The sequence below is a fragment of the Furipterus horrens genome, unplaced genomic scaffold, assembly GCF_987537825.1.
Source record: "Furipterus horrens unplaced genomic scaffold, mFurHor1.1.pri manual_scaffold_11, whole genome shotgun sequence".
Classification (NCBI taxonomy): Eukaryota; Metazoa; Chordata; class Mammalia; order Chiroptera; family Furipteridae; genus Furipterus; species Furipterus horrens.
This window is the reverse complement of record NW_028327181.1, coordinates 36,875,285-36,947,373: the sequence shown is the minus strand read 5'-3', so window position 1 is coordinate 36,947,373 and position 72,089 is coordinate 36,875,285.

Sequence of the window (72,089 nt, the reverse complement as noted above, 5' to 3'; positions counted from 1 at the left end):
CAGAATGTGGACTCAGATTTTGTTCAAAAATTATTCAGCCTGTGTTCTAACAGAATGTGTATTCAGATCAAAAATTACTAACTCAGTCTGTGTTCTAACAGAATGTGGGTTCAGATCAAAAATTACTAACTCAGTCTGTGTTCTAACAGAATATGGACTCAGTCTATATTTAAAGAATACTCACTCACCTCAGTATTCTAACAGAACACTCACGTAGCCAGTGTTCTAACAGAATACTAACTCATCCTGTGTTCTAACAGAATGTGGATTCAGATCAAAAATTACTAACTCAGTCTGTGTTCTAACAGAATGTGGACTCAGATTTTGTTTAAAAATTACTCAGTCTGTTTCTAACAGAATATGGTCTCAGTCTATGTTTAAAGAATACTCACTCAGCCAGTATTTTACCAGAGTATGGACTCAGCCTGTGTTCTAACAGAATACTCACACAGCCTGTGTTCTAACAGAATATGGACTCAGTCTATATTTAAAGAATAATCACTCACCTCAGTATTCCAACAGAACACTCATGTAGCCAGTGTTCTAACAGAATACTAACTCAGCCTGTGTTCTAACAGAATGTGGATTCAGTTCAAATATTACTAACTCAGTCTGTGTTCTAACAGAATGTGGACTCAGATTTTGTTCAAAAATTATTCAGCCTGTGTTCTAACAGAATTTGGATTCAGATCAAAAATTACTAACTCAGTCTGTGTTCTAACAGAATGTGGGTTCAGATCAAAAATTACTAACTCAGTCTGTGTTCTAACAGAATATGAACTCAGATTTTGTTCAAAAATTACTCAGTCTGTGTTCTAACAGAATATGGACTCAGTCTATATTTAAAGAATACTCACTCACCTCAGTATTCTAACAGAACACTCACGTAGCCAGTGTTCTAACAGAATACTAACTCATCCTGTGTTCTAACAGAATGTGGATTCAGATCAAAAATTACTAACGCAGTCTGTGTTCTAACAGAATATGGACTTAGATTTTGTTCAAAAATTACTCAGTCTGTGTTCTAACAGAATATGGACTCAGTCTATGTTTAAAGAATACTCACTCAGCCAGTATTTTACCAGAGTATGGACTCAGCCTGTGTTCTAACAGAATACTCACACAGCCTGTGTTCTAACAGAATATGTACTCAGTCTATATTTAAAGAATACTCACTCACCTCAGTATTCTAACAGAACACTCACGTAGCCAGTGTTCTAACAGAATACTAACTCAGCCTGTGTTCTAACAGAATGTGGACTCAGATTTTGTTCAAAAATTACTCAGTCTGTTTCTAACAGAATATGGACTCAGTCTATGTTTAAAGAATACTCACTCAACCAGTATTTTACCAGAGTATGGACTCAGCCTGTGTTCTAACAGAATACTCACACAGGCTGTGTTCTAACAGAATATGGACTCAGTCTATATTTAAAGAATACTCACTCACCTCAGTATTCTAACAGAACACTCACGTAGCCTGTGTTCTAACAGAACACTAACTCAGCCTGTTTTCTAACAGAATGTGGATTCAGATCAAAAATTACTAACGCAGTCTGTGTTCTAACAGAATATGGACTTAGATTTTGTTCAAAAATTACTCAGTCTGTGTTCTAACAGAATATGGACTCAGTCTATGTTTAAAGAATACTCACTCAGCCAATATTTTACCAGAGTATGGACTCAGCCTGTGTTCTAACAGAATACTCACACAGGCTGTGTTCTAACAGAATATGGACTCAGTCTATATTTAAAGAATACTCACTCACCTCAGTATTCCAACAGAACACTCACGTAGCCAGTGTTCTAACAGAATACTAACTCAGCCTGTATTCTAACAGAATGTGGATTCAGATCAAATATTACTAACTCAGTCTGTGTTCTAACAGAATGTGGACTCAGATTTTGTTCAAAAATTATTCAGCCTGTGTTCTAACAGAATGTGGATTCAGATCAAAAATTACTAACTCAGTCTGTGTTCTAACGGAATGTGGACTCAGATTTTGTTCAAAAATTATTCAGCCTGTGTTCTAACAGAATGTGGATTCAGATCAAAAATTACTAACGCAGTCTGTGTTCTAACAGAATATGGACTTAGATTTTGTTCAAAAATTACTCAGTCTGTGTTCTAACAGAATATGGACTCAGTCTATGTTTAAAGAATACTCACTCAGCCAATATTTTACCAGAGTATGGACTCAGCCTGTGTTCTAACAGAATACTCACACAGCCTGTGTTCTAACAGAATATGGACTCAGTCTATATTTAAAGAATACTCACTCACCTCAGTATTCCTACAGAACACTCACGTAGCCAGTGTTCTAACAGAATACTAACTCAGCCTGTGTTCTAACAGAATGTGGATTCAGAACAAATATTACTAACTCAGTCTGTGTTCTAACAGAATGTGGGTTCAGATCAAAAATTACTAACTCAGTCTGTGTTCTAACAGAATATGATCTCAGATTTTGTTCAAAAATTACTCAGTCTGTGTTCTAACAGAATATGGACTCAGTCTATATTTAAAGAATACTCACTCACCTCAGTATTCTAACAGAACACTCACGTAGCCAGTGTTCTAACAGAATACTAACTCATCCTGTGTTCTAACAGAATGTGGATTCAGATCAAAAATTACTAACTCAGTCTGTGTTCTAACAGAATGTGGACTCAGATTTTGTTCAAAAATTACTCAGTCTGTTTCTAACAGAATATGGTCTCAGTCTATGTTTAAAGAATACTCACTCAGCCAGTATTTTACCAGAGTATGGACTCAGCCTGTGTTCTAACAGAATACTCACACAGCCTGTGTTCTAACAGAATATGTACTCAGTCTATATTTAAAGAATACTCACTCACCTCAGTATTCTAACAGAACACTCACGTAGCCAGTGTTCTAACAGAATACTAACTCAGCCTGTGTTCTAACAGAATGTGGATTCAGATCAAAAATTACTAACTCAGTCTGTGTTCTAACAGAATGTGGACTCAGATTTTGTTCAAAAATTACTCAGTCTGTTTCTAACAGAATATGGTCTCAGTCTATGTTTAAAGAATACTCACTCAGCCAGTATTTTACCAGAGTATGGACTCAGCCTGTGTTCTAACAGAATACTCACACAGACTGTGTTCTAACAGAATATGGACTCAGTCTATATTTAAAGAATACTCACTCACCTCAGTATTCCAACAGAACACTCATGTAGCCAGTGTTCTAACAGAATACTAACTCAGCCTGTGTTTTAACAAAATGTGGATTCAGATCAAATATTACTAACTCAGTCTGTGTTCTAACAGAATGTGGACTCAGATTTTGTTCAAAAATTATTCAGCCTGTGTTCTAACAGAATGTGTATTCAGATCAAAAATTACTAACTCAGTCTGTGTTCTAACAGAATGTGGGTTCAGATCAAAAATTACTAACTCAGTCTGTGTTCTAACAGAATATGAACTCAGATTTTGTTCAAAAATTACTCAGTCTGTGTTCTAACAGAATATGGACTCAGTCTATATTTAAAGAATACTCACTCACCTCAGTATTCTAACAGAACACTCACGTAGCCAGTGTTCTAACAGAATACTAACTCATCCTGTGTTCTAACAGAATGTGGATTCAGATCAAAAATTACTAACTCAGTCTGTGTTCTAACAGAATGTGGACTCAGATTTTGTTCAAAAATTACTCAGTCTGTTTCTAACAGAATATGGTCTCAGTCTATGTTAAAAGAATACTCACTCAGCCAGTATTTTACCAGAGTATGGACTCAGCCTGTGTTCTAACAGAATACTCACACAGCCTGTGTTCTAACAGAATATGTACTCAGTCTATATTTAAAGAATACTCACTCACCTCAGTATTCTAACAGAACACTCACGTAGCCAGTGTTCTAACAGAATACTAACTCAGCCTGTGTTCTAACAGAATGTGGATTCAGATCAAAAATTACTAACTCAGTCTGTGTTCTAACAGAATGTGGACTCAGATTTTGTTCAAAAATTACTCAGTCTGTTTCTAACAGAATATGGTCTCAGTCTATGTTTAAAGAATACTCACTCAGCCAGTATTTTACCAGAGTATGGACTCAGCCTGTGTTCTAACAGAATACTCACACAGACTGTGTTCTAACATAATATGGACTCAGTCTATATTTAAAGAATACTCACTCACCTCAGTATTCCAACAGAACACTCATGTAGCCAGTGTTCTAACAGAATACTAACTCAGCCTGTGTTTTAACAAAATGTGGATTCAGATCAAATATTACTAACTCAGTCTGTGTTCTAACAGAATGTGGACTCAGATTTTGTTCAAAAATTATTCAGCCTGTGTTCTAACAGAATGTGTATTCAGATCAAAAATTACTAACTCAGTCTGTGTTCTAACAGAATGTGGGTTCAGATCAAAAATTACTAACTCAGTCTGTGTTCTAACAGAATATGAACTCAGATTTTGTTCAAAAATTACTCAGTCTGTGTTCTAACAGAATATGGACTCAGTCTATATTTAAAGAATACTCACTCACCTCAGTATTCTAACAGAACACTCACGTAGCCAGTGTTCTAACAGAATACTAACTCAGCCTGTGTTCTAACAGAATGTGGATTCAGATCAAAAATTACTAACTCAGTCTGTGTTCTAACAGAATGTGGACTCAGATTTTGTTTAAAAATTACTCAGTCTGTTTCTAACAGAATATGGTCTCAGTCTATGTTTAAAGAATACTCACTCAGCCAGTATTTTACCAGAGTATGGACTCAGCCTGTGTTCTAACAGAATACTCACACAGCCTGTGTTCTAACAGAATATGGACTCAGTCTATATTTAAAGAATACTCACTCACCTCAGTATTCCAACAGAACACTCATGTAGCCAGTGTTCTAACAGAATACTAACTCAGCCTGTGTTCTAACAGAATTTGGATTCAGATCAAAAATTACTAACTCAGTCTGTGTTCTAACAGAATGTGGGTTCAGATCAAAAATTACTAACTCAGTCTGTGTTCTAACAGAATATGAACTCAGATTTTGTTCAAAAATTACTCAGTCTGTGTTCTAACAGAATATGGACTCAGTCTATATTTAAAGAATACTCACTCACCTCAGTATTCTAACAGAACACTCACGTAGCCAGTGTTCTAACAGAATACTAACTCATCCTGTGTTCTAACAGAATGTGGATTCAGATCAAAAATTACTAACGCAGTCTGTGTTCTAACAGAATATGGACTTAGATTTTGTTCAAAAATTACTCAGTCTGTGTTCTAACAGAATATGGACTCAGTCTTTGTTTAAAGAATACTCACTCAGCCAGTATTTTACCAGAGTATGGACTCAGCCTGTGTTCTAACAGAATACTCACACAGCCTGTGTTCTAACAGAATATGTACTCAGTCTATATTTAAAGAATACTCACTCACCTCAGTATTCTAACAGAACACTCACGTAGCCAGTGTTCTAACAGAATACTAACTCAGCCTGTGTTCTAACAGAATGTGGACTCAGATTTTGTTCAAAAATTACTCAGTCTGTTTCTAACAGAATATGGACTCAGTCTATGTTTAAAGAATACTCACTCAACCAGTATTTTACCAGAGTATGGACTCAGCCTGTGTTCTAACAGAATACTCACACAGCCTGTGTTCTAACAGAATATGGACTCAGTCTATATTTAAAGAATACTCACTCACCTCAGTATTCTAACAGAACACTCACGTAGCCTGTGTTCTAACAGAACACTAACTCAGCCTGTTTTCTAACAGAATGTGGATTCAGATCAAAAATTACTAACGCAGTCTGTGTTCTAACAGAATATGGACTTAGATTTTGTTCAAAAATTACTCAGTCTGTGTTCTAACAGAATATGGACTCAGTCTATGTTTAAAGAATACTCACTCAGCCAGTATTTTACCAGAGTATGGACTCAGCCTGTGTTCTAACAGAATACTCACACAGACTGTGTTCTAACAGAATATGGACTCAGTCTATATTTAAAGAATACTCACTCACCTCAGTATTCCAACAGAACACTCATGTAGCCAGTGTTCTAACAGAATACTAACTCAGCCTGTGTTTTAACAAAATGTGGATTCAGATCAAATATTACTAACTCAGTCTGTGTTCTAACAGAATGTGGACTCAGATTTTGTTCAAAAATTATTCAGCCTGTGTTCTAACAGAATGTGTATTCAGATCAAAAATTACTAACTCAGTCTGTGTTCTAACAGAATGTGGGTTCAGATCAAAAATTACTAACTCAGTCTGTGTTCTAACAGAATATGAACTCAGATTTTGTTCAAAAATTACTCAGTCTGTGTTCTAACAGAATATGGACTCAGTCTATATTTAAAGAATACTCACTCACCTCAGTATTCTAACAGAACACTCACGTAGCCAGTGTTCTAACAGAATACTAACTCATCCTGTGTTCTAACAGAATGTGGATTCAGATCAAAAATTACTAACTCAGTCTGTGTTCTAACAGAATGTGGACTCAGATTTTGTTCAAAAATTACTCAGTCTGTTTCTAACAGAATATGGTCTCAGTCTATGTTTAAAGAATACTCACTCAGCCAGTATTTTACCAGAGTATGGACTCAGCCTGTGTTCTAACAGAATACTCACACAGCCTGTGTTCTAACAGAATATGTACTCAGTCTATATTTAAAGAATACTCACTCACCTCAGTATTCTAACAGAACACTCACGTAGCCAGTGTTCTAACAGAATACTAACTCAGCCTGTGTTCTAACAGAATGTGGATTCAGATCAAAAATTACTAACTCAGTCTGTGTTCTAACAGAATGTGGACTCAGATTTTGTTCAAAAATTACTCAGTCTGTTTCTAACAGAATATGGTCTCAGTCTATGTTTAAAGAATACTCACTCAGCCAGTATTTTACCAGAGTATGGACTCAGCCTGTGTTCTAACAGAATACTCACACAGACTGTGTTCTAACAGAATATGGACTCAGTCTATATTTAAAGAATACTCACTCACCTCAGTATTCCAACAGAACACTCACGTAGCCAGTGTTCTAACAGAATATTAACTCAGCCTGTGTTCTAACAGAATGTGGATTCAGATCAAATATTACTAACTCAGTCTGTGTTCTAACAGAATGTGGACTCATATTTTGTTCAAAAATTATTCAGCCTGTGTTCTAACAGAATGTGGATTCAGATCAAAAATTACTAACTCAGTCTGTGTTCTAACGGAATGTGGACTCAGATTTTGTTCAAAAATTATTCAGCCTGTGTTCTAACAGAATGTGGATTCAGATCAAAAATTACTAACGCAGTCTGTGTTCTAACAGAATATGGACTTAGATTTTGTTCAAAAATTACTCAGTCTGTGTTCTAACAGAATATGGACTCAGTCTATGTTTAAAGAATACTCACTCAGCCAATATTTTACCAGAGTATGGACTCAGCCTGTGTTCTAACAGAATACTCACACAGCCTGTGTTCTAACAGAATATGGACTCAGTCTATATTTAAAGAATACTCACTCACCTCAGTATTCCTACAGAACACTCACGTAGCCAGTGTTCTAACAGAATACTAACTCAGCCTGTGTTCTAACAGAATGTGGATTCAGAACAAATATTACTAACTCAGTCTGTGTTCTAACAGAATGTGGGTTCAGATCAAAAATTACTAACTCAGTCTGTGTTCTAACAGAATATGATCTCAGATTTTGTTCAAAAATTACTCAGTCTGTGTTCTAACAGAATATGGACTCAGTCTATATTTAAAGAATACTCACTCACCTCAGTATTCTAACAGAACACTCATGTAGCCAGTGTTCTAACAGAATACTAACTCATCCTGTGTTCTAACAGAATGTGGATTCAGATCAAAAATTACTAACTCAGTCTGTGTTCTAACAGAATGTGGACTCAGATTTTGTTCAAAAATTATTCAGCCTGTGTTCTAACAGAATGTGGATTCAGATCAAAAATTACTAACGCAGTCTGTGTTCTAACAGAATATGGACTTAGATTTTGTTCAAAAATTACTCAGTCTGTGTTCTAACAGAATATGGACTCAGTCTATGTTTAAAGAATACTCACTCAGCCAATATTTTACCAGAGTATGGACTCAGCCTGTGTTCTAACAGAATACTCACACAGCCTGTGTTCTAACAGAATATGGACTCAGTCTATATTTAAAGAATACTCACTCACCTCAGTATTCCTACAGAACACTCACGTAGCCAGTGTTCTAACAGAATACTAACTCAGCCTGTGTTCTAACAGAATGTGGATTCAGAACAAATATTACTAACTCAGTCTGTGTTCTAACAGAATGTGGGTTCAGATCAAAAATTACTAACTCAGTCTGTGTTCTAACAGAATATGATCTCAGATTTTGTTCAAAAATTACTCAGTCTGTGTTCTAACAGAATATGGACTCAGTCTATATTTAAAGAATACTCACTCACCTCAGTATTCTAACAGAACACTCACGTAGCCAGTGTTCTAACAGAATACTAACTCATCCTGTGTTCTAACAGAATGTGGATTCAGATCAAAAATTACTAACTCAGTCTGTGTTCTAACAGAATGTGGACTCAGATTTTGTTCAAAAATTACTCAGTCTGTTTCTAACAGAATATGGTCTCAGTCTATGTTTAAAGAATACTCACTCAGCCAGTATTTTACCAGAGTATGGACTCAGCCTGTGTTCTAACAGAATACTCACACAGCCTGTGTTCTAACAGAATATGTACTCAGTCTATATTTAAAGAATACTCACTCACCTCAGTATTCTAACAGAACACTCACGTAGCCAGTGTTCTAACAGAATACTAACTCAGCCTGTGTTCTAACAGAATGTGGATTCAGATCAAAAATTACTAACTCAGTCTGTGTTCTAACAGAATGTGGACTCAGATTTTGTTCAAAAATTACTCAGTCTGTTTCTAACAGAATATGGTCTCAGTCTATGTTTAAAGAATACTCACTCAGCCAGTATTTTACCAGAGTATGGACTCAGCCTGTGTTCTAACAGAATACTCACACAGACTGTGTTCTAACAGAATATGGACTCAGTCTATATTTAAAGAATACTCACTCACCTCAGTATTCCAACAGAACACTCATGTAGCCAGTGTTCTAACAGAATACTAACTCAGCCTGTGTTTTAACAAAATGTGGATTCAGATCAAATATTACTAACTCAGTCTGTGTTCTAACAGAATGTGGACTCAGATTTTGTTCAAAAATTATTCAGCCTGTGTTCTAACAGAATGTGTATTCAGATCAAAAATTACTAACTCAGTCTGTGTTCTAACAGAATGTGGGTTCAGATCAAAAATTACTAACTCAGTCTGTGTTCTAACAGAATATGAACTCAGATTTTGTTAAAAATTACTCAGTCTGTGTTCTAACAGAATATGGACTCAGTCTATATTTAAAGAATACTCACTCACCTCAGTATTCTAACAGAACACTCACGTAGCCAGTGTTCTAACAGAATACTAACTCATCCTGTGTTCTAACAGAATGTGGATTCAGATCAAAAATTACTAACTCAGTCTGTGTTCTAACAGAATGTGGACTCAGATTTTGTTCAAAAATTACTCAGTCTGTTTCTAACAGAATATGGTCTCAGTCTATGTTAAAAGAATACTCACTCAGCCAGTATTTTACCAGAGTATGGACTCAGCCTGTGTTCTAACAGAATACTCACACAGCCTGTGTTCTAACAGAATATGTACTCAGTCTATATTTAAAGAATACTCACTCACCTCAGTATTCTAACAGAACACTCACGTAGCCAGTGTTCTAACAGAATACTAACTCAGCCTGTGTTCTAACAGAATGTGGATTCAGATCAAAAATTACTAACTCAGTCTGTGTTCTAACAGAATGTGGACTCAGATTTTGTTCAAAAATTACTCAGTCTGTTTCTAACAGAATATGGTCTCAGTCTATGTTTAAAGAATACTCACTCAGCCAGTATTTTACCAGAGTATGGACTCAGCCTGTGTTCTAACAGAATACTCACACAGACTGTGTTCTAACATAATATGGACTCAGTCTATATTTAAAGAATACTCACTCACCTCAGTATTCCAACAGAACACTCATGTAGCCAGTGTTCTAACAGAATACTAACTCAGCCTGTGTTTTAACAAAATGTGGATTCAGATCAAATATTACTAACTCAGTCTGTGTTCTAACAGAATGTGGACTCAGATTTTGTTCAAAAATTATTCAGCCTGTGTTCTAACAGAATGTGTATTCAGATCAAAAATTACTAACTCAGTCTGTGTTCTAACAGAATGTGGGTTCAGATCAAAAATTACTAACTCAGTCTGTGTTCTAACAGAATATGAACTCAGATTTTGTTCAAAAATTACTCAGTCTGTGTTCTAACAGAATATGGACTCAGTCTATATTTAAAGAATACTCACTCACCTCAGTATTCTAACAGAACACTCACGTAGCCAGTGTTCTAACAGAATACTAACTCAGCCTGTGTTCTAACAGAATGTGGATTCAGATCAAAAATTACTAACTCAGTCTGTGTTCTAACAGAATGTGGACTCAGATTTTGTTCAAAAATTACTCAGTCTGTTTCTAACAGAATATGGTCTCAGTCTATGTTTAAAGAATACTCACTCAGCCAGTATTTTACCAGAGTATGGACTCAGCCTGTGTTCTAACAGAATACTCACACAGCCTGTGTTCTAACAGAATATGTACTCAGTCTATATTTAAAGAATACTCACTCACCTCAGTATTCTAACAGAACACTCACGTAGCCAGTGTTCTAACAGAATACTAACTCAGCCTGTGTTCTAACAGAATGTGGATTCAGATCAAAAATTACTAACTCAGTCTGTGTTCTAACAGAATGTGGACTCAGATTTTGTTCAAAAATTACTCAGTCTGTTTCTAACAGAATATGGTCTCAGTCTATGTTTAAAGAATACTCACTCAGCCAGTATTTTACCAGAGTATGGACTCAGCCTGTGTTCTAACAGAATACTCACACAGACTGTGTTCTAACAGAATATGGACTCAGTCTATATTTAAAGAATACTCACTCACCTCAGTATTCCAACAGAACACTCATGTAGCCAGTGTTCTAACAGAGTACTAACTCAGCCTGTGTTTTAACAAAATGTGGATTCAGATCAAATATTACTAACTCAGTCTGTGTTCTAACAGAATGTGGACTCAGATTTTGTTCAAAAATTATTCAGCCTGTGTTCTAACAGAATGTGTATTCAGATCAAAAATTACTAACTCAGTCTGTGTTCTAACAGAATGTGGGTTCAGATCAAAAATTACTAACTCAGTCTGTGTTCTAACAGAATATGAACTCAGATTTTGTTCAAAAATTACTCAGTCTGTGTTCTAACAGAATATGGACTCAGTCTATATTTAAAGAATACTCACTCACCTCAGTATTCTAACAGAACACTCACGTAGCCAGTGTTCTAACAGAATACTAACTCATCCTGTGTTCTAACAGAATGTGGATTCAGATCAAAAATTACTAACTCAGTCTGTGTTCTAACAGAATGTGGACTCAGATTTTGTTCAAAAATTACTCAGTCTGTTTCTAACAGAATATGGTCTCAGTCTATGTTTAAAGAATACTCACTCAGCCAGTATTTTACCAGAGTATGGACTCAGCCTGTGTTCTAACAGAATACTCACACAGACTGTGTTCTAACAGAATATGGACTCAGTCTATATTTAAAGAATACTCACTCACCTCAGTATTCCAACAGAACACTCATGTAGCCAGTGTTCTAACAGAGTACTAACTCAGCCTGTGTTTTAACAAAATGTGGATTCAGATCAAATATTACTAACTCAGTCTGTGTTCTAACAGAATGTGGACTCAGATTTTGTTCAAAAATTATTCAGCCTGTGTTCTAACAGAATGTGTATTCAGATCAAAAATTACTAACTCAGTCTGTGTTCTAACAGAATGTGGGTTCAGATCAAAAATTACTAACTCAGTCTGTGTTCTAACAGAATATGAACTCAGATTTTGTTCAAAAATTACTCAGTCTGTGTTCTAACAGAATATGGACTCAGTCTATATTTAAAGAATACTCACTCACCTCAGTATTCTAACAGAACACTCACGTAGCCAGTGTTCTAACAGAATACTAACTCATCCTGTGTTCTAACAGAATGTGGATTCAGATCAAAAATTACTAACTCAGTCTGTGTTCTAACAGAATGTGGACTCAGATTTTGTTTAAAAATTACTCAGTCTGTTTCTAACAGAATATGGTCTCAGTCTATGTTTAAAGAATACTCACTCAGCCAGTATTTTACCAGAGTATGGACTCAGCCTGTGTTCTAACAGAATACTCACACAGCCTGTGTTCTAACAGAATATGGACTCAGTCTATATTTAAAGAATACTCACTCACCTCAGTATTCCAACAGAACACTCATGTAGCCAGTGTTCTAACAGAATACTAACTCAGCCTGTGTTCTAACAGAATGTGGATTCAGTTCAAATATTACTAACTCAGTCTGTGTTCTAACAGAATGTGGACTCAGATTTTGTTCAAAAATTATTCAGCCTGTGTTCTAACAGAATTTGGATTCAGATCAAAAATTACTAACTCAGTCTGTGTTCTAACAGAATGTGGGTTCAGATCAAAAATTACTAACTCAGTCTGTGTTCTAACAGAATATGAACTCAGATTTTGTTCAAAAATTACTCAGTCTGTGTTCTAACAGAATATGGACTCAGTCTATATTTAAAGAATACTCACTCACCTCAGTATTCTAACAGAACACTCACGTAGCCAGTGTTCTAACAGAATACTAACTCATCCTGTGTTCTAACAGAATGTGGATTCAGATCAAAAATTACTAACGCAGTCTGTGTTCTAACAGAATATGGACTTAGATTTTGTTCAAAAATTACTCAGTCTGTGTTCTAACAGAATATGGACTCAGTCTATGTTTAAAGAATACTCACTCAGCCAGTATTTTACCAGAGTATGGACTCAGCCTGTGTTCTAACAGAATACTCACACAGCCTGTGTTCTAACAGAATATGTACTCAGTCTATATTTAAAGAATACTCACTCACCTCAGTATTCTAACAGAACACTCACGTAGCCAGTGTTCTAACAGAATACTAACTCAGCCTGTGTTCTAACAGAATGTGGACTCAGATTTTGTTCAAAAATTACTCAGTCTGTTTCTAACAGAATATGGACTCAGTCTATGTTTAAAGAATACTCACTCAACCAGTATTTTACCAGAGTATGGACTCAGCCTGTGTTCTAACAGAATACTCACACAGGCTGTGTTCTAACAGAATATGGACTCAGTCTATATTTAAAGAATACTCACTCACCTCAGTATTCTAACAGAACACTCACGTAGCCTGTGTTCTAACAGAACACTAACTCAGCCTGTTTTCTAACAGAATGTGGATTCAGATCAAAAATTACTAACGCAGTCTGTGTTCTAACAGAATATGGACTTAGATTTTGTTCAAAAATTACTCAGTCTGTGTTCTAACAGAATATGGACTCAGTCTATGTTTAAAGAATACTCACTCAGCCAATATTTTACCAGAGTATGGACTCAGCCTGTGTTCTAACAGAATACTCACACAGCCTGTGTTCTAACAGAATATGTACTCAGTCTATATTTAAAGAATACTCACTCACCTCAGTATTCCAACAGAACACTCACGTAGCCAGTGTTCTAACAGAATACTAACTCAGCCTGTATTCTAACAGAATGTGGATTCAGATCAAATATTACTAACTCAGTCTGTGTTCTAACAGAATGTGGACTCAGATTTTGTTCAAAAATTATTCAGCCTGTGTTCTAACAGAATGTGGATTCAGATCAAAAATTACTAACTCAGTCTGTGTTCTAACGGAATGTGGACTCAGATTTTGTTCAAAAATTATTCAGCCTGTGTTCTAACAGAATGTGGATTCAGATCAAAAATTACTAACGCAGTCTGTGTTCTAACAGAATATGGACTTAGATTTTGTTCAAAAATTACTCAGTCTGTGTTCTAACAGAATATGGACTCAGTCTATGTTTAAAGAATACTCACTCAGCCAATATTTTACCAGAGTATGGACTCAGCCTGTGTTCTAACAGAATACTCACACAGCCTGTGTTCTAACAGAATATGGACTCAGTCTATATTTAAAGAATACTCACTCACCTCAGTATTCCTACAGAACACTCACGTAGCCAGTGTTCTAACAGAATACTAACTCAGCCTGTGTTCTAACACAATGTGGATTCAGAACAAATATTACTAACTCAGTCGGTGTTCTAACAGAATGTGGACTCAGATTTTGTTCAAAAATTATTCAGCCTGTGTTCTAACAGAATGTGGATTCAGATCAAAAATTACTAACTCAGTCTGTGTTCTAACAGAATGTGGGTTCAGATCAAAAATTACTAACTCAGTCTGTGTTCTAACAGAATATGAACTCAGATTTTGTTCAAAAATTACTCAGTCTGTGTTCTAACAGAATATGGACTCAGTCTATATTTAAAGAATACTCACTCACCTCAGTATTCTAACAGAACACTCACGTAGCCAGTGTTCTAACAGAATACTAACTCATCCTGTGTTCTAACAGAATGTGGATTCAGATCAAAAATTACTAACTCAGTCTGTGTTCTAACAGAATGTGGACTCAGATTTTGTTCAAAAATTACTCAGTCTGTTTCTAACAGAATATGGTCTCAGTCTATGTTTAAAGAATACTCACTCAGCCAGTATTTTACCAGAGTATGGACTCAGCCTGTGTTCTAACAGAATACTCACACAGCCTGTGTTCTAACAGAATATGTACTCAGTCTATATTTAAAGAATACTCACTCACCTCAGTATTCTAACAGAACACTCACGTAGCCAGTGTTCTAACAGAATACTAACTCAGCCTGTGTTCTAACAGAATGTGGATTCAGATCAAAAATTACTAACTCAGTCTGTGTTCTAACAGAATATGGACTCAGTCTATGTTTAAAGAATACTCACTCAGCCAGTATTTTACCAGAGTATGGACTCAGCCTGTGTTCTAACAGAATACTCACACAGCCTGTGTTCTAACAGAATATGTACTCAGTCTATATTTAAAGAATACTCACTCACCTCAGTATTCTAACAGAACACTCACGTAGCCAGTGTTCTAACAGAATACTAACTCAGCCTGTGTTCTAACAGAATGTGGACTCAGATTTTGTTCAAAAATTACTCAGTCTGTTTCTAACAGAATATGGACTCAGTCTATGTTTAAAGAATACTCACTCAACCAGTATTTTACCAGAGTATGGACTCAGCCTGTGTTCTAACAGAATACTCACACAGCCTGTGTTCTAACAGAATATGGACTCAGTCTATATTTAAAGAATACTCACTCACCTCAGTATTCTAACAGAACACTCACGTAGCCTGTGTTCTAACAGAACACTAACTCAGCCTGTTTTCTAACAGAATGTGGATTCAGATCAAAAATTACTAACGCAGTCTGTGTTCTAACAGAATATGGACTTAGATTTTGTTCAAAAATTACTCAGTCTGTGTTCTAACAGAATATGGACTCAGTCTATGTTTAAAGAATACTCACTCAGCCAGTATTTTACCAGAGTATGGACTCAGCCTGTGTTCTAACAGAATACTCACACAGACTGTGTTCTAACAGAATATGGACTCAGTCTATATTTAAAGAATACTCACTCACCTCAGTATTCCAACAGAACACTCATGTAGCCAGTGTTCTAACAGAATACTAACTCAGCCTGTGTTTTAACAAAATGTGGATTCAGATCAAATATTACTAACTCAGTCTGTGTTCTAACAGAATGTGGACTCAGATTTTGTTCAAAAATTATTCAGCCTGTGTTCTAACAGAATGTGTATTCAGATCAAAAATTACTAACTCAGTCTGTGTTCTAACAGAATGTGGGTTCAGATCAAAAATTACTAACTCAGTCTGTGTTCTAACAGAATATGAACTTAGATTTTGTTCAAAAATTACTCAGTCTGTGTTCTAACAGAATATGGACTCAGTCTATATTTAAAGAATACTCACTCACCTCAGTATTCTAACAGAACACTCACGTAGCCAGTGTTCTAACAGAATACTAACTCATCCTGTGTTCTAACAGAATGTGGATTCAGATCAAAAATTACTAACTCAGTCTGTGTTCTAACAGAATGTGGACTCAGATTTTGTTCAAAAATTACTCAGTCTGTTTCTAACAGAATATGGTCTCAGTCTATGTTTAAAGAATACTCACTCAGCCAGTATTTTAGCAGAGTATGGACTCAGCCTGTGTTCTAACAGAATACTCACACAGCCTGTGTTCTAACAGAATATGTACTCAGTCTATATTTAAAGAATACTCACTCACCTCAGTATTCTAACAGAACACTCACGTAGCCAGTGTTCTAACAGAATACTAACTCAGCCTGTGTTCTAACAGAATGTGGATTCAGATCAAAAATTACTAACGCAGTCTGTGTTCTAACAGAATATGGACTTAGATTTTGTTCAAAAATTACTCAGTCTGTGTTCTAACAGAATATGGACTCAGTCTATGTTTAAAGAATACTCACTCAGCCAGTATTTTACCAGAGTATGGACTCAGCCTGTGTTCTAACAGAATACTCACACAGCCTGTGTTCTAACAGAATATGTACTCAGTCTATATTTAAAGAATACTCACTCACCTCAGTATTCTAACAGAACACTCACGTAGCCAGTGTTCTAACAGAATACTAACTCAGCCTGTGTTCTAACAGAATGTGGACTCAGATTTTGTTCAAAAATTACTCAGTCTGTTTCTAACAGAATATGGACTCAGTCTATGTTTAAAGAATACTCACTCAACCAGTATTTTACCAGAGTATGGACTCAGCCTGTGTTCTAACAGAATACTCACACAGGCTGTGTTCTAACAGAATATGGACTCAGTCTATATTTAAAGAATACTCACTCACCTCAGTATTCTAACAGAACACTCACGTAGCCTGTGTTCTAACAGAACACTAACTCAGCCTGTTTTCTAACAGAATGTGGATTCAGATCAAAAATTACTAACGCAGTCTGTGTTCTAACAGAATATGGACTTAGATTTTGTTCAAAAATTACTCAGTCTGTGTTCTAACAGAATATGGACTCAGTCTATGTTTAAAGAATACTCACTCAGCCAATATTTTACCAGAGTATGGACTCAGCCTGTGTTCTAACAGAATACTCACACAGCCTGTGTTCTAACAGAATATGGACTCAGTCTATATTTAAAGAATACTCACTCACCTCAGTATTCCAACAGAACACTCATGTAGCCAGTGTTCTAACAGAATACTAACTCAGCCTGTATTCTAACAGAATGTGGATTCAGATCAAATATTACTAACTCAGTCTGTGTTCTAACAGAATGTGGACTCAGATTTTGTTCAAAAATTATTCAGCCTGTGTTCTAACAGAATGTGGATTCAGATCAAAAATTACTAACTCAGTCTGTGTTCTAACGGAATGTGGACTCAGATTTTGTTCAAAAATTATTCAGCCTGTGTTCTAACAGAATGTGGATTCAGATCAAAAATTACTAACGCAGTCTGTGTTCTAACAGAATATGGACTTAGATTTTGTTCAAAAATTACTCAGTCTGTGTTCTAACAGAATATGGACTCAGTCTATGTTTAAAGAATACTCACTCAGCCAATATTTTACCAGAGTATGTACTCAGCCTGTGTTCTAACAGAATACTCACACAGCCTGTGTTCTAACAGAATATGGACTCAGTCTATATTTAAAGAATACTCACTCACCTCAGTATTCCTACAGAACACTCACGTAGCCAGTGTTCTAACAGAATACTAACTCAGCCTGTGTTCTAACACAATGTGGATTCAGAACAAATATTACTAACTCAGTCTGTGTTCTAACAGAATGTGGACTCAGATTTTGTTCAAAAATTATTCAGCCTGTGTTCTAACAGAATGTGGATTCAGATCAAAAATTACTAACTCAGTCTGTGTTCTAACAGAATGTGGGTTCAGATCAAAAATTACTAACTCAGTCTGTGTTCTAACAGAATATGAACTCAGATTTTGTTCAAAAATTACTCAGTCTGTGTTCTAACAGAATATGGACTCAGTCTATATTTAAAGAATACTCACTCACCTCAGTATTCTAACAGAACACTCACGTAGCCAGTGTTCTAACAGAATACTAACTCATCCTGTGTTCTAACAGAATGTGGATTCAGATCAAAAATTACTAACTCAGTCTGTGTTCTAACAGAATGTGGACTCAGATTTTGTTCAAAAATTACTCAGTCTGTTTCTAACAGAATATGGTCTCAGTCTATGTTTAAAGAATACTCACTCAGCCAGTATTTTACCAGAGTATGGACTCAGCCTGTGTTCTAACAGAATACTCACACAGCCTGTGTTCTAACAGAATATGTACTCAGTCTATATTTAAAGAATACTCACTCACCTCAGTATTCTAACAGAACACTCACGTAGCCAGTGTTCTAACAGAATACTAACTCAGCCTGTGTTCTAACAGAATGTGGATTCAGATCAAAAATTACTAACTCAGTCTGTGTTCTAACAGAATATGGACTCAGTCTATGTTTAAAGAATACTCACTCAGCCAGTATTTTACCAGAGTATGGACTCAGCCTGTGTTCTAACAGAATACTCACACAGCCTGTGTTCTAACAGAATATGTACTCAGTCTATATTTAAAGAATACTCACTCACCTCAGTATTCTAACAGAACACTCACGTAGCCAGTGTTCTAACAGAATACTAACTCAGCCTGTGTTCTAACAGAATGTGGACTCAGATTTTGTTCAAAAATTACTCAGTCTGTTTCTAACAGAATATGGACTCAGTCTATGTTTAAAGAATACTCACTCAACCAGTATTTTACCAGAGTATGGACTCAGCCTGTGTTCTAACAGAATACTCACACAGCCTGTGTTCTAACAGAATATGGACTCAGTCTATATTTAAAGAATACTCACTCACCTCAGTATTCTAACAGAACACTCACGTAGCCTGTGTTCTAACAGAACACTAACTCAGCCTGTTTTCTAACAGAATGTGGATTCAGATCAAAAATTACTAACGCAGTCTGTGTTCTAACAGAATATGGACTTAGATTTTGTTCAAAAATTACTCAGTCTGTGTTCTAACAGAATATGGACTCAGTCTATGTTTAAAGAATACTCACTCAGCCAGTATTTTACCAGAGTATGGACTCAGCCTGTGTTCTAACAGAATACTCACACAGACTGTGTTCTAACAGAATATGGACTCAGTCTATATTTAAAGAATACTCACTCACCTCAGTATTCCAACAGAACACTCATGTAGCCAGTGTTCTAACAGAATACTAACTCAGCCTGTGTTTTAACAAAATGTGGATTCAGATCAAATATTACTAACTCAGTCTGTGTTCTAACAGAATGTGGACTCAGATTTTGTTCAAAAATTATTCAGCCTGTGTTCTAACAGAATGTGTATTCAGATCAAAAATTACTAACTCAGTCTGTGTTCTAACAGAATGTGGGTTCAGATCAAAAATTACTAACTCAGTCTGTGTTCTAACAGAATATGAACTCAGATTTTGTTCAAAAATTACTCAGTCTGTGTTCTAACAGAATATGGACTCAGTCTATATTTAAAGAATACTCACTCACCTCAGTATTCTAACAGAACACTCACGTAGCCAGTGTTCTAACAGAATACTAACTCATCCTGTGTTCTAACAGAATGTGGATTCAGATCAAAAATTACTAACTCAGTCTGTGTTCTAACAGAATGTGGACTCAGATTTTGTTCAAAAATTACTCAGTCTGTTTCTAACAGAATATGGTCTCAGTCTATGTTTAAAGAATACTCACTCAGCCAGTATTTTACCAGAGTATGGACTCAGCCTGTGTTCTAACAGAATACTCACACAGACTGTGTTCTAACAGAATATGGACTCAGTCTATATTTAAAGAATACTCACTCACCTCAGTATTCCAACAGAACACTCATGTAGCCAGTGTTCTAACAGAATACTAACTCAGCCTGTGTTTTAACAAAATGTGGATTCAGATCAAATATTACTAACTCAGTCTGTGTTCTAACAGAATGTGGACTCAGATTTTGTTCAAAAATTATTCAGCCTGTGTTCTAACAGAATGTGTATTCAGATCAAAAATTACTAACTCAGTCTGTGTTCTAACAGAATGTGGGTTCAGATCAAAAATTACTAACTCAGTCTGTGTTCTAACAGAATATGGACTCAGTCTATATTTAAAGAATACTCACTCACCTCAGTATTCTAACAGAACACTCACGTAGCCAGTGTTCTAACAGAATACTAACTCATCCTGTGTTCTAACAGAATGTGGATTCAGATCAAAAATTACTAACTCAGTCTGTGTTCTAACAGAATGTGGACTCAGATTTTGTTTAAAAATTACTCAGTCTGTTTCTAACAGAATATGGTCTCAGTCTATGTTTAAAGAATACTCACTCAGCCAGTATTTTACCAGAGTATGGACTCAGCCTGTGTTCTAACAGAATACTCACACAGCCTGTGTTCTAACAGAATATGGACTCAGTCTATATTTAAAGAATAATCACTCACCTCAGTATTCCAACAGAACACTCATGTAGCCAGTGTTCTAACAGAATACTAACTCAGCCTGTGTTCTAACAGAATGTGGATTCAGTTCAAATATTACTAACTCAGTCTGTGTTCTAACAGAATGTGGACTCAGATTTTGTTCAAAAATTATTCAGCCTGTGTTCTAACAGAATTTGGATTCAGATCAAAAATTACTAACTCAGTCTGTGTTCTAACAGAATGTGGGTTCAGATCAAAAATTACTAACTCAGTCTGTGTTCTAACAGAATATGAACTCAGATTTTGTTCAAAAATTACTCAGTCTGTGTTCTAACAGAATATGGACTCAGTCTATATTTAAAGAATACTCACTCACCTCAGTATTCTAACAGAACACTCACGTAGCCAGTGTTCTAACAGAATACTAACTCATCCTGTGTTCTAACAGAATGTGGATTCAGATCAAAAATTACTAACGCAGTCTGTGTTCTAACAGAATATGGACTTAGATTTTGTTCAAAAATTACTCAGTCTGTGTTCTAACAGAATATGGACTCAGTCTATGTTTAAAGAATACTCACTCAGCCAGTATTTTACCAGAGTATGGACTCAGCCTGTGTTCTAACAGAATACTCACACAGCCTGTGTTCTAACAGAATATGTACTCAGTCTATATTTAAAGAATACTCACTCACCTCAGTATTCTAACAGAACACTCACGTAGCCAGTGTTCTAACAGAATACTAACTCAGCCTGTGTTCTAACAGAATGTGGACTCAGATTTTGTTCAAAAATTACTCAGTCTGTTTCTAACAGAATATGGACTCAGTCTATGTTTAAAGAATACTCACTCAACCAGTATTTTACCAGAGTATGGACTCAGCCTGTGTTCTAACAGAATACTCACACAGGCTGTGTTCTAACAGAATATGGACTCAGTCTATATTTAAAGAATACTCACTCACCTCAGTATTCTAACAGAACACTCACGTAGCCTGTGTTCTAACAGAACACTAACTCAGCCTGTTTTCTAACAGAATGTGGATTCAGATCAAAAATTACTAACGCAGTCTGTGTTCTAACAGAATATGGACTTAGATTTTGTTCAAAAATTACTCAGTCTGTGTTCTAACAGAATATGGACTCAGTCTATGTTTAAAGAATACTCACTCAGCCAATATTTTACCAGAGTATGGACTCAGCCTGTGTTCTAACAGAATACTCACACAGGCTGTGTTCTAACAGAATATGGACTCAGTCTATATTTAAAGAATACTCACTCACCTCAGTATTCCAACAGAACACTCACGTAGCCAGTGTTCTAACAGAATACTAACTCAGCCTGTATTCTAACAGAATGTGGATTCAGATCAAATATTACTAACTCAGTCTGTGTTCTAACAGAATGTGGACTCAGATTTTGTTCAAAAATTATTCAGCCTGTGTTCTAACAGAATGTGGATTCAGATCAAAAATTACTAACTCAGTCTGTGTTCTAACGGAATGTGGACTCAGATTTTGTTCAAAAATTATTCAGCCTGTGTTCTAACAGAATGTGGATTCAGATCAAAAATTACTAACGCAGTCTGTGTTCTAACAGAATATGGACTTAGATTTTGTTCAAAAATTACTCAGTCTGTGTTCTAACAGAATATGGACTCAGTCTATGTTTAAAGAATACTCACTCAGCCAATATTTTACCAGAGTATGGACTCAGCCTGTGTTCTAACAGAATACTCACACAGCCTGTGTTCTAACAGAATATGGACTCAGTCTATATTTAAAGAATACTCACTCACCTCAGTATTCCTACAGAACACTCACGTAGCCAGTGTTCTAACAGAATACTAACTCAGCCTGTGTTCTAACACAATGTGGATTCAGAACAAATATTACTAACTCAGTCTGTGTTCTAACAGAATGTGGACTCAGATTTTGTTCAAAAATTATTCAGCCTGTGTTCTAACAGAATGTGGATTCAGATCAAAAATTACTAACTCAGTCTGTGTTCTAACAGAATGTGGGTTCAGATCAAAAATTACTAACTCAGTCTGTGTTCTAACAGAATATGAACTCAGATTTTGTTCAAAAATTACTCAGTCTGTGTTCTAACAGAATATGGACTCAGTCTATATTTAAAGAATACTCACTCACCTCAGTATTCTAACAGAACACTCACGTAGCCAGTGTTCTAACAGAATACTAACTCATCCTGTGTTCTAACAGAATGTGGATTCAGATCAAAAATTACTAACTCAGTCTGTGTTCTAACAGAATGTGGACTCAGTTTTTGTTCAAAAATTACTCAGTCTGTTTCTAACAGAATATGGTCTCAGTCTATGTTTAAAGAATACTCACTCAGCCAGTATTTTACCAGAGTATGGACTCAGCCTGTGTTCTAACAGAATACTCACACAGCCTGTGTTCTAACAGAATATGTACTCAGTCTATATTTAAAGAATACTCACTCACCTCAGTATTCTAACAGAACACTCACGTAGCCAGTGTTCTAACAGAATACTAACTCAGCCTGTGTTCTAACAGAATGTGGATTCAGATCAAAAATTACTAACTCAGTCTGTGTTCTAACAGAATATGGACTCAGTCTATGTTTAAAGAATACTCACTCAGCCAGTATTTTACCAGAGTATGGACTCAGCCTGTGTTCTAACAGAATACTCACACAGCCTGTGTTCTAACAGAATATGTACTCAGTCTATATTTAAAGAATACTCACTCACCTCAGTATTCTAACAGAACACTCACGTAGCCAGTGTTCTAACAGAATACTAACTCAGCCTGTGTTCTAACAGAATGTGGACTCAGATTTTGTTCAAAAATTACTCAGTCTGTTTCTAACAGAATATGGACTCAGTCTATGTTTAAAGAATACTCACTCAACCAGTATTTTTCCAGAGTATGGACTCAGCCTGTGTTCTAACAGAATACTCACACAGCCTGTGTTCTAACAGAATATGGACTCAGTCTATATTTAAAGAATACTCACTCACCTCAGTATTCTAACAGAACACTCACGTAGCCTGTGTTCTAACAGAACACTAACTCAGCCTGTTTTCTAACAGAATGTGGATTCAGATCAAAAATTACTAACGCAGTCTGTGTTCTAACAGAATATGGACTTAGATTTTGTTCAAAAATTACTCAGTCTGTGTTCTAACAGAATATGGACTCAGTCTATGTTTAAAGAATACTCACTCAGCCAGTATTTTACCAGAGTATGGACTCAGCCTGTGTTCTAACAGAATACTCACACAGACTGTGTTCTAACAGAATATGGACTCAGTCTATATTTAAAGAATACTCACTCACCTCAGTATTCCAACAGAACACTCATGTAGCCAGTGTTCTAACAGAATACTAACTCAGCCTGTGTTTTAACAAAATGTGGATTCAGATCAAATATTACTAACTCAGTCTGTGTTCTAACAGAATGTGGACTCAGATTTTGTTCAAAAATTATTCAGCCTGTGTTCTAACAGAATGTGTATTCAGATCAAAAATTACTAACTCAGTCTGTGTTCTAACAGAATGTGGGTTCAGATCAAAAATTACTAACTCAGTCTGTGTTCTAACAGAATATGAACTCAGATTTTGTTCAAAAATTACTCAGTCTGTGTTCTAACAGAATATGGACTCAGTCTATATTTAAAGAATACTCACTCACCTCAGTATTCTAACAGAACACTCACGTAGCCAGTGTTCTAACAGAATACTAACTCATCCTGTGTTCTAACAGAATGTGGATTCAGATCAAAAATTACTAACTCAGTCTGTGTTCTAACAGAATGTGGACTCAGATTTTGTTCAAAAATTACTCAGTCTGTTTCTAACAGAATATGGTCTCAGTCTATGTTTAAAGAATACTCACTCAGCCAGTATTTTACCAGAGTATGGACTCAGCCTGTGTTCTAACAGAATACTCACACAGCCTGTGTTCTAACAGAATATGTACTCAGTCTATATTTAAAGAATACTCACTCACCTCAGTATTCTAACAGAACACTCACGTAGCCAGTGTTCTAACAGAATACTAACTCAGCCTGTGTTCTAACAGAATGTGGATTCAGATCAAAAATTACTAACTCAGTCTGTGTTCTAACAGAATGTGGACTCAGATTTTGTTCAAAAATTACTCAGTCTGTTTCTAACAGAATATGGTCTCAGTCTATGTTTAAAGAATACTCACTCAGCCAGTATTTTACCAGAGTATGGACTCAGCCTGTGTTCTAACAGAATACTCACACAGACTGTGTTCTAACAGAATATGGACTCAGTCTATATTTAAAGAATACTCACTCACCTCAGTATTCCAACAGAACACTCATGTAGCCAGTGTTCTAACAGAATACTAACTCAGCCTGTGTTTTAACAAAATGTGGATTCAGATCAAATATTACTAACTCAGTCTGTGTTCTAACAGAATGTGGACTCAGATTTTGTTCAAAAATTATTCAGCCTGTGTTCTAACAGAATGTGTATTCAGATCAAAAATTACTAACTCAGTCTGTGTTCTAACAGAATGTGGGTTCAGATCAAAAATTACTAATTCAGTCTGTGTTCTAACAGAATATGAACTCAGATTTTGTTCAAAAATTACTCAGTCTGTGTTCTAACAGAATATGGACTCAGTCTATATTTAAAGAATACTCACTCACCTCAGTATTCTAACAGAACACTCACGTAGCCAGTGTTCTAACAGAATACTAACTCAGCCTGTGTTCTAACAGAATGTGGACTCAGATTTTGTTCAAAAATTACTCAGTCTGTTTCTAACAGAATATGGACTCAGTCTATGTTTAAAGAATACTCACTCAACCAGTATTTTACCAGAGTATGGACTCAGCCTGTGTTCTAACAGAATACTCACACAGGCTGTGTTCTAACAGAATATGGACTCAGTCTATATTTAAAGAATACTCACTCACCTCAGTATTCTAACAGAACACTCACGTAGCCTGTGTTCTAACAGAACACTAACTCAGCCTGTTTTCTAACAGAATGTGGATTCAGATCAAAAATTACTAACGCAGTCTGTGTTCTAACAGAATATGGACTTAGATTTTGTTCAAAAATTACTCAGTCTGTGTTCTAACAGAATATGGACTCAGTCTATGTTTAAAGAATACTCACTCAGCCAATATTTTACCAGAGTATGGACTCAGCCTGTGTTCTAACAGAATACTCACACAGCCTGTGTTCTAACAGAATATGTACTCAGTCTATATTTAACGAATACTCACTCACCTCAGTATTCCAACAGAACACTCACGTAGCCAGTGTTCTAACAGAATACTAACTCAGCCTGTATTCTAACAGAATGTGGATTCAGATCAAATATTACTAACTCAGTCTGTGTTCTAACAGAATGTGGACTCAGATTTTGTTCAAAAATTATTCAGCCTGTGTTCTAACAGAATGTGGATTCAGATCAAAAATTACTAACTCAGTCTGTGTTCTAACGGAATGTGGACTCAGATTTTGTTCAAAAATTATTCAGCCTGTGTTCTAACAGAATGTGGATTCAGATCAAAAATTACTAACGCAGTCTGTGTTCTAACAGAATATGGACTTAGATTTTGTTCAAAAATTACTCAGTCTGTGTTCTAACAGAATATGGACTCAGTCTATGTTTAAAGAATACTCACTCAGCCAATATTTTACCAGAGTATGGACTCAGCCTGTGTTCTAACAGAAAACTCACACAGCCTGTGTTCTAACAGAATATGGACTCAGTCTATATTTAAAGAATACTCACTCACCTCAGTATTCCTACAGAACACTCACGTAGCCAGTGTTCTAACAGAATACTAACTCAGCCTGTGTTCTAACACAATGTGGATTCAGAACAAATATTACTAACTCAGTCTGTGTTCTAACAGAATGTGGACTCAGATTTTGTTCAAAAATTATTCAGCCTGTGTTCTAACAGAATGTGGATTCAGATCAAAAATTACTAACTCAGTCTGTGTTCTAACAGAATGTGGGTTCAGATCAAAAATTACTAACTCAGTCTGTGTTCTAACAGAATATGAACTCAGATTTTGTTCAAAAATTACTCAGTCTGTGTTCTAACAGAATATGGACTCAGTCTATATTTAAAGAATACTCTCTCACCTCAGTATTCTAACAGAACACTCACGTAGCCAGTGTTCTAACAGAATACTAACTCATCCTGTGTTCTAACAGAATGTGGATTCAGATCAAAAATTACTAACTCAGTCTGTGTTCTAACAGAATGTGGACTCAGATTTTGTTCAAAAATTACTCAGTCTGTTTCTAACAGAATATGGTCTCAGTCTATGTTTAAAGAATACTCACTCAGCCAGTATTTTACCAGAGTATGGACTCAGCCTGTGTTCTAACAGAATACTCACACAGCCTGTGTTCTAACAGAATATGTACTCAGTCTATATTTAAAGAATACTCACTCACCTCAGTATTCTAACAGAACACTCACGTAGCCAGTGTTCTAACAGAATACTAACTCAGCCTGTGTTCTAACAGAATGTGGATTCAGATCAAAAATTACTAACTCAGTCTGTGTTCTAACAGAATATGGACTCAGTCTATGTTTAAAGAATACTCACTCAGCCAGTATTTTACCAGAGTATGGACTCAGCCTGTGTTCTAACAGAATACTCACACAGCCTGTGTTCTAACAGAATATGTACTCAGTCTATATTTAAAGAATACTCACTCACCTCAGTATTCTAACAGAACACTCACGTAGCCAGTGTTCTAACAGAATACTAACTCAGCCTGTGTTCTAACAGAATGTGGACTCAGATTTTGTTCAAAAATTACTCAGTCTGTTTCTAACAGAATATGGACTCAGTCTATGTTTAAAGAATACTCACTCAACCAGTATTTTACCAGAGTATGGACTCAGCCTGTGTTCTAACAGAATACTCACACAGCCTGTGTTCTAACAGAATATGGACTCAGTCTATATTTAAAGAATACTCACTCACCTCAGTATTCTAACAGAACACTCACGTAGCCTGTGTTCTAACAGAACACTAACTCAGCCTGTTTTCTAACAGAATGTGGATTCAGATCAAAAATTACTAACGCAGTCTGTGTTCTAACAGAATATGGACTTAGATTTTGTTCAAAAATTACTCAGTCTGTGTTCTAACAGAATATGGACTCAGTCTATGTTTAAAGAATACTCACTCAGCCAGTATTTTACCAGAGTATGGACTCAGCCTGTGTTCTAACAGAATACTCACACAGACTGTGTTCTAACAGAATATGGACTCAGTCTATATTTAAAGAATACTCACTCACCTCAGTATTCCAACAGAACACTCATGTAGCCAGTGTTCTAACAGAATACTAACTCAGCCTGTGTTTTAACAAAATGTGGATTCAGATCAAATATTACTAACTCAGTCTGTGTTCTAACAGAATGTGGACTCAGATTTTGTTCAAAAATTATTCAGCCTGTGTTCTAACAGAATGTGTATTCAGATCAAAAATTACTAACTCAGTCTGTGTTCTAACAGAATGTGGGTTCAGATCAAAAATTACTAACTCAGTCTGTGTTCTAACAGAATATGAACTCAGATTTTGTTCAAAAATTACTCAGTCTGTGTTCTAACAGAATATGGACTCAGTCTATATTTAAAGAATACTCACTCACCTCAGTATTCTAACAGAACACTCACGTAGCCAGTGTTCTAACAGAATACTAACTCATCCTGTGTTCTAACAGAATGTGGATTCAGATCAAAAATTACTAACTCAGTCTGTGTTCTAACAGAATGTGGACTCAGATTTTGTTCAAAAATTACTCAGTCTGTTTCTAACAGAATATGGTCTCAGTCTATGTTTAAAGAATACTCACTCAGCCAGTATTTTACCAGAGTATGGACTCAGCCTGTGTTCTAACAGAATACTCACACAGCCTGTGTTCTAACAGAATATGTACTCAGTCTATATTTAAAGAATACTCACTCACCTCAGTATTCTAACAGAACACTCACGTAGCCAGTGTTCTAACAGAATACTAACTCAGCCTGTGTTCTAACAGAATGTGGATTCAGATCAAAAATTACTAACTCAGTCTGTGTTCTAACAGAATGTGGACTCAGATTTTGTTCAAAAATTACTCAGTCTGTTTCTAACAGAATATGGTCTCAGTCTATGTTTAAAGAATACTCACTCAGCCAGTATTTTACCAGAGTATGGACTCAGCCTGTGTTCTAACAGAATACTCACACAGACTGTGTTCTAACATAATATGGACTCAGTCTATATTTAAAGAATACTCACTCACCTCAGTATTCCAACAGAACACTCATGTAGCCAGTGTTCTAACAGAATACTAACTCAGCCTGTGTTTTAACAAAATGTGGATTCAGATCAAATATTACTAACTCAGTCTGTGTTCTAACAGAATGTGGACTCAGATTTTGTTCAAAAATTATTCAGCCTGTGTTCTAACAGAATGTGTATTCAGATCAAAAATTACTAACTCAGTCTGTGTTCTAACAGAATGTGGGTTCAGATCAAAAATTACTAACTCAGTCTGTGTTCTAACAGAATATGAACTCAGATTTTGTTCAAAAATTACTCAGTCTGTGTTCTAACAGAATATGGACTCAGTCTATATTTAAAGAATACTCACTCACCTCAGTATTCTAACAGAACACTCACGTAGCCAGTGTTCTAACAGAATACTAACTCAGCCTGTGTTCTAACAGAATGTGGATTCAGATCAAAAATTACTAACTCAGTCTGTGTTCTAACAGAATGTGGACTCAGATTTTGTTTAAAAATTACTCAGTCTGTTTCTAACAGAATATGGTCTCAGTCTATGTTTAAAGAATACTCACTCAGCCAGTATTTTACCAGAGTATGGACTCAGCCTGTGTTCTAACAGAATACTCACACAGCCTGTGTTCTAACAGAATATGGACTCAGTCTATATTTAAAGAATACTCACTCACCTCAGTATTCCAACAGAACACTCATGTAGCCAGTGTTCTAACAGAATACTAACTCAGCCTGTGTTCTAACAGAATGTGGATTCAGTTCAAATATTACTAACTCAGTCTGTGTTCTAACAGAATGTGGACTCAGATTTTGTTCAAAAATTATTCAGCCTGTGTTCTAACAGAATTTGGATTCAGATCAAAAATTACTAACTCAGTCTGTGTTCTAACAGAATGTGGGTTCAGATCAAAAATTACTAACTCAGTCTGTGTTCTAACAGAATATGAACTCAGATTTTGTTCAAAAATTACTCAGTCTGTGTTCTAACAGAATATGGACTCAGTCTATATTTAAAGAATACTCACTCACCTCAGTATTCTAACAGAACACTCACGTAGCCAGTGTTCTAACAGAATACTAACTCATCCTGTGTTCTAACAGAATGTGGATTCAGATCAAAAATTACTAACGCAGTCTGTGTTCTAACAGAATATGGACTTAGATTTTGTTCAAAAATTACTCAGTCTGTGTTCTAACAGAATATGGACTCAGTCTATGTTTAAAGAATACTCACTCAGCCAGTATTTTACCAGAGTATGGACTCAGCCTGTGTTCTAACAGAATACTCACACAGCCTGTGTTCTAACAGAATATGTACTCAGTCTATATTTAAAGAATACTCACTCACCTCAGTATTCTAACAGAACACTCACGTAGCCAGTGTTCTAACAGAATACTAACTCAGCCTGTGTTCTAACAGAATGTGGACTCAGATTTTGTTCAAAAATTACTCAGTCTGTTTCTAACAGAATATGGACTCAGTCTATGTTTAAAGAATACTCACTCAACCAGTATTTTACCAGAGTATGGACTCAGCCTGTGTTCTAACAGAATACTCACACAGGCTGTGTTCTAACAGAATATGGACTCAGTCTATATTTAAAGAATACTCACTCACCTCAGTATTCTAACAGAACACTCACGTAGCCTGTGTTCTAACAGAACACTAACTCAGCCTGTTTTCTAACAGAATGTGGATTCAGATCAAAAATTACTAACCCAGTCTGTGTTCTAACAGAATATGGACTTAGATTTTGTTCAAAAATTACTCAGTCTGTGTTCTAACAGAATATGGACTCAGTCTATGTTTAAAGAATACTCACTCAGCCAATATTTTACCAGAGTATGGACTCAGCCTGTGTTCTAACAGAATACTCACACAGCCTGTGTTCTAACAGAATATGTACTCAGTCTATATTTAAAGAATACTCACTCACCTCAGTATTCCAACAGAACACTCACGTAGCCAGTGTTCTAACAGAATACTAACTCAGCCTGTATTCTAACAGAATGTGGATTCAGATCAAATATTACTAACTCAGTCTGTGTTCTAACAGAATGTGGACTCAGATTTTGTTCAAAAATTATTCAGCCTGTGTTCTAACAGAATGTGGATTCAGATCAAAAATTACTAACGCAGTCTGTGTTCTAACAGAATATGGACTTAGATTTTGTTCAAAAATTACTCAGTCTGTGTTCTAACAGAATATGGACTCAGTCTATGTTTAAAGAATACTCACTCAGCCAATATTTTACCAGAGTATGGACTCAGCCTGTGTTCTAACAGAATACTCACACAGCCTGTGTTCTAACAGAATATGGACTCAGTCTATATTTAAAGAATACTCACTCACCTCAGTATTCCTACAGAACACTCACGTAGCCAGTGTTCTAACAGAATACTAACTCAGCCTGTGTTCTAACACAATGTGGATTCAGAACAAATATTACTAACTCAGTCTGTGTTCTAACAGAATGTGGACTCAGATTTTGTTCAAAAATTATTCAGCCTGTGTTCTAACAGAATGTGGATTCAGATCAAAAATTACTAACTCAGTCTGTGTTCTAACAGAATGTGGGTTCAGATCAAAAATTACTAACTCAGTCTGTGTTCTAACAGAATATGAACTCAGATTTTGTTCAAAAATTACTCAGTCTGTGTTCTAACAGAATATGGACTCAGTCTATATTTAAAGAATACTCACTCACCTCAGTATTCTAACAGAACACTCACGTAGCCAGTGTTCTAACAGAATACTAACTCATCCTGTGTTCTAACAGAATGTGGATTCAGATCAAAAATTACTAACTCAGTCTGTGTTCTAACAGAATGTGGACTCAGATTTTGTTCAAAAATTACTCAGTCTGTTTCTAACAGAATATGGTCTCAGTCTATGTTTAAAGAATACTCACTCAGCCAGTATTTTACCAGAGTATGGACTCAGCCTGTGTTCTAACAGAATACTCACACAGCCTGTGTTCTAACAGAATATGTACTCAGTCTATATTTAAAGAATACTCACTCACCTCAGTATTCTAACAGAACACTCACGTAGCCAGTGTTCTAACAGAATACTAACTCAGCCTGTGTTCTAACAGAATGTGGATTCAGATCAAAAATTACTAACTCAGTCTGTGTTCTAACAGAATGTGGACTCAGATTTTGTTCAAAAATTAGTCTGTTTCTAACAGAATATGGTCTCAGTCTATGTTTAAAGAATACTCACTCAGCCAGTATTTTACCAGAGTATGGACTCAGCCTGTGTTCTAACAGAATACTCACACAGACTGTGTTCTAACAGAATATGGACTCAGTCTATATTTAAAGAATACTCACTCACCTCAGTATTCCAACAGAACACTCATGTAGCCAGTGTTCTAACAGAATACTAACTCAGCCTGTGTTTTAACAAAATGTGGACTCAGATCAAATATTACTAACTGAGTCTGTGTTCTAACAGAATGTGGACTCAGATTTTGTTCAAAAATTATTCAGCCTGTGTTCTAACAGAATGTGTATTCAGATCAAAAATTACTAACTCAGTCTGTGTTCTAACAGAATGTGGGTTCAGATCAAAAATTACTAACTCAGTCTGTGTTCTAACAGAATATGAACTCAGTCTATATTTAAAGAATACTCACTCACCTCAGTATTCTAACAGAACACTCACGTAGCCAGTGTTCTAACAGAATACTAACTCAGCCTGTGTTCTAACAGAATGTGGATTCAGATCAAAAATTACTAACTCAGTATGTGTTCTAACAGAATGTGGACTCAGATTTTGTTCAAAAATTACTCAGTCTGTTTCTAACAGAATATGGACTCAGTCTATGTTTAAAGAATACTCACTCAACCAGTATTTTACCAGAGTATGGACTCAGCCTGTGTTCTAACAGAATACTCACACAGGCTGTGTTCTAACAGAATATGGACTCAGTCTATATTTAAAGAATACTCACTCACCTCAGTATTCTAACAGAAAACTCACGTAGCCTGTGTTCTAACAGAACACTAACTCAGCCTGTTTTCTAACAGAATGTGGATTCAGATCAAAAATTACTAACCCAGTCTGTGTTCTAACAGAATATGGACTCAGTCTATGTTTAAAGAATACTCACTCAGCCAATATTTTACCAGAGTATGGACTCAGCCTGTGTTCTAACAGAATACTCACACAGCCTGTGTTCTAACAGAATATGTACTCAGTCTATATTTAAAGAATACTCACTCACCTCAGTATTCCAACAGAACACTCACGTAGCCAGTGTTCTAACAGAATACTAACTCAGCCTGTATTCTAACAGAATGTGGATTCAGATCAAATATTACTAACTCAGTCTGTGTTCTAACAGAATGTGGACTCAGATTTTGTTCAAAAATTATTCAGCCTGTGTTCTAACAGAATGTGGATTCAGATCAAAAATTACTAACGCAGTCTGTGTTCTAACAGAATATGGACTTAGATTTTGTTCAAAAATTACTCAGTCTGTGTTCTAACAGAATATGGACTCAGTCTATGTTTAAAGAATACTCACTCAGCCAATATTTTACCAGAGTATGGACTCAGCCTGTGTTCTAACAGAATACTCACACAGCCTGTGTTCTAACAGAATATGGACTCAGTCTATATTTAAAGAATACTCACTCACCTCAGTATTCCTACAGAACACTCACGTAGCCAGTGTTCTAACAGAATACTAACTCAGCCTGTGTTCTAACACAATGTGGATTCAGAACAAATATTACTAACTCAGTCTGTGTTCTAACAGAATGTGGACTCAGATTTTGTTCAAAAATTATTCAGCCTGTGTTCTAACAGAATGTGGATTCAGATCAAAAATTACTAACTCAGTCTGTGTTCTAACAGAATGTGGGTTCAGATCAAAAATTACTAACTCAGTCTGTGTTCTAACAGAATATGAACTCAGATTTTGTTCAAAAATTACTCAGTCTGTGTTCTAACAGAATATGGACTCAGTCTATATTTAAAGAATACTCACTCACCTCAGTATTCTAACAGAACACTCACGTAGCCAGTGTTCTAACAGAATACTAACTCATCCTGTGTTCTAACAGAATGTGGATTCAGATCAAAAATTACTAACTCAGTCTGTGTTCTAACAGAATGTGGACTCAGATTTTGTTCAAAAATTACTCAGTCTGTTTCTAACAGAATATGGTCTCAGTCTATGTTTAAAGAATACTCACTCAGCCAGTATTTTACCAGAGTATGGACTCAGCCTGTGTTCTAACAGAATACTCACACAGCCTGTGTTCTAACAGAATATGTACTCAGTCTATATTTAAAGAATACTCACTCACCTCAGTATTCTAACAGAACACTCACGTAGCCAGTGTTCTAACAGAATACTAACTCAGCCTGTGTTCTAACAGAATGTGGATTCAGATCAAAAATTACTAACTCAGTCTGTGTTCTAACAGAATGTGGACTCAGATTTTGTTCAAAAATTAGTCTGTTTCTAACAGAATATGGTCTCAGTCTATGTTTAAAGAATACTCACTCAGCCAGTATTTTACCAGAGTATGGACTCAGCCTGTGTTCTAACAGAATACTCACACAGACTGTGTTCTAACAGAATATGGACTCAGTCTATATTTAAAGAATACTCACTCACCTCAGTATTCCAACAGAACACTCATGTAGCCAGTGTTCTAACAGAATACTAACTCAGCCTGTGTTTTAACAAAATGTGGACTCAGATCAAATATTACTAACTGAGTCTGTGTTCTAACAGAATGTGGACTCAGATTTTGTTCAAAAATTATTCAGCCTGTGTTCTAACAGAATGTGTATTCAGATCAAAAATTACTAACTCAGTCTGTGTTCTAACAGAATGTGGGTTCAGATCAAAAATTACTAACTCAGTCTGTGTTCTAACAGAATATGAACTCAGTCTATATTTAAAGAATACTCACTCACCTCAGTATTCTAACAGAACACTCACGTAGCCAGTGTTCTAACAGAATACTAACTCAGCCTGTGTTCTAACAGAATGTGGATTCAGATCAAAAATTACTAACTCAGTATGTGTTCTAACAGAATGTGGACTCAGATTTTGTTCAAAAATTACTCAGTCTGTTTCTAACAGAATATGGTCTCAGTCTATGTTTAAAGAATACTCACTCAGCCAGTATTTTACCAGAGTATGGACTCAGCCTGTGTTCTAACAGAATACTCACACAGACTGTGTTCTAACAGAATATGGACTCAGTCTATATTTAAAGAATACTCACTCACCTCAGTATTCTAACAGAACACTCACATAGCCTGTGTTCTAACAGAACACTAACTCAGCCTGCTTTCTAACTGAATGTGGATTCAGATCAAATATTACTAACGCAGTCTGTGTTCTAACAGAATATGGACTTAGATTTTGTTCAAAAATTACTCAGTCTGTGTTCTAACAGAATATGGACTCAGTCTATGTTTAAAGAATACTCACTCAGCCAATATTTTACCAGAGTATGGACTCAGCCTGTGTTCTAACAGAATACTCACACAGCCTGTGTTCTAACAGAATATGGACTCAGTCTATATTTAAAGAATACTCACTCACCTCAGTATTCCAACAGAACACTCATGTAGCCAGTGTTCTAACAGAATACTAACTCAGCCTGTGTTCTAACAGAATGTGGATTCAGATCAAATATTACTAACTCAGTCTGTGTTCTAACAGAATGTGGACTCAGATTTTGTTCAAAAATTATTCAGCCTGTGTTCTAACAGAATGTGGATTCAGATCAAAAATTACTAACTCAGTCTGTGTTCTAACAGAATGTGGGTTCAGATCAAAAATTACTAACTCAGTCTGTGTTCTAACAGAATATGAACTCAGATTTTGTTCAAAAATTACTCAGTCTGTGTTCTAACAGAATATGGACTCAGTCTATATTTAAACAATACTCACTCACCTCAGTATTCTAACAGAACACTCACGTAGCCAGTGTTCTAACAGAATACTAACTCATCCTGTGTTCTAACAAAATGTGGATTCAGATCAAAAATTACTAACTCAGTCTGTGTTCTAACAGAATGTGGACTCAGATTTTGTTCAAAAATTACTCAGTCTGTTTCTAACAGAATATGGTCTCAGTCTATGTTTAAAGAATACTCACTCAGCCAGTATTTTACCAGAGTATGGACTCAGCCTGTGATCTAACAGAATACTCACACAGCCTGTGTTCTAACAGAATATGGACTCAGTCTATATTTAAAGAATACTCACTCACCCCAGTATTCCAACAGAACACTCACGTAGCCGGTGTTCTAACAGAATACTAACTCAGCCTGTGTTCTAACAGAATGTGGATTCAGATCAAATATTACTAACTCAGTCTGTGTTCTAACAGAATGTGGACTCAGATTTTGTTCAAAAATTATTCAGCCTGTGTTCTAACAGAATGTGGATTCAGATCAAAAATTACTAACTCAGTCTGTGTTCTAACAGAATGTGGGTTCAGATCAAAAATTACTAACTCAGTCTGTGTTCTAACAGAATATGAACTCAGATTTTGTTCAAAAATTACTCAGTCTGTGTTCTAACAGAATATGGACTCAGTCTATATTTAAAGAATACTCACTCACCTCAGTATTCTAACAGAACACTCACGTAGCCAGTGTTCTAACAGAATACTAACTCAGCCTGTGTTCTAACATAATGTGGATTCAGATCAAAAATTACTAACTCAGTCTGTGTTCTAACAGAATGTGGACTCAGATTTTGTTCAAAACTTACTCAGTCTGTTTCTAACAAAATATGGACTCAGTCTATGTTTAAAGAATACTCACTCAGCCAGTATTTTACCAGAGTACGGACTCAGCCTGTGTTCAAACAGAATACTCACACAGCCTGTGTTCTAACAGAATATGGACTCAGTCTATATTTAAAGAATACTGACTCACCTCAGTATTCCAACAGAACACTCACGTAGCCAGTGTCCTAACAGAATACTAACTCAGCCTGTGTTCTAACAGAATGTGCATTCAGATCAAATATTAATAACTCAGTCTGTGTTCTAACAGAATATGGACTCAGATTTTGTTCAAAAATTACTCAGTCTGTGTTCTAACAGAATATGGACTAAGTCTATGTTTAAAGAATACTCACTCAGCTCAGTGTTCTAACATAACACTCACTTAGCCTGTGTTCTAACAGAATGTGGGTTCAGATCAAAAATTACTAACTCAGTCTGTGTTCTAACAGAATATGAACTCAGATTTTGTTCAAAAATTACTCAGTCTGTGTTCTAACAGAATATGGACTAAGTCTATGTTTAAAGAATACTCACTCAGCCAGTGTTCTACCAGAATATGGATTCAGACTATTTTCAAGAATACTCACTCAGCCTATGTTCTAGCAGAACGCTCACTTAGCCTGTGTTCTAACAGAATGTGGACTCAGATATTGTTCAAAAATTACTAACTCAGTCTGTGTTCTAACAGTATTTGGACGCAGTCTATGTTTAAAAAATACTCACACACCTCAGTGTTCTAACAGAACACTCACGTAGCCTGTGTTCTAACAGAACACTAACTCAGCCTGTTTTCTAACAAAATGTGGATTCAGATCAAAAATTACTAACGCAGTCTGTGTTCTAACAGAATATGGACTTAGATTTTGTTCAAAAATTACTCAGTCTGTGTTCTAACAGAATATGGACTCAGTCTATGTTTAAAGAATACTCACTCAGCCAGTATTTTACCAGAGTATGGACTCAGCCTGTGTTCTAACAGAATACTCACACAGCCTGTGTTCTAACAGAATATGTACTCAGTCTATATTTAAAGAATACTCACTCACCTCAGTATTCTAACAGAACACTCACGTAGCCAGTGTTCTAACAGAATACTAACTCATCCTGTGTTCTAACAGAATGTGGATTCAGATCAAAAATTACTAACTCAGTCTGTGTTCTAACAGAATGTGGACTCAGATTTTGTTCAAAAATTACTCAGTCTGTTTCTAACAGAATATGGTCTCAGTCTATGTTTAAAGAATACTCACTCAGCCAGTATTTTACCAGAGTATGGACTCAGCCTGTGTTCTAACAGAATACTCACACAGACTGTGTTCTAACAGAATATGGACTCAGTCTATATTTAAAGAATACTCACTCACCTCAGTTTTCTAACAGAACACTCACGTAGCCAGTGTTCTAACAGAATACTAACTCAGCCTGTGTTCTAACAGAATGTGGATTCAGATCAAAAATTACTAACTCAGTCTGTGTTCTAACAGAATGTGGACTCAGATTTTGTTCAAAAATTAGTCTGTTTCTAACAGAATATGGTCTCAGTGTATGTTTAAAGAATACTCACTCAGCCAGTATTTTACCAGAGTATGGACTCAGCCTGTGTTCTAACAGAATACTCACACAGACTGTGTTCTAACAGAATATGGACTCAGTCTATATTTAAAGAATACTCACTCACCTCAGTATTCCAACAGAACACTCATGTAGCCAGTGTTCTAACAGAATACTAACTCAGCCTGTGTTTTAACAAAATGTGGATTCAGATCAAATATTACTAACTGAGTCTGTGTTCTAACAGAATGTGGACTCAGATTTTGTTCAAAAATTATTCAGCCTGTGTTCTAACAGAATGTGTATTCAGATCAAAAATTACTAACTCAGTCTGTGTTCTAACAGAATGTGGGTTCAGATCAAAAATTACTAACTCAGTCTGTGTTCTAACAGAATATGAACTCAGTCTATATTTAAAGAATACTCACTCACCTCAGTATTCTAACAGAACACTCACGTAGCCTGTGTTCTAACAGAACACTAACTCAGCCTGTTTTCTAACAAAATGTGGATTCAGATCAAAAATTACTAACGCAGTCTGTGTTCTAACAGAATATGGACTTAGATTTTGTTCAAAAATTACTCAGTCTGTGTTCTAACAGAATATGGACTCAGTCTATGTTTAAAGAATACTCACTCAGCCAGTATTTTACCAGAGTATGGACTCAGCCTGTGTTCTAACAGAATACTCACGCAGCCTGTGTTCTAACAGAATATGTACTCAGTCTATATTTAAAGAATACTCACTCACCTCAGTATTCTAACAGAACACTCACGTAGCCAGTGTTCTAACAGAATACTAACTCAGCCTGTGTTCTAACAGAATGTGGATTCAGATCAAAAATTACTAACTCAGTATGTGTTCTAACAGAATGTGGACTCAGATTTTGTTCAAAAATTACTCAGTCTGTTTCTAACAGAATATGGTCTCAGTCTATGTTTAAAGAATACTCACTCAGCCAGTATTTTACCAGAGTATGGACTCAGCCTGTGTTCTAACAGAGTACTCACACAGACTGTGTTCTAACAGAATATGGACTCAGTCTATATTTAAAGAATACTCACTCACCTCAGTATTCTAACAGAACACTCACGTAGCCAGTGTTCTAACAGAATACTAACTCAGCCTGTGTTCTAACAGAATGTGGATTCAGATCAAAAATTACTAACTCAGTCTGTGTTCTAACAGAATGTGGACTCAGATTTTGTTCAAAAATTAGTCTGTTTCTAACAGAATATGGTCTCAGTGTATGTTTAAAGAATACTCACTCAGCCAGTATTTTACCAGAGTATGGACTCAGCCTGTGTTCTAACAGAATACTCACACAGACTGTGTTCTAACAGAATATGGACTCAGTCTATATTTAAAGAATACTCACTCACCTCAGTATTCCAACAGAACACTCATGTAGCCAGTGTTCTAACAGAATACTAACTCAGCCTGTGTTTTAACAAAATGTGGATTCAGATCAAATATTACTAACTGAGTCTGTGTTCTAACAGAATGTGGACTCAGATTTTGTTCAAAAATTATTCAGCCTGTGTTCTAACAGAATGTGTATTCAGATCAAAAATTACTAACTCAGTCTGTGTTCTAACAGAATGTGGGTTCAGATCAAAAATTACTAACTCAGTCTGTGTTCTAACAGAATATGAACTCAGTCTATATTTAAAGAATACTCACTCACCTCAGTATTCTAACAGAACACTCACGTAGCCAGTGTTCTAACAGAATACTAACTCAGCCTGTGTTCTAACAGAATGTGGATTCAGATCAAAAATTACTAACTCAGTATGTGTTCTAACAGAATGTGGACTCAGATTTTGTTCAAAAATTACTCAGTCTGTTTCTAACAGAATATGGTCTCAGTCTATGTTTAAAGAATACTCACTCAGCCAGTATTTTACCAGAGTATGGACTCAGCCTGTGTTCTAACAGAATACTCACACAGACTGTGTTCTAACAGAATATGGACTCAGTCTATATTTAAAGAATACTCACTCACCTCAGTATTCTAACAGAACACTCACATAGCCTGTGTTCTAACAGAACACTAACTCAGCCTGCTTTCTAACAGAATGTGGATTCAGATCAAATATTACTAACGCAGTCTGTGTTCTAACAGAATATGGACTTAGATTTTGTTCAAAAATTACTCAGTCTGTGTTCTAACAGAATATGGACTCAGTCTATGTTTAAAGAATACTCACTCAGCCAATATTTTACCAGAGTATGGACTCAGCCTGTGTTCTAACAGAATACTCACACAGCCTGTGTTCTAACAGAATATGGACTCAGTCTATATTTAAAGAATACTCACTCACCTCAGTATTCCAACAGAACACTCATGTAGCCAGTGTTCTAACAGAATACTAACTCAGACTGTGTTCTAACAGAATGTGGATTCAGATCAAATATTACTAACTCAGTCTGTGTTCTAACAGAATGTGGACTCAGATTTTGTTCAAAAATTATTCAGCCTGTGTTCTAACAGAATGTGTATTCAGATCAAAAATTACTAACTCAGTCTGTGTTCTAACAGAATGTGGGTTCAGATCAAAAATTACTAACTCAGTCTGTGTTCTAACAGAATATGGACTCAGTCTATATTTAAAGAATACTCACTCACCTCAGTATTCTAACAGAACACTCACGTAGCCAGTGTTCTAACAGAATACTAACTCATCCTGTGTTCTAACAGAATGTGGATTCAGATCAAAAATTACTAACTCAGTATGTGTTCTAACAGAATGTGGACTCAGATTTTGTTCAAAAATTACTCAGTCTGTTTCTAACAGAATATGGTCTCAGTCTATGTTTAAAGAATACTCACTCAGCCAGTATTTTACCAGAGTATGGACTCAGCCTGTGTTCTAACAGAATACTCACACAGACTGTGTTCTAACAGAATATGGACTCAGTCTATATTTAAAGAATACTCACTCACCTCAGTATTCTAACAGAACACTCACATAGCCTGTGTTCTAACAGAACACTAACTCAGCCTGCTTTCTAACAGAATGTGGATTCAGATCAAATATTACTAACGCAGTCTGTGTTCTAACAGAATATGGACTTAGATTTTGTTCAAAAATTACTCAGTCTGTGTTCTAACAGAATATGGACTCAGTCTATGTTTAAAGAATACTCACTCAGCCAATATTTTACCAGAGTATGGACTCAGCCTGTGTTCTAACAGAATACTCACACAGCCTGTGTTCTAACAGAATATGGACTCAGTCTATATTTAAAGAATACTCACTCACCTCAGTATTCCAACAGAACACTCATGTAGCCAGTGTTCTAACAGAATACTAACTCAGCCTGTGTTCTAACAGAATGTGGATTCAGATCAAAAATTACTAACTCAGTCTGTGTTCTAACAGAATGTGGACTCAGATTTTGTTCAAAAATTAGTCTGTTTCTAACAGAATATGGTCTCAGTGTATGTTTAAAGAATACTCACTCAGCCAGTATTTTACCAGAGTATGGACTCAGCCTGTGTTCTAACAGAATACTCACACAGACTGTGTTCTAACAGAATATGGACTCAGTCTATATTTAAAGAATACTCACTCACCTCAGTATTCCAACAGAACACTCATGTAGCCAGTGTTCTAACAGAATACTAACTCAGCCTGTGTTTTAACAAAATGTGGATTCAGATCAAATATTACTAACTGAGTCTGTGTTCTAACAGAATGTGGACTCAGATTTTGTTCAAAAATTATTCAGCCTGTGTTCTAACAGAATGTGTATTCAGATCAAAAATTACTAACTCAGTCTGTGTTCTAACAGAATGTGGGTTCAGATCAAAAATTACTAACTCAGTCTGTGTTCTAACAGAATATGAACTCAGTCTATATTTAAAGAATACTCACTCACCTCAGTATTCTAACAGAACACTCACGTAGCCAGTGTTCTAACAGAATACTAACTCAGCCTGTGTTCTAACAGAATGTGGATTCAGATCAAAAATTACTAACTCAGTATGTGTTCTAACAGAATGTGGACTCAGATTTTGTTCAAAAATTACTCAGTCTGTTTCTAACAGAATATGGTCTCAGTCTATGTTTAAAGAATACTCACTCAGCCAGTATTTTACCAGAGTATGGACTCAGCCTGTGTTCTAACAGAATACTCACACAGACTGTGTTCTAACAGAATATGGACTCAGTCTATATTTAAAGAATACTCACTCACCTCAGTATTCTAACAGAACACTCACATAGCCTGTGTTCTAACAGAACACTAACTCAGCCTGCTTTCTAACAGAATGTGGATTCAGATCAAATATTACTAATGCAGTCTGTGTTCTAACAGAATATGGACTTAGATTTTGTTCAAAAATTACTCAGTCTGTGTTCTAACAGAATATGGACTCAGTCTATGTTTAAAGAATACTCACTCAGCCAATATTTTACCAGAGTATGGACTCAGCCTGTGTTCTAACAGAATACTCACACAGCCTGTGTTCTAACAGAATATGGACTCAGTCTATATTTAAAGAATACTCACTCACCTCAGTATTCCAACAGAACACTCATGTAGCCAGTGTTCTAACAGAATACTAACTCAGACTGTGTTCTAACAGAATGTGGATTCAGATCAAATATTACTAACTCAGTCTGTGTTCTAACAGAATGTGGACTCAGATTTTGTTCAAAAATTATTCAGCCTGTGTTCTAACAGAATGTGTATTCAGATCAAAAATTACTAACTCAGTCTGTGTTCTAACAGAATGTGGACTCAGATTTTGTTCAAAAATTAGTCTGTTTCTAACAGAATATGGTCTCAGTGTATGTTTAAAGAATACTCACTCAGCCAGTATTTTACCAGAGTATGGACTCAGCCTGTGTTCTAACAGAATACTCACACAGACTGTGTTCTAACAGAATATGGACTCAGTCTATATTTAAAGAATACTCACTCACCTCAGTATTCCAACAGAACACTCATGTAGCCAGTGTTCTAACAGAATACTAACTCAGCCTGTGTTTTAACAAAATGTGGATTCAGATCAAATATTACTAACTGAGTCTGTGTTCTAACAGAATGTGGACTCAGATTTTGTTCAAAAATTATTCAGCCTGTGTTCTAACAGAATGTGTATTCAGATCAAAAATTACTAACTCAGTCTGTGTTCTAACAGAATGTGGGTTCAGATCAAAAATTACTAACTCAGTCTGTGTTCTAACAGAATATGAACTCAGTCTATATTTAAAGAATACTCACTCACCTCAGTATTCTAACAGAACACTCACGTAGCCAGTGTTCTAACAGAATACTAACTCAGCCTGTGTTCTAACAGAATGTGGATTCAGATCAAAAATTACTAACTCAGTATGTGTTCTAACAGAATGTGGACTCAGATTTTGTTCAAAAATTACTCAGTCTGTTTCTAACAGAATATGGTCTCAGTCTATGTTTAAAGAATACTCACTCAGCCAGTATTTTACCAGAGTATGGACTCAGCCTGTGTTCTAACAGAATACTCACACAGACTGTGTTCTAACAGAATATGGACTCAGTCTATATTTAAAGAATACTCACTCACCTCAGTATTCTAACAGAACACTCACATAGCCTGTGTTCTAACAGAACACTAACTCAGCCTGCTTTCTAACAGAATGTGGATTCAGATCAAATATTACTAATGCAGTCTGTGTTCTAACAGAATATGGACTTAGATTTTGTTCAAAAATTACTCAGTCTGTGTTCTAACAGAATATGGACTCAGTCTATGTTTAAAGAATACTCACTCAGCCAATATTTTACCAGAGTATGGACTCAGCCTGTGTTCTAACAGAATACTCACACAGCCTGTGTTCTAACAGAATATGGACTCAGTCTATATTTAAAGAATACTCACTCACCTCAGTATTCCAACAGAACACTCATGTAGCCAGTGTTCTAACAGAATACTAACTCAGACTGTGTTCTAACAGAATGTGGATTCAGATCAAATATTACTAACTCAGTCTGTGTTCTAACAGAATGTGGACTCAGATTTTGTTCAAAAATTATTCAGCCTGTGTTCTAACAGAATGTGTATTCAGATCAAAAATTACTAACTCAGTCTGTGTTCTAACAGAATGTGGGTTCAGATCAAAAATTACTAACTCAGTCTGTGTTCTAACAGAATATGGACTCAGTCTATATTTAAAGAATACTCACTCACCTCAGTATTCTAACAGAACACTCACGTAGCCAGTGTTCTAACAGAATACTAACTCAGCCTGTGTTCTAACAGAATGTGGATTCAGATCAAAAATTACTAACTCAGTATGTGTTCTAACAGAATGTGGACTCAGATTTTGTTCAAAAATTACTCAGTCTGTTTCTAACAGAATATGGTCTCAGTCTATGTTTAAAGAATACTCACTCAGCCAGTATTTTACCAGAGTATGGACTCAGCCTGTGTTCTAACAGAATACTCACACAGACTGTGTTCTAACAGAATATGGACTCAGTCTATATTTAAAGAATACTCACTCACCTCAGTATTCTAACAGAACACTCACATAGCCTGTGTTCTAACAGAACACTAACTCAGCCTGCTTTCTAACAGAATGTGGATTCAGATCAAATATTACTAACGCAGTCTGTGTTCTAACAGAATATGGACTTAGATTTTGTTCAAAAATTACTCAGTCTGTGTTCTAACAGAATATGGACTCAGTCTATGTTTAAAGAATACTCACTCAGCCAATATTTTACCAGAGTATGGACTCAGCCTGTGTTCTAACAGAATACTCACACAGCCTGTGTTCTAACAGAATATGGACTCAGTCTATATTTAAAGAATACTCACTCACCTCAGTATTCCAACAGAACACTCATGTAGCCAGTGTTCTAACAGAATACTAACTCAGCCTGTGTTCTAACAGAATGTGGATTCAGATCAAATATTACTAACTCAGTCTGTGTTCTATCAGAATGTGGACTCAGATTTTGTTCAAAAATTATTCAGCCTGTGTTCTAACAGAATGTGGATTCAGATCAAAAATTACTAACTCAGTCTGTGTTCTAACAGAATGTGGGTTCAGATCAAAAATTACTAACTCAGTCTGTGTTCTAACAGAATATGAACTCAGATTTTGTTCAAAAATTACTCAGTCTGTGTTCTAACAGAATGTGGATTCAGATCAAAAATTACTAACGCAGTCTGTGTTCTAAAAGAATATGGACTTAGATTTTGTTCAAAAATTACTCAGTCTGTGTTCTAACGGAATGTGGACTCAGATTTTGTTCAAAAATTATTCAGCCTGTGTTCTAACAGAATATGGATTCAGATCAAAAATTACTAACGCAGTCTGTGTTCTAACAGAATATGGACTTAGATTTTGTTCAAAAATTACTCAGTCTGTGTTCTAACAGAATATGGACTCAGTCTATGTTTAAAGAATACTCACTCAGCCAATATTTTACCAGAGTATGGACTCAGCCTGTGTTCTAACAGAATACTCACACAGCCTGTGTTCTAACAGAATATGGACTCAGTCTATATTTAAAGAATACTCACTCACCTCAGTATTCCTACACAACACTCAAGTAGCCAGTGTTCTAACAGAGTACTAACTCAGCCTGTGTTCTAACAGAATGTGGATTCAGAACAAATATTACTAACTCAGTCTGTGTTCTAACAGAATGTGGACTCAGATTTTGTTCAAAAATTATTCAGCCTGTGTTCTAACAGAATGTGGATTCAGATCAAAAATTACTAACTCAGTCTGTGTTCTAACAGAATGTGGGTTCAGATCAAAAATTACTAACTCAGTCTGTGTTCTAACAGAATATGAACTCAGATTTTGTTCAAAAATTACTCAGTCTGTGTTCTAACAGAATATGGACTCAGTCTCTTTTTAAAGAATACTCACTCACCTCAGTATTCTAACAGAACACTCACGTAGCCAGTGTTCTAACAGAATACTAACTCATCCTGTGTTCTAACAGAATGTGGATTCAGATCAAAAATTACTAACTCAGTCTGTGTTCTAACAGAATGTGGACTCAGATTTTGTTCAAAAATTACTCAGTCTGTTTCTAACAGAATATGGTCTCAGTCTATGTTTAAAGAATACTCACTCAGCCAGTATTTTACCAGAGTATGGACTCAGCCTGTGTTCTAACAGAATACTCACACAGCCTGTGTTCTAACAGAATATGGACTCAGTCTATATTTAAAGAATACTCACTCACCTCAGTATTCTAACAGAACACTCACGTAGCCAGTGTTCTAACAGAATACTAACTCAGCCTGTGTTCTAACAGAATGCGGACTCAGATTTTGTTCAAAAATTAGTCTGTTTCTAACAGAATATGGTCTCAGTGTATGTTTAAAGAATACTCACTCAGCCAGTATTTTACCAGAGTATGGACTCAGCCTGTGTTCTAACAGAATACTCACACAGACTGTGTTCTAACAGAATATGGACTCAGTCTATATTTAAAGAATACTCACTCACCTCAGTATTCCAACAGAACACTCATGTAGCCAGTGTTCTAACAGAATACTAACTCAGCCTGTGTTTTAACAAAATGTGGATTCAGATCAAATATTACTAACTGAGTCTGTGTTCTAACAGAATGTGGACTCAGATTTTGTTCAAAAATTATTCAGCCTGTGTTCTAACAGAATGTGTATTCAGATCAAAAATTACTAACTCAGTCTGTGTTCTAACAGAATGTGGGTTCAGATCAAAAATTACTAACTCAGTCTGTGTTCTAACAGAATATGAACTCAGTCTATATTTAAAGAATACTCACTCACCTCAGTATTCTAACAGAACACTCACGTAGCCTGTGTTCTAACAGAACACTAACTCAGCCTGTTTTCTAACAAAATGTGGATTCAGATCAAAAATTACTAACGCAGTCTGTGTTCTAACAGAATATGGACTTAGATTTTGTTCAAAAATTACTCAGTCTGTGTTCTAACAGAATATGGACTCAGTCTATGTTTAAAGAATACTCACTCAGCCAATATTTTACCAGAGTATGGACTCAGCCTGTGTTCTAACAGAATACTCACACAGCCTGTGTTCTAACAGAATATGGACTCAGTCTATATTTAAAGAATACTCACTCACCTCAGTATTCCTACAGAACACTCAAGTAGCCAGTGTTCTAACAGAGTACTAACTCAGCCTGTGTTCTAACAGAATGTGGATTCAGAACAAATATTACTAACTCAGTCTGTGTTCTAACAGAATGTGGACTCAGATTTTGTTCAAAAATTATTCAGCCTGTGTTCTAACAGAATGTGGATTCAGATCAAAAATTACTAACTCAGTCTGTGTTCTAACAGAATGTGGGTTCAGATCAAAAATTACTAACTCAGTCTGTGTTCTAACAGAATATGAACTCAGATTTTGTTCAAAAATTACTCAGTCTGTGTTCTAACAGAATATGGACTCAGTCTCTTTTTAAAGAATACTCACTCACCTCAGTATTCTAACAGAACACTCACGTAGCCAGTGTTCTAACAGAATACTAACTCATCCTGTGTTCTAACAGAATGTGGATTCAGATCAAAAATTACTAACTCAGTCTGTGTTCTAACAGAATGTGGACTCAGATTTTGTTCAAAAATTACTCAGTCTGTTTCTAACAGAATATGGTCTCAGTCTATGTTTAAAGAATACTCACTCAGCCAGTATTTTACCAGAGTATGGACTCAGCCTGTGTTCTAACAGAATACTCACACAGCCTGTGTTCTAACAGAATATGGACTCAGTCTATATTTAAAGAATACTCACTCACCTCAGTATTCTAACAGAACACTCACGTAGCCAGTGTTCTAACAGAATACTAACTCAGCCTGTGTTCTAACAGAATGCGGACTCAGATTTTGTTCAAAAATTAGTCTGTTTCTAACAGAATATGGTCTCAGTGTATGTTTAAAGAATACTCACTCAGCCAGTATTTTACCAGAGTATGGACTCAGCCTGTGTTCTAACAGAATACTCACACAGACTGTGTTCTAACAGAATATGGACTCAGTCTATATTTAAAGAATACTCACTCACCTCAGTATTCCAACAGAACACTCATGTAGCCAGTGTTCTAACAGAATACTAACTCAGCCTGTGTTTTAACAAAATGTGGATTCATATCAAATATTACTAACTGAGTCTGTGTTCTAACAGAATGTGGACTCAGATTTTGTTCAAAAATTATTCAGCCTGTGTTCTAACAGAATGTGTATTCAGATCAAAAATTACTAACTCAGTCTGTGTTCTAACAGAATGTGGGTTCAGATCAAAAATTACTAACTCAGTCTGTGTTCTAACAGAATATGAACTCAGTCTATATTTAAAGAATACTCACTCACCTCAGTATTCTAACAGAACACTCACGTAGCCTGTGTTCTAACAGAACACTAACTCAGCCTGTTTTCTAACAAAATGTGGATTCAGATCAAAAATTACTAACGCAGTCTGTGTTCTAACAGAATATGGACTTAGATTTTGTTCAAAAATTACTCAGTCTGTGTTCTAACAGAATATGGACTCAGTCTATGTTTAAAGAATACTCACTCAGACAGTATTTTAGCAGAGTATGGACTCAGCCTGTGTTCTAACAGAATACTCACACAGCCTGTGTTCTAACAGAATATGTACTCAGTCTATATTTAAAGAATACTCACTCACCTCAGTATTCTAACAGAACACTCACGTAGCCAGTGTTCTAACAGAATACTAACTCAGCCTGTGTTCTAACAGAATGTGGATTCAGATCAAAAATTACTAACTCAGTATGTGTTCTAACAGAATGTGGACTCAGATTTTGTTCAAAAATTACTCAGTCTGTTTCTAACAGAATATGGTCTCAGTCTATGTTTAAAGAATACTCACTCAGCCAGTATTTTACCAGAGTATGGACTCAGCCTGTGTTCTAACAGAATACTCACACAGACTGTGTTCTAACAGAATATGGACTCAGTCTATATTTAAAGAATACTCACTCACCTCAGTATTCTAACAGAACACTCACGTAGCCAGTGTTCTAACAGAATACTAACTCAGCCTGTGTTCTAACAGAATGTGGATTCAGATCAAAAATTACTAACTCAGTCTGTGTTCTAACAGAATGTGGACTCAGATTTTGTTCAAAAATTAGTCTGTTTCTAACAGAATATGGTCTCAGTGTATGTTTAAAGAATACTCACTCAGCCAGTATTTTACCAGAGTATGGACTCAGCCTGTGTTCTAACAGAATACTCACACAGACTGTGTTCTAACAGAATATGGACTCAGTCTATATTTAAAGAATACTCACTCACCTCAGTATTCCAACAGAACACTCATGTAGCCAGTGTTCTAACAGAATACTAACTCAGCCTGTGTTTTAACAAAATGTGGATTCAGATCAAATATTACTAACTGAGTCTGTGTTCTAACAGAATGTGGACTCAGATTTTGTTCAAAAATTATTCAGCCTTTGTTCTAACAGAATGTGTATTCAGATCAAAAATTACTAACTCAGTCTGTGTTCTAACAGAATGTGGGTTCAGATCAAAAATTACTAACTCAGTCTGTGTTCTAACAGAATATGAACTCAGTCTATATTTAAAGAATACTCACTCACCTCAGTATTCTAACAGAACACTCACGTAGCCAGTGTTCTAACAGAATACTAACTCAGCCTGTGTTCTAACAGAATGTGGATTCAGATCAAAAATTACTAACTCAGTATGTGTTCTAACAGAATGTGGACTCAGATTTTGTTCAAAAATTACTCAGTCTGTTTCTAACAGAATATGGTCTCAGTCTATGTTTAAAGAATACTCACTCAGCCAGTATTTTACCAGAGTATGGACTCAGCCTGTGTTCTAACAGAATACTCACACAGACTGTGTTCTAACAGAATATGGACTCAGTCTATATTTAAAGAATACTCACTCACCTCAGTATTCTAACAGAACACTCACATAGCCTGTGTTCTAACAGAACACTAACTCAGCCTGCTTTCTAACAGAATGTGGATTCAGATCAAATATTACTAACGCAGTCTGTGTTCTAACAGAATATGGACTTAGATTTTGTTCAAAAATTACTCAGTCTGTGTTCTAACAGAATATGGACTCAGTCTATGTTTAAAGAATACTCACTCAGCCAATATTTTACCAGAGTATGGACTCAGCCTGTGTTCTAACAGAATACTCACACAGCCTGTGTTCTAACAGAATATGGACTCAGTCTATATTTAAAGAATACTCACTCACCTCAGTATTCCTACAGAACACTCAAGTAGCCAGTGTTCTAACAGAATACTAACTCAGCCTGTGTTCTAACAGAATGTGGATTCAGATCAAATATTACTAACTCAGTCTGTGTTCTAACAGAATGTGGACTCAGATTTTGTTCAAAAATTATTCAGCCTGTGTTCTAACAGAATGTGGATTCAGATCAAAAATTACTAACTCAGTCTGTGTTCTAACAGAATGTGGGTTCAGATCAAAAATTACTAACTCAGTCTGTGTTCTAACAGAATATGAACTCAGATTTTGTTCAAAAATTACTCAGTCTGTGTTCTAACAGAATATGGACTCAGTCTATATTTAAAGAATACTCACTCACCTCAGTATTCTAACAGAACACTCACGTAGCCAGTGTTCTAACAGAATACTAACTCATCCTGTGTTCTAACAGAATGTGGATTCAGATCAAAAATTACTAACTCAGTCTGTGTTCTAACAGAATGTGGACTCAGATTTTGTTCAAAAATTACTCAGTCTGTTTCTAACAGAATATGGTCTCAGTCTATGTTTAAAGAATACTCACTCAGCCAGTATTTTACCAGAGTATGGACTCAGCCTGTGTTCTAACAGAATACTCACACAGCCTGTGTTCTAACCGAATATGGACTCAGTCTATATTTAAAGAATACTCACTCACCTCAGTATTCTAACAGAACACTCACGTAGCCAGTGTTCTAACAGAATACTAACTCAGCCTGTGTTCTAACAGAATGTGGATTCAGATCAAAAATTACTAACTCAGTCTGTGTTCTAACAGAATGTGGACTCAGATTTTGTTCAAAAATTAGTCTGTTTCTAACAGAATATGGTCTCAGTCTATGTTTAAAGAATACTCACTCAGCCAGTATTTTACCAGAGTATGGACTCAGCCTGTGTTCTAACAGAATACTCACACAGACTGTGTTCTAACAGAATATGGACTCAGTCTATATTTAAAGAATACTCACTCACCTCAGTATTCCAACAGAACACTCATGTAGCCAGTGTTCTAACAGAATACTAACTCAGCCTGTGTTTTAACAAAATGTGGATTCAGATCAAATATTACTAACTGAGTCTGTGTTCTAACAGAATGTGGACTCAGATTTTGTTCAAAAATTATTCAGCCTGTGTTCTAACAGAATGTGTATTCAGATCAAAAATTACTAACTCAGTCTGTGTTCTAACAGAATGTGGGTTCAGATCAAAAATTACTAACTCAGTCTGTGTTCTAACAGAATATGAACTCAGTCTATATTTAAAGAATACTCACTCACCTCAGTATTCTAACAGAACACTCACGTAGCCAGTGTTCTAACAGAATACTAACTCAGCCTGTGTTCTAACAGAATGTGGATTCAGATCAAAAATTACTAACTCAGTATGTGTTCTAACAGAATGTGGACTCAGATTTTGTTCAAAAATTACTCAGTCTGTTTCTAACAGAATATGGTCTCAGTCTGTGTTTAAAGAATACTCACTCAGCCAGTATTTTACCAGAGTATGGACTCAGCCTGTGTTCTAACAGAATACTCACACAGACTGTGTTCTAACAGAATATGGACTCAGTCTATATTTAAAGAATACTCACTCACCTCAGTATTCTAACAGAACACTCACATAGCCTGTGTTCTAACAGAACACTAACTCTGCCTGCTTTCTAACAGAATGTGGATTCAGATCAAATATTACTAACGCAGTCTGTGTTCTAACAGAATATGGACTTAGATTTTGTTCAAAAATTACTCAGTGTTCTAACAGAATATGGACTCAGTCTATGTTTAAAGAATACTCACTCAGCCAATATTTTACCAGAGTATGGACTCAGCCTGTGTTCTAACAGAATACTCACACAGCCTGTGTTCTAACAGAATATGGACTCAGTCTATATTTAAAGAATACTCACTCACCTCAGTATTCCAACAGAACACTCATGTAGCCAGTGTTCTAACAGAATACTAACTCAGCCTGTGTTCTAACAGAATGTGGATTCAGATCAAATATTACTAACTCAGTCTGTGTTCTAACAGAATGTGGACTCAGATTTTGTTCAAAAATTATTCAGCCTGTGTTCTAACAGAATGTGGATTCAGATCAAAAATTACTAACTCAGTCTGTGTTCTAACAGAATGTGGGTTCAGATCAAAAATTACTAACTCAGTCTGTGTTCTAACAGAATATGAACTCAGATTTTGTTCAAAAATTACTCAGTCTGTGTTCTAACAGAATGTGGATTCAGATCAAAAATTACTAACGCAGTCTGTGTTCTAACAGAATATGGACTTAGGTTTTGTTCAAAAATTACTCAGTCTGTGTTCTAACGGAATGTGGACTCAGATTTTGTTCAAAAATTATTCAGCCTGTGTTCTAACAGAATATGGATTCAGATCAAAAATTACTAACGCATTCTGTGTTCTAACAGAATATGGACTTAGATTTTGTTCAAAAATTACTCAGTCTGTGTTCTAACAGAATATGGACTCAGTCTATGTTTAAAGAATACTCACTCAGCCAATATTTTACCAGAGTATGGACTCAGCCTGTGTTCTAACAGAATACTCACACAGCCTGTGTTCTAACAGAATATGGACTCAGTCTATATTTAAAGAATACTCACTCACCTCAGTATTCCTACAGAACACTCAAGTAGCCAGTGTTCTAACAGAATACTAACTCAGCCTGTGTTCTAACAGAATGTGGATTCAGAACAAATATTACTAACTCAGTCTGTGTTCTAACAGAATGTGGACTCAGATTTTGTTCAAAAATTATTCAGCCTGTGTTCTAACAGAATGTGGATTCAGATCAAAAATTACTAACTCAGTCTGTGTTCTAACAGAATGTGGGTTCAGATCAAAAATTACTAACTCAGTCTGTGTTCTAACAGAATATGAACTCAGATTTTGTTCAAAAATTACTCAGTCTGTGTTCTAACAGAATATGGACTCAGTCTATATTTAAAGAATACTCACTCACCTCAGTATTCTAACAGAACACTCACGTAGCCAGTGTTCTAACAGAATACTAACTCATCCTGTGTTCTAACAGAATGTGGATTCAGATCAAAAATTACTAACTCAGTCTGTGTTCTAACAGAATGTGGACTCAGATTTTGTTCAAAAATTACTCAGTCTGTTTCTAACAGAATATGGTCTCAGTCTATGTTTAAAGAATACTCACTCAGCCAGTATTTTACCAGAGTATGGACTCAGCCTGTGTTCTAACAGAATACTCACACAGCCTGTGTTCTAACAGAATATGGACTCAGTCTATATTTAAAGAATACTCACTCACCTCAGTATTCTAACAGAACACTCACGTAGCCAGTGTTCTAACAGAATACTAACTCAGCCTGTGTTCTAACAGAATGTGGATTCAGATCAAAAATTACTAACTCAGTCTGTGTTCTAACAGAATGTGGACTCAGATTTTGTTCAAAAATTAGTCTGTTTCTAACAGAATATGGTCTCAGTCTATGTTTAAAGAATACTCACTCAGCCAGTATTTTACCAGAGTATGGACTCAGCCTGTGTTCTAACAGAATACTCACACAGACTGTGTTCTAACAGAATATGGACTCAGTCTATATTTAAAGAATACTCACTCACCTCAGTATTCCAACAGAACACTCATGTAGCCAGTGTTCTAACAGAATACTAACTCAGCCTGTGTTTTAACAAAATGTGGATTCAGATCAAATATTACTAACTGAGTCTGTGTTCTAACAGAATGTGGACTCAGATTTTGTTCAAAAATTATTCAGCCTGTGTTCTAACAGAATGTGTATTCAGATCAAAAATTACTAACTCAGTCTGTGTTCTAACAGAATGTGGGTTCAGATCAAAAATTACTAACTCAGTCTGTGTTCTAACAGAATATGAACTCAGTCTATATTTAAAGAATACTCACTCACCTCAGTATTCTAACAGAACACTCACGTAGCCAGTGTTCTAACAGAATACTAACTCAGCCTGTGTTCTAACAGAATGTGGATTCAGATCAAAAATTACTAACTCAGTATGTGTTCTAACAGAATGTGGACTCAGATTTTGTTCAAAAATTACTCAGTCTGTTTCTAACAGAATATGGTCTCAGTCTATGTTTAAAGAATACTCACTCAGCCAGTATTTTACCAGAGTATGGACTCAGCCTGTGTTCTAACAGAATACTCACACAGACTGTGTTCTAACAGAATATGGACTCAGTCTATATTTAAAGAATACTCACTCACCTCAGTATTCTAACAGAACACTCACATAGCCTGTGTTCTAACAGAACACTAACTCAGCCTGCTTTCTAACAGAATGTGGATTCAGATCAAATATTACTAACGTAGTCTGTGTTCTAACAGAATATGGACTTAGATTTTGTTCAAAAATTACTCAGTCTGTGTTCTAATAGAATATGGACTCAGTCTATTTTTAAAGAATACTCACTCAGCCAATATTTTACCAGAGTATGGACTCAGCCTGTGTTCTAACAGAATACTCACACAGCCTGTGTTCTAACAGAATATGGACTCAGTCTATATTTAAAGAATACTCACTCACCTCAGTATTCCAACAGAACACTCATGTAGCCAGTGTTCTAACAGAATACTAACTCAGCCTGTGTTCTAACAGAATGTGGATTCAGATCAAATATTACTAACTCAGTCTGTGTTCCAACAGAATGTGGACTCAGATTTTGTTCAAAAATTATTCAGCCTGTGTTCTAACAGAATGTGGATTCAGATCAAAAATTACTAACTCAGTCTGTGTTCTAACAGAATGTGGGTTCAGATCAAAAATTACTAACTCAGTCTGTGTTCTAACAGAATATGAACTCAGATTTTGTTCAAAAATTACTCAGTCTGTGTTCTAACAGAATATGGACTCAGTCTATATTTAAACAATACTCACTCACCTCAGTATTCTAACAGAACACTTACGTAGCCAGTGTTCTGACAGAATACTAACTCATCCTGTGTTCTAACAAAATGTGGATTCAGATCAAAAATTACTAACTCAGTCTGTGTTCTAACAGAATGTGGACTCAGATTTTGTTCAAAAATTATTCAGCCTGTGTTCTAACAGAATGTGGATTCAGATCAAAAATTACTAACTCAGTCTGTGTTCTAACAGAATGTGGGTTCAGATCAAAAATTACTAACTCAGTCTGTGTTCTAACAGAATATGAACTCAGATTTTGTTCAAAAATTACTCAGTCTGTGTTCTAAGAGAATGTGGATTCAGATCAAAAATTACTAACGCAGTCTGTGTTCTAACAGAATATGGACTTAGATTTTGTTCAAAAATTACTCAGTCTGTGTTCTAACGGAATGTGGACTCAGATTTTGTTCAAAAATTATTCAGCCTGTGTTCTAACAGAATATGGATTCAGATCAAAAATTACTAACGCAGTCTGTGTTCTAACAGAATATGGACTTAGATTTTGTTCAAAAATTACTCAGTCTGTGTTCTAACAGAATATGGACTCAGTCTATGTTTAAAGAATACTCACTCAGCCAATATTTTACCAGAGTATGGACTCAGCCTGTGTTCTAACAGAATACTCACACAGCCTGTGTTCTAACAGAATATGGACTCAGTCTATATTTAAAGAATACTCACTCACCTCAGTATTCCTACAGAACACTCAAGTAGCCAGTGTTCTAACAGAATACTAACTCAGCCTGTGTTCTAACAGAATGTGGATTCAGAACAAATATTACTAACTCAGTCTGTGTTCTAACAGAATGTGGACTCAGATTTTGTTCAAAAATTATTCAGCCTGTGTTCTAACAGAATGTGGATTCAGATCAAAAATTACTAACTCAGTCTGTGTTCTAACAGAATGTGGGTTCAGATCAAAAATTACTAACTCAGTCTGTGTTCTAACAGAATATGAACTCAGATTTTGTTCAAAAATTACTCAGTCTGTGTTCTAACAGAATATGGACTCAGTCTATATTTAAAGAATACTCACTCACCTCAGTATTCTAACAGAACACTCACGTAGCCAGTGTTCTAACAGAATACTAACTCATCCTGTGTTCTAACAGAATGTGGATTCAGATCAAAAATTACTAACTCAGTCTGTGTTCTAACAGAATGTGGACTCAGATTTTGTTCAAAAATTACTCAGTCTGTTTCTAACAGAATATGGTCTCAGTCTATGTTTAAAGAATACTCACTCAGCCAGTATTTTACCAGAGTATGGACTCAGCCTGTGTTCTAACAGAATACTCACACAGCCTGTGTTCTAACAGAATATGGACTCAGTCTATATTTAAAGAATACTCACTCACCTCAGTATTCTAACAGAACACTCACGTAGCCAGTGTTCTAACAGAATACTAACTCAGCCTGTGTTCTAACAGAATGTGGATTCAGATCAAAAATTACTAACTCAGTCTGTGTTCTAACAGAATGTGGACTCAGATTTTGTTCAAAAATTAGTCTGTTTCTAACAGAATATGGTCTCAGTGTATGTTTAAAGAATACTCACTCAGCCAGTATTTTACCAGAGTATGGACTCAGCCTGTGTTCTAACAGAATACTCACACAGACTGTGTTCTAACAGAATATGGACTCAGTCTATATTTAAAGAATACTCACTCACCTCAGTATTCCAACAGAACACTCATGTAGCCAGTGTTCTAACAGAATACTAACTCAGCCTGTGTTTTAACAAAATGTGGATTCAGATCAAATATTACTAACTGAGTCTGTGTTCTAACAGAATGTGGACTCAGATTTTGTTCAAAAATTATTCAGCCTGTGTTCTAACAGAATGTGTATTCAGATCAAAAATTACTAACTCAGTCTGTGTTCTAACAGAATGTGGGTTCAGATCAAAAATTACTAACTCAGTCTGTGTTCTAACAGAATATGAACTCAGTCTATATTTAAAGAATACTCACTCACCTCAGTATTCTAACAGAACACTCACGTAGCCAGTGTTCTAACAGAATACTAACTCAGCCTGTGTTCTAACAGAATGTGGATTCAGATCAAAAATTACTAACTCAGTATGTGTTCTAACAGAATGTGGACTCAGATTTTGTTCAAAAATTACTCAGTCTGTTTCTAACAGAATATGGTCTCAGTCTATGTTTAAAGAATACTCACTCAGCCAGTATTTTACCAGAGTATGGACTCAGCCTGTGTTCTAACAGAATACTCACACAGACTGTGTTCTAACAGAATATGGACTCAGTCTATATTTAAAGAATACTCACTCACCTCAGTATTCTAACAGAACACTCACATAGCCTGTGTTCTAACAGAACACTAACTCTGCCTGCTTTCTAACAGAATGTGGATTCAGATCAAATATTACTAACGCAGTCTGTGTTCTAACAGAATATGGACTTAGATTTTGTTCAAAAATTACTCAGTCTGTGTTCTAACAGAATATGGACTCAGTCTATTTTTAAAGAATACTCACTCAGCCAATATTTTACCAGAGTATGGACTCAGCCTGTGTTCTAACAGAATACTCACACAGCCTGTGTTCTAACAGAATATGGACTCAGTCTATATTTAAAGAATACTCACTCACCTCAGTATTCCAACAGAACACTCATGTAGCCAGTGTTCTAACAGAATACTAACTCAGCCTGTGTTCTAACAGAATGTGGATTCAGATCAAATATTACTAACTCAGTCTGTGTTCTAACAGAATGTGGACTCAGATTTTGTTCAAAAATTATTCAGCCTGTGTTCTAACAGAATGTGGATTCAGATCAAAAATTACTAACTCAGTCTGTGTTCTAACAGAATGTGGGTTCAGATCAAAAATTACTAACTCAGTCTGTGTTCTAACAGAATATGAACTCAGATTTTGTTCAAAAATTACTCAGTCTGTGTTCTAACCGAATATGGACTCAGTCTATATTTAAACAATACTCACTCACCTCAGTATTCTAACAGAACACTCACGTAGCCAGTGTTCTAACAGAATACTAACTCATCCTGTGTACTAACAAAATGTGGATTCAGATCAAAAATTACTAACTCAGTCTGTGTTCTAACAGAATGTGGACTCAGATTTTGTTCAAAAATTACTCAGTCTGTTTCTAACAGAATATGGTCTCAGTCTATGTTTAAAGAATACTCACTCAGCCAGTATTTTACCAGAGTATGGACTCAGCCTGTGTTCTAACAGAATACTCACACAGCCTGTGTTCTAACAGAATATGGACTCAGTCTATATTTAAAGAATACTCACTCACCTCAGTATTCCAACAGAACACTCACGTAGCCGGTGTTCTAACAGAATACTAACTCAGCCTGTGTTCTAACAGAATGTGGATTCAGATCAAATATTACTAACTCAGTCTGTGTTCTAACAGAATGTGGACTCAGATTTTGTTCAAAAATTATTCAGCCTGTGTTCTAACAGAATGTGGATTCAGATCAAAAATTACTAACTCAGTCTGTGTTCTAACAGAATGTGGGTTCAGATCAAAAATTACTAACTCAGTCTGTGTTCTAACAGAATATGAACTCAGATTTTGTTCAAAAATTACTCAGTCTGTGTTCTAACAGAATATGGACTCAGTCTATATTTAAAGAATACTCACTCACCTCAGTATTCTAACAGAACACTCACGTAGCCAGTGTTCTAACAGAATACTAACTCAGCCTGTGTTCTAACATAATGTGGATTCAGATCAAAAATTACTAACTCAGTCTGTGTTCTAACAGAATGTGGACTCAGATTTTGTTCAAAACTTACTCAGTCTGTTTCTAACAAAATATGGACTCAGTCTATGTTTAAAGAATACTCACTCAGCCAGTATTTTACCAGAGTATGGACTCAGCCTGTGTTCTAACAGAATACTCACACAGCCTGTGTTCTAACAGAATATGGACTCAGTCTATATTTAAAAAATACTGACTCACCTCAGTATTCCAACAGAACACTCACGTAGCCAGTGTCCTAACAGAATACTAACTCAGCCTGTGTTCTAACAGAATGTGCATTCAGATCAAATATTAATAACTCAGTCTGTGTTCTAACAGAATATGGACTCAGATTTTGTTCAAAAATTACTCAGTCTGTGTTCTAACAGAATATGGACTAAGTCTATGTTTAAAGAATACTCACTCAGCTCAGTGTTCTAACATAACACTCACTTAGCCTGTGTTCTAACAGAATGTGGGTTCAGATCAAAAATTACTAACTCAGTCTGTGTTCTAACAGAATATGAACTCAGATTTTGTTCAAAAATTACTCAGTCTGTGTTCTAACAGAATATGGATTCAGACTATCTTCAAGAATACTCACTCAGCCTATGTTCTAGCAGAACGCTCACTTAGCCTGTGTTCTAACAGAATGTGGACTCAGATATTGTTCAAAAATTACTAACTCAGTCTGTGTTCTAACAGTATTTGGACGCAGTCTATGTTTAAAAAATACTCACACACCTCAGTGTTCTAACAGAACACTCACGTAGCCTGTGTTCTAACAGAACACTAATTCAGCCTGTTTTCTAACAAAATGTGGATTCAGATCAAAAATTACTAACGCAGTCTGTGTTCTAACAGAATATGGACTTAGATTTTGTTCAAAAATTACTCAGTCTGTGTTCTAACAGAATATGGACTCAGTCTATGTTTAAAGAATACTCAGCCAGTATTTTACCAGAGTATGGACTCAGCCTGTGTTCTAACAGAATACTCACACAGCCTGTGTTCTAACAGAATATGTACTCAGTCTATATTTAAAGAATACTCACTCACCTCAGTATTCTAACAGAACACTCACGTAGCCAGTGTTCTAACAGAATACTAACTCAGCCTGTGTTCTAACAGAATGTGGATTCAGATCAAAAATTACTAACTCAGTATGTGTTCTAACAGAATGTGGACTCAGATTTTGTTCAAAAATTACTCAGTCTGTTTCTAACAGAATATGGTCTCAGTCTATGTTTAAAGAATACTCACTCAGCCAGTATTTTACCAGAGTATGGACTCAGCCTGTGTTCTAACAGAATACTCACACAGACTGTGTTCTAACAGAATATGGACTCAGTCTATATTTAAAGAATACTCACTCACCTCAGTATTCTAACAGAACACTCACATAGCCTGTGTTCTAACAGAACACTAACTCAGCCTGCTTTCTAACAGAATGTGGATTCAGATCAAATATTACTAACGCAGTCTGTGTTCTAACAGAATATGGACTTAGATTTTGTTCAAAAATTACTCAGTCTGTGTTCTAACAGAATATGGACTCAGTCTATGTTTAAAGAATACTCACTCAGCCAATATTTTACCAGAGTATGGACTCAGCCTGTGTTCTAACAGAATACTCACACAGCCTGTGTTCTAACAGAATATGGACTCAGTCTATATTTAAAGAATACTCACTCACCTCAGTATTCTAACAGAACACTCACATAGCCTGTGTTCTAACAGAACACTAACTCAGCCTGCTTTCTAACAGAATGTGGATTCAGATCAAATATTACTAACTCAGTCTGTGTTCTAACAGAATGTGGACTCAGATTTTGTTCAAAAATTATTCAGCCTGTGTTCTAACAGAATGTGGATTCAGATCAAAAATTACTAACTCAGTCTGTGTTCTAACAGAATGTGGGTTCAGATCAAAAATTACTAACTCAGGCTGTGTTCTAACAGAATATGAACTCAGATTTTGTTCAAAAATTACTCAGTCTGTGTTCTAACAGAATATGGACTCAGTCTATATTTAAAGAATACTCACTCACCTCAGTATTCTAACAGAACACTCACGTAGCCAGTGTTCTAACAGAATACTAACTCATCCTGTGTTCTAACAAAATGTGGATTCAGATCAAAAATTACTAACTCAGTCTGTGTTCTAACAGAATGTGGACTCAGATTTTGTTCAAAAATTACTCAGTCTGTTTCTAACAGAATATGGACTCAGTCTATGTTTAAAGAATACTCACTCAGCCAGTATTTTACCAGAGTATGGACTCAGCCTGTGTTCTAACAGAATACTCACACAGCCTGTGTTCTAACAGAATATGGACTCAGTCTATATTTAAAGAATACTGACTCACCTCAGTATTCCAACAGAACACTCACGTAGCCAGTGTCCTAACAGAATACTAACTCAGCCTGTGTTCTAACAGAATGTGCATTCAGATCAAATATTAATAACTCAGTCTGTGTTCTAACAGAATATGGACTCAGATTTTGTTCAAAAATTACTCAGTCTGAGTTCTAACAGAATATGGACTAAGTCTATGTTTAAAGAATACTCACTCAGCTCAGTGTTCTAACATAACACTCACTTAGCCTGTGTTCTAACAGAATGTGGGTTCAGATCAAAAATTACTAACTCAGTCTGTGTTCTAACAGAATGTGGACTCAGATTTTGTTCAAAAATTACTCAGTCTGTTTCTAACAGAATATGGTCTCAGTCTATGTTTAAAGAATACTCACTCAGCCAGTATTTTACCAGAGTATGGACTCAGCCTGTGTTCTAACAGAATACTCACACAGACTGTGTTCTAACAGAATATGGACTCAGTCTATATTTAAAGAATACTCACTCACCTCAGTATTCTAACAGAACACTCACATAGCCTGTGTTCTAACAGAACACTAACTCAGCCTGCTTTCTAACAGAATGTGGATTCAGATCAAATATTACTAACGCAGTCTGTGTTCTAACAGAATATGGACTTAGATTTTGTTCAAAAATTACTCAGTCTGTGTTCTAACAGAATATGGACTCAGTCTATGTTTAAAGAATACTCACTCAGCCAATATTTTACCAGAGTATGGACTCAGCCTGTGTTCTAACAGAATACTCACACAGCCTGTGTTCTAACAGAATATGGACTCAGTCTATATTTAAAGAATACTCACTCACCTCAGTATTCTAACAGAACACTCACATAGCCTGTGTTCTAACAGAACACTAACTCAGCCTGCTTTCTAACAGAATGTGGATTCAGATCAAATATTACTAACTCAGTCTGTGTTCTAACAGAATGTGGACTCAGATTTTGTTCAAAAATTATTCAGCCTGTGTTCTAACAGAATGTGGATTCAGATCAAAAATTACTAACTCAGTCTGTGTTCTAACAGAATGTGGGTTCAGATCAAAAATTACTAACTCAGGCTGTGTTCTAACAGAATATGAACTCAGATTTTGTTCAAAAATTACTCAGTCTGTGTTCTAACAGAATATGGACTCAGTCTATATTTAAAGAATACTCACTCACCTCAGTATTCTAACAGAACACTCACGTAGCCAGTGTTCTAACAGAATACTAACTCATCCTGTGTTCTAACAAAATGTGGATTCAGATCAAAAATTACTAACTCAGTCTGTGTTCTAACAGAATGTGGACTCAGATTTTGTTCAAAAATTACTCAGTCTGTTTCTAACAGAATATGGACTCAGTCTATGTTTAAAGAATACTCACTCAGCCAGTATTTTACCAGAGTATGGACTCAGCCTGTGTTCTAACAGAATACTCACACAGCCTGTGTTCTAACAGAATATGGACTCAGTCTATATTTAAAGAATTCTGACTCACCTCAGTATTCCAACAGAACACTCACGTAGCCAGTGTCCTAACAGAATACTAACTCAGCCTGTGTTCTAACAGAATGTGCATTCAGATCAAATATTAATAACTCAGTCTGTGTTCTAACAGAATATGGACTCAGATTTTGTTCAAAAATTACTCAGTCTGTGTTCTAACAGAATATGGACTAAGTCTATGTTTAAAGAATACTCACTCAGCTCAGTGTTCTAACATAACACTCACTTAGCCTGTGTTCTAATAGAATGTGGGTTCAGATCAAAAATTACTAACTCAGTCTGTGTTCTAACAGAATATGAACTCAGATTTTGTTCAAAAATTACTCAGTCTGTGTTCTAACAGAATATGGACTCAGTCTATGTTTGAAGAATACTCACTCAGCCAGTGTTCTACCAGAATATGGATTCAGACTATTTTCAAGAATACTCACTCAGCCTATGTTCTAGCAGAACACTCACTTAGCCTGTGTTCTAACAGAATGTGGACTCAGATATTGTTCAAAAATTACTAACTCAGTCTGTGTTCTAACAGTATTTGGACGCAGTCTATGTTTAAAAAATACTCACACACCTCAGTGTTCTAACAGAACACTCACGTAGCCTGTGTTCTAACAGAACACTAACTCAGCCTGTTTTCTAACAAAATGTGGATTCAGATCAAAAATTACTAACGCAGTCTGTGTTCTAACAGAATATGGACTTAGATTTTGTTCAAAAATTACTCAGTCTGTGTTCTAACAGAATATGGACTCAGTCTATGTTTAAAGAATACTCACTCAGCCAGTATTTTACCAGAGTATGGACTCAGCCTGTGTTCTAACAGAATACTCACACAGCCTGTGTTCTAACAGAATATGTACTCAGTCTATATTTAAAGAATACTCACTCACCTCAGTATTCTAACAGAACACTCACGTAGCCAGTGTTCTAACAGAATACTAACTCAGCCTGTGTTCTAACAGAATGTGGATTCAGATCAAAAATTACTAACTCAGTATGTGTTCTAACAGAATGTGGACTCAGATTTTGTTCAAAAATTACTCAGTCTGTTTCTAACAGAATATGGTCTCAGTCTATGTTTAAAGAATACTCACTCAGCCAGTATTTTACCAGAGTATGGACTCAGCCTGTGTTCTAACAGAATACTCACACAGACTGTGTTCTAACAGAATATGGACTCAGTCTATATTTAAAGAATACTCACTCACCTCAGTATTCTAACAGAACACTCACATAGCCTGTGTTCTAACAGAACACTAACTCAGCCTGCTTTCTAACTGAATGTGGATTCAGATCAAATATTACTAACGCAGTCTGTGTTCTAACAGAATATGGACTTAGATTTTGTTCAAAAATTACTCAGTCTGTGTTCTAACAGAATATGGACTCAGTCTATGTTTAAAGAATACTCACTCAGCCAATATTTTACCAGAGTATGGACTCAGCCTGTGTTCTAACAGAATACTCACACAGCCTGTGTTCTAACAGAATATGGACTCAGTCTATATTTAAAGAATACTCACTCACCTCAGTATTCCAACAGAACACTCATGTAGCCAGTGTTCTAACAGAATACTAACTCAGCCTGTGTTCTAACAGAATGTGGATTCAGATCAAATATTACTAACTCAGTCTGTGTTCTAACAGAATGTGGACTCAGATTTTGTTCAAAAATTATTCAGCCTGTGTTCTAACAGAATGTGGATTCAGATCAAAAATTACTAACTCAGTCTGTGTTCTAACAGAATGTGAGTTCAGATCAAAAATTACTAACTCAGTCTGTGTTCTAACAGAATATGAACTCAGATTTTGTTCAAAAATTACTCAGTCTGTGTTCTAACAGAATATGGACTCAGTCTATATTTAAAGAATACTCACTCACCTCAGTATTCTAACAGAACACTCACGTAGCCAGTGTTCTAACAGAATACTAACTCATCCTGTGTTCTAACAGAATGTGGATTCAGATCAAAAATTACTAACTCAGTCTGTGTTCTAACAGAATGTGGACTCAGATTTTGTTTAAAAATTACTCAGTCTGTTTCTAACAGAATATGGTCTCAGTCTATGTTTAAAGAATACTCACTCAGCCAGTATTTTACCAGAGTATGGACTCAGCCTGTGTTCTAACAGAATACTCACACAGCCTGTGTTCTAACAGAATATGGACTCAGTCTATATTTAAAGAATACTCACTCACCTCAGTATTCCAACAGAACACTCATGTAGCCAGTGTTCTAACAGAATACTAACTCAGCCTGTGTTCTAACAGAATGTGGATTCAGATCAAATATTACTAACTCAGTCTGTGTTCTAACAGAATGTGGACTCAGATTTTGTTCAAAAATTATTCAGCCTGTGTTCTAACAGAATTTGGATTCAGATCAAAAATTACTAACTCAGTCTGTGTTCTAACAGAATGTGGGTTCAGATCAAAAATTACTAACTCAGTCTGTGTTCTAACAGAATATGAACTCAGATTTTGTTCAAAAATTACTCAGTCTGTGTTCTAACAGAATATGGACTCAGTCTATATTTAAAGAATACTCACTCACCTCAGTATTCTAACAGAACACTCACGTAGCCAGTGTTCTAACAGAATACTAACTCATCCTGTGTTCTAACAGAATGTGGATTCAGATCAAAAATTACTAACGCAGTCTGTGTTCTAACAGAATATGGACTAAGTCTATGTTTAAAGAATACTCACTCAGCCAGTATTTTACCAAAGTATGGACTCAGCCTGTGTTCTAACAGAATACTCACACAGCCTGTGTTCTAACAGAATATGTACTCAGTCTATATTTAAAGAATACTCACTCACCTCAGTATTCTAACAGAACACTCACGTAGCCAGTGTTCTAACAGAATACTAACTCAGCCTGTGTTCTAACAGAATGTGGACTCAGATTTTGTTCAAAAATTACTCAGTCTGTTTCTAACAGAATATGGACTCAGTCTATGTTTAAAGAATACTCACTCAACCAGTATTTTACCAGAGTATGGACTCAGCCTGTGTTCTAACAGAATAATCACACAGCCTGTGTTCTAACAGAATATGGACTCAGTCTATATTTAAAGAATACTCACTCACCTCAGTATTCTAACAGAACACTCACATAGCCTGTGTTCTAACAGAACACTAACTCAGCCTGTTTTCTAACAGAATGTGGATTCAGATCAAAAATTACTAACGCAGTCTGTGTTCTAACAGAATATGGACTTAGATTTTGTTCAAAAATTACTCAGTCTGTGTTCTAACAGAATATGGACTCAGTCTATGTTTAAAGAATACTCACTCAGCCAATATTTTACCAGAGTATGGACTCAGCCTGTGTTCTAACAGAATACTCACACAGCCTGTGTTCTAACAGAATATGTACTCAGTCTATATTTAAAGAATACTCACTCACCTCAGTATTCCAACAGAACACTCACGTAGCCAGTGTTCTAACAGAATACTAACTCAGCCTGTGTTCTAACAGAATGTGGATTCAGATCAAATATTACTAACTCAGTCTGTGTTCTAACAGAATGTGGACTCATATTTTGTTCAAAAATTATTCAGCCTGTGTTCTAACAGAATGTGGATTCAGATCAAAAATTACTAACTCAGTCTGTGTTCTAACGGAATGTGGACTCAGATTATGTTCAAAAATTATTCAGCCTGTGTTCTAACAGAATGTGGATTCAGATCAAAAATTACTAACGCAGTCTGTGTTCTAACAGAATATGGACTTAGATTTTGTTCAAAAATTACTCAGTCTGTGTTCTAACAGAATATGGACTCAGTCTATGTTTAAAGAATACTCACTCAGCCAATATTTTACCAGAGTATGGACTCAGCCTGTGTTCTAACAGAATACTCACACAGCCTGTGTTCTAACAGAATATGGACTCAGTCTATATTTAAAGAATACTCACTCACCTCAGTATTCTAACAGAACACTCACGTAGCCAGTGTTCTAACAGAATACTAACTCAGCCTGTGTTCTAACAGAATGTGGATTCAGAACAAATATTACTAACTCAGTCTGTGTTCTAACAGAATGTGGACTCAGATTTTGTTCAAAAATTATTCAGCCTGTGTTCTAACAGAATGTGGATTCAGATCAAAAATTACTAACTCAGTCTGTGTTCTAACAGAATGTGGGTTCAGATCAAAAATTACTAACTCAGTCTGTGTTCTAACAGAATATGAACTCAGATTTTGTTTAAAAATTACTCAGTCTGTGTTCTAACAGAATATGGACTCAGTCTATATTTAAAGAATACTCACTCACCTCAGTATTCTAACAGAACACTCACGTAGCCAGTGTTCTAACAGAATACTAACTGAGCCTGTGTTCTAACAGAATGTGAACTCAGATTTTGTTCAAAAATTACTCAGTCTGTTTCTAACAGAATATGGACTCAGTCTATGTTTAAAGAATACTCACTCAACCAGTATTTTACCAGAGTATGGACTCAGCCTGTGTTCTAACAGAATAATCACACAGCCTGTGTTCTAAAAGAATATGGACTCAGTCTATATTTAAAGAATACTCACTCACCTCAGTATTCTAACAGAACACTCACATAGCCTGTGTTCTAACAGAACACTAACTCAGCCTGTTTTCTAACAGAATGTGGATTCAGATCAAAAATTACTAACGCAGTCTGTGTTCTAACAGAATATGGACTTAGATTTTGTTCAAAAATTACTCAGTCTGTGTTCTAACAGAATATGGACTCAGTCTATGTTTAAAGAATACTCACTCAGCCAATATTTTACCAGAGTATGGACTCAGCCTGTGTTCTAACAGAATACTCACACAGCCTGTGTTCTAACAGAATATGTACTCAGTCTATATTTAAAGAATACTCACTCACCTCAGTATTCCAACAGAACACTCACGTAGCCAGTGTTCTAACAGAATACTAACTCAGCCTGTGTTCTAACAGAATGTGGATTCAGATCAAATATTACTAACTCAGTCTGTGTTCTAACAGAATGTGGACTCAGATTTTGTTCAAAAATTATTCAGCCTGTGTTCTAACAGAATGTGGATTCAGATCAAAAATTACTAACTCAGTCTGTGTTCTAACGGAATGTGGACTCAGATTTTGTTCAAAAATTATTCAGCCTGTGTTCTAACAGAATGTGGATTCAGATCAAAAATTACTAACGCTGTCTGTGTTCTAACAGAATATGGACTTAGATTTTGTTCAAAAATTACTCAGTCTGTGTTCTAACAGAATATGGACTCAGTCTATGTTTAAAGAATACTCACTCAGCCAATATTTTACCAGAGTATGGACTCAGCCTGTGTTCTAACAGAATACTCACACAGCCTGTGTTCTAACAGAATATGGACTCAGTCTATATTTAAAGAATACTCACTCACCTCAGTATTCCAACAGAACACTCACGTAGCCAGTGTTCTAACAGAATACTAACTCAGCCTGTGTTCTAACAGAATGTGGATTCAGATCAAATATTACTAACTCAGTCTGTGTTCTAACAGAATGTGGACTCAGATTTTGTTCAAATATTATTCAGCCTGTGTTCTAACAGAATGTGGATTCAGATCAAAAATTACTAACTCAGTCTGTGTTCTAACGGAATGTGGACTCAGATTTTGTTCAAAAATTATTCAGCCTGTGTTCTAACAGAATGTGGATTCAGATCAAAAATTACTAACGCAGTCTGTGTTCTAACAGAATATGGACTTAGATTTTGTTCAAAAATTACTCAGTCTGTGTTCTAACAGAATATGGACTCAGTCTATGTTTAAAGAATACTCACTCAGCCAATATTTTACCAGAGTATGGACTCAGCCTGTGTTCTAACAGAATACTCACACAGCCTGTGTTCTAACAGAATATGGACTCAGTCTATATTTAAAGAATACTCACTCACCTCAGTATTCTAACAGAACACTCACGTAGCCAGTGTTCTAACAGAATACTAACTCAGCCTGTGTTCTAACAGAATGTGGATTCAGAACAAATATTACTAACTCAGTCTGTGTTCTAACAGAATGTGGACTCAGATTTTGTTCAAAAATTATTCAGCCTGTGTTCTAACAGAATGTGGATTCAGATCAAAAATTACTAACTCAGTCTGTGTTCTAACAGAATGTGGGTTCAGATCAAAAATTACTAACTCAGTCTGTGTTCTAACAGAATATGAACTCAGATTTTGTTCAAAAATTACTCAGTCTGTGTTCTAACAGAATATGGACTCAGTCTATATTTAAAGAATACTCACTCACCTCAGTATTCTAACAGAACACTCACGTAGCCAGTGTTCTAACAGAATACTAACTCAGCCTGTGTTCTAACAGAATGTGGACTCAGATTTTGTTCAAAAATTACTCAGTCTGTTTCTAACAGAATATGGTCTCAGTCTATGTTTAAAGAATACTCACTCAGCCAGTATTTTACCAGAGTATGGACTCAGCCTGTGTTCTAACAGAATACTCACACAGCCTGTGTTCTAACAGAATATGGACTCAGTCTATATTTAAAGAATACTCACTCACCTCAGTATTCTAACAGAACACTCACGTAGCCTGTGTTCTAACAGAACACTAACTCAGCCTGTTTTCTAACAGAATGTGGATTCAGATCAAAAATTACTAACGCAGTCTGTGTTCTAACAGAATATGGACTTAGATTTTGTTCAAAAATTACTCAGTCTGTGTTCTAACAGAATATGGACTCAGTCTATGTTTAAAGAATACTCACTCAGCCAATATTTTACCAGAGTATGGACTCAGCCTGTGTTCTAACAGAATACTCACACAGCCTGTGTTCTAACAGAATATGGACTCAGTCTATATTTAAAGAATACTCACTCACCTCAGTATTCCTACAGAACACTCACGTAGCCAGTGTTCTAACAGAATACTAACTCAGCCTGTGTTCTAACAGAATGTGGATTCAGATCAAATATTACTAACTCAGTCTGTGTTCTAACAGAATGTGGACTCAGATTTTGTTCAAAAATTACTCAGTCTGTGTTCTAACAGAATATGGACTAAGTCTATGTTTAAAGAATACTCACTCAGCTCAGTGTTCTAACATAACACTCACTTAGCCTGTGTTCTAACAGAATGTGGTTTCAGATCAAAAATTACTAACTCAGTCTGTATTCTAACAGAATGTGGACTCAGATTTTGTTCAAAAATTACTCAGTCTGTGTTCTAACAGAATATGGACTCAGTCTATGTTTAAAGAATACTCACTCAGCCAGTGTTCTACCAGAATATGGATTCAGACTATTTTCAAGAATACTCACTCAGCCTGTGTTCTAGCAGAACGCTCACTTAGCCTGTGTTCTAACAGAATGTGGACTCAGATATTGTTCAAAAAGTACTAACTCAGTCTGTGTTCTAACAGAATTTGGACGCAGTCTATGTTTAAAAAATACTCACTCACCTCAGTGTTCTAACAGAACACTCACGTAGCCTGTGTTCTAACAGAACACTAACTCAGCCTGTTTTCTAACAAAATGTGGATTCAGATCAAAAATTACTAACGCAGTCTGTGTTCTAACAGAATATGGACTTAGATTTTGTTCAAAAAGTACTCAGTCTGTGTTCTAACAGAATATGGACTCAGTCAATATTTAAAGAATACTCACTCAGCCAGTATTTTACCAGAGTATGGACTCAGCCTGTGTTCTAACAGAATACTCACACAGCCTGTGTTCTAACAGAATATGTACTCAGTCTATATTTAAAGAATACTCACTCACCTCAGTATTCTAACAGAACACTCACGTAGCCAGTGTTCTAACAGAATACTAACTCAGCCTGTGTTCTAACAGAATGTGGACTCAGATTTTGTTCAAAAATTACTCAGTCTGTTTCTAACAGAATATGGACTCAGTCTATGTTTAAAGAATACTCACACATCCAGTGTTCTACCAGAATATGGATTCAAACTATTTTCAAGAATACTCACTCAGGCTGTGTTCTAGCAGAACGCTCACTTAGCCTGTGTTCTAACAGAATGTGGACTCAGATATTGTTCAAAAATTACTAACTCAGTCTGAATTCTAACAGAATTTGGACGCAGTCTATGTTTAAAAAATACTCACACACCTCAGTGTTCTAACAGAACACTAACTCAGCCTGTTTTCTAACAAAATGTGGATTCAGATCAAAAATTACTAACTCAGTCTGTGTTCTAACAGAATGTGGGTTCAGATCAAAAATTACTAACTCAGTCTGTGTTCTAACAGAATATGAACTCAGATTTTGTTCAAAAATTACTCAGTCTGTGTTCTAACAGAATATGGACTCAGTCTATGTTTAAAGAATACTCACTCAGCCAGTGTTCTACCAGAATATGGATTCAGACTATTTTCAAGAATACTCACTCAGCCAGTGTTCTACCAGAATATGGATTCAGACTATTTTCAAGAATACTCACTCAGCCTGTGTTCTAGCAGAACGCTCACTTAGCCTGTGTTCTAACAGAATGTGGACTCAGATATTGTTCAAAAATTACTAACTCAGTCTGTGTTCTAACAGAATTTGGACGCAGTCTATGTTTAAAAAATACTCACTCACCTCAGTGTTCTAACAGAACACTCACGTAGCCTGTGTTCTAACAGAACACTAACTCAGCCTGTGTTCTAACAGAATGTGGATTCAGATCAAAAATTACTAACTCAGTCTGTGTTCTAACAGAATGTGGACTCAGATTTTGTTCAAAAATTACTCAGTCTGTTTCTAACAGAATATGGACTCAGTCTATGTTTAAAGAATACTCACTCAGCCAGTATTTTACCAGAGTATGGACTCAGCCTGTGTTCTAACAGAATACTCACACAGCCTGTGTTCTAACAGAATATGTATTCAGTCTATATTTAAAGAATACTCACTCACCTCAGTATTCTAACAGAACACTCACGTAGCCAGTGTTCTAACAGAATACTAACTCAGCCTGTGTTCTAACAGAATGTGGATTCAGATCAAAAATTACTAACGCAGTCTGTGTTCTAACAGAATATGGACTCAGTCTATGTTTAAAGAATACTCACTCAGCCAGTATTTTACCAGAG